This window comes from Esox lucius, chromosome 10 (assembly GCF_011004845.1).
Source record: "Esox lucius isolate fEsoLuc1 chromosome 10, fEsoLuc1.pri, whole genome shotgun sequence".
Taxonomy (NCBI): domain Eukaryota; kingdom Metazoa; phylum Chordata; class Actinopteri; order Esociformes; family Esocidae; genus Esox; species Esox lucius.
In genome coordinates this window covers 30,762,444-30,834,532 of record NC_047578.1, presented here as the reverse complement: position 1 = coordinate 30,834,532, position 72,089 = coordinate 30,762,444, and the positions used below count along the sequence as shown (strand labels likewise).

Here is a 72,089-nt window from a genome sequence, read left to right as displayed (position 1 = left end):
CCTGAGAGAGACGGGCTAGTGAGACATCAAAAGGGGGCTTCCCCACAAGAGAAAACAATTTGGCAACAGAGAGGAGCAACAGAGACGAGCGGGCTCTGGAGAGGGCCAGACGGTAGAGTAATACTTCTACCAGCCAGGCGGGGAGATAAATTTGCAGAAGCCCACGGGTTGGGCCATGTAGGGCCAGCACAGATGTTGAGGAATTTGTGCCATTGGTGGCACCTGTTTATGGTAGACATGGTACGTAACTACACTAGGACATGCACCATCTGCACACACCACAATCCAAAACCGACGATCAAACCTGAGATGGGGGCGTTCCCCATGACGACGAGACCTGGACAAGAGATAGTGATAGACTATACGGACATGGGGGAAACCGTATGGGGGTGCCGCTACATGTTAGTGTGTGTGGACATGTTCACAGGGTGGCCAGAAGCCTGGCCGGCAAGAAGGGAGGACAGTCAGACAGTGATCAAGTGTTTAGTGAACCAGTACATTCCCAGACACGGCTTCCCAGAGAAAATTAGGTCAGACAATGGGACTCACTTTAAGAACAGTGATTTACAGAAGGTAGAGAGCTTATTGGGCCTAAAACATGCTTTTGGCACTGTGTACCATCCACAGTCCCAGGGAAAGGTAGAAAGGATGAACCAAAACTTAAAAAACAAGTTGGCTAAGATATGTGCACAGACTAAATTGAACTGGGTGGATGTACTGCCACTGGCACTCATGAAGATTCGATGCTCGTTAAATCAGACCGCTGGGTTCACCCCATACGAGCTGCTGACGGGGAGACAGTTTCCAGGACCAGCCGCGGGGCCTGCGGTCCCAGAAGGGGAAAAGTGGCCCAAAGACCATAAAGTGTATTTTGATGAATTGCGAGCTCTCGTTTCAGAATTCACCAATAGAGTCGGAGAACGGAGGGACCTGCACCCGCTGGACCAGAACCTGCCCCAGGCGGAGTGGGTGTTGCTGAAGGTCATCAAGCGAAAGTGGTCGGAGCCAAGGTGGACGGGTCCTCATCAGGTGGTGGAAAGAACGAGCCATGCGGTCCGCCTGAGGGACAAAGGAGAGACGTGGTACCATTGGAGCCAGTGTACACCAGCGCAGGAGCCAGGGAGGTGGCTGACGGACCTCATCCAAACCGGGAAGGAGGAGCTTTGCCCCGCGTGGACGGAAGAAGGACCAACACCAGCCGGACCGGTGCCAGGAGCGGACCCCAGGACACGGCGGGACCACGAGCGAGTGAAGGAGACAAAGGACGGCGTCAGGGGAATAGACTCTTAGGGGAAAGAACTGAAAAATACTGTAACAAAAGGGGGTATAGGACACCGAGTGGCTCATACCACTCGTACCAAGATGACAGGGTTACAGAGAAAGGTCTGGGGAGATGATAGTAGAATGAAGTGGTATATGGGAATTGGTGGAATATTGATATGTGTGTTGTATGTTGCTACAGATTTTCCTGGCTGGCGTCGAGTCTCCATTTCCACAGCGAGAAGGCAGGGGACACAAAAAGAGGACGCCTGCCTGATGCAGGGAGGGGGTATTGAATTGGATTATATCAAAGGGTCACATACTGCTTTCACGTTTGACCTATGCTCGGTCATAGCTTGCGGGAGATATAATGGCTCGTGGAGGGATTACAACCTGTATGTGTGTCACACTCCAGATGTAGATAGGATGTGTGGCCTGATGGGACGTCTGCCGGGTGAGAGGTGGTGCCCGGGATGGGACGAGGTCCGAGCGTATACGGGACAGTGGCAGCCCGGACTCCCGTGGGGACCGAATGCCACTATGTGGAGCTCGTTTAAGTTCCAACGAAATTTCAGCTCCTCCCAGAATCCACTTACCTTGTCTGTCGGGGGTTGGGATACCTCTCCATACAGAGGCGCGGACAAGACATATTTGGTTCTCGGAGTGGAGCATGCAGGGACTGACACCAAAGCGTTTATTAAGATTAACATTAGGGTGCCGACCACTAGCTCTCCAGCTGTGGCAGTTACGGGGACTGTGGACACCTCAGCAGGTAAGGTGCAACCGGGGGAAGTGGTAGGGGTGGACTATACCAAATTGAAACCATTAGAGGTGATCGAGAAAGCCACGGGGTATCACGAGAGTAATATTTGGCTTGATTGGATGTTGCAAAATGCTAAAGAACAAGATTTAGGGGACTGTGTGGCATGTGCCGCCGCCCGACCTCAACTATACACTGAGCCGGCTCCTTTGTATTCAGAGGACCCCTGGGGATATCAGTGTATGTTAGCTCTTACACATAGCGCTTCCCCTGTGAATTGCATCACCCTGGCAAGGGTGTTTCCTCCGATAGCTAACGACACCAGGACGGGGCCGTTCACTCCCCATAAAGGGGGAGGGGGATATACCTGTTTCCGCTTCACCAGTCAGAAACCCGTGGTAAACGTTGGCGAGATCCCCTTGCAGTGGTGTAATGTTATGATTCAGAGCAGATCTATTATCGGACCCTGGGCCCGGTCTGGCCTGTATTACTATTGTGGGGGCACCCGACTCCTGGTAAGAATCCCAACAGGCACCCAGGGGGTATGTGCGATGGTATGGTTAGCAGCACCCTTAGTGCTGATAGGTGACTGAGTTAAAGCACTCCAGGCAAAAAGGAGCGATACCCTTACTCAGCGCCGGCATAGACATGTAATAGGCCGTCGTTCACGTGATACATTCGACCTCACTGTGGACTCCCCAACTTATATAGATGCGATAGGGGTCCCTAGAGGGGTCCCCAAAGAATTTAAACTCGCAGACCAAGTCGTGGCAGGATTTGAAAATATTCCTATCCTGTCCGCTTTGTTCCCCGTCACTCCAAACAAGAATGTAGACCGCATTAACTATGTACATTATAATGTCTTACGTCTCTCTAATTTGACACGTGACGCGGTGGAGGGCCTGTCAGAACAGTTGGGCCCCACCTCGTTGATGGCGGCGCAAAATCGCATAGCCCTCGATATGTTATTGGCAGAGAAGGGCGGGGTGTGTGCGATGTTTGGGGACATGTGTTGTACTTTCATTCCTAACAATACAGCTCCGGACGGATCGGTTGCTAAGGCCCTGCAGGGCCTTAGGACTCTCTCGCGAACTATGCACGAGCATTCTGGGATAGATAATCTGCTGGAGGAATGGCTGACCTCGATGTTCGGCCAGTGGAGAGGTTTGATAATGTCTGTTCTTTTATCGCTTTCTACATTTGGTGCTATAATGGTTACTTGTGGGTGTTGTTGTATCCCATGCATAAGAGGGCTTGCCATGAGAGTGATCTCTATAGCCATTGAGAAGGCTCCAGGATCGCCATCAGGGATGCTGATGCCTCTACTGGAGCAGCATGACCCGGGAGAATTGGAGCTTGGCGAATAGGGGTGATCTCTCTGGGGAGAGATCAAAAGGGGGAATTGTAGATGTATTGATTATATAAGTTAGTGAACTGTTGTAAGCTGTTGTAACCAATGTAGATGTATTGATTATATAAGTTAGTGAACTGTTGTAAGCTGTTGTAACCAATGTAGATGTATTGATTATATAAGTTAGTGAATTGTTATAAGCTGTCGTAACCAATGAAACAAAATATTAAATGTTTGTAATATGAGCTGAACCTGAAGGAGCAAGTAGGAGAATAGGAAATCCTGTTTAAGCAGTTGCCGGGGAGAGAAAGATTTAGTATGTCTGTCTTTTGAGAAACAGGACACAGGTTAGAGACACACACACATAGTCTGACAGGCCAGACAGAAACCAGGAGGAGACAAGAAGATGTTTGCGTTTATCCTTATAAGGAATAGAATTGGAACTGGACCAATAGCACACTTGTTCTGTGAATTTAACGACTCTATCTTTTGGGCGTATTAGAAGTATAAAATGATCTGTTGAATGTTGATCCTTAGACATTGTGCAGCGACACGTGTCTCCAGAAGCTTCTGTAATAAATGGACATATAATACGGTAATTGCCCTGACTCCCGGTGTTTTATTCTCCTTTCCAACAAACCAACTCGGGGAAGTGTTAGACTTCAACAATGTGTACAGTCCCTTAGTCATCCGCTGGCCACGCAGTCCCTCTGGGACAACGCTAGAGTGTATTTAAGCAGACGGGGCAGCTGGTGGGTATCGCAGGTGCTGCGCTTTCTTCTGGGTCTAAGACCCAGTGCTATGGTGCATATATTGTACTTGCCATTACATTCCAGAACCCCACCGAATTGATCAGCTGGGACCACCAAGGCTCCACGTGCTAGGTGAGTGTAGCGACCCTCGAGTACGGCCAAGTTAAATCGACCGTCTTCGTTTAACGATTATTTGGTAGTAGAAGGTGTGATATATCTAGTGGAGAGAACAAAGGAAACGGTTTAAAGAAAACAAATGTTAAGCGATAAACACCACTGCACTATCACGAACAGCAATAAAACGTACGTGTCCCGCGTATGTTGGAGACTGTGCTTCGGATGACGATTCTAAACTTAGGGGGAGACCGGAACGTTCCACTGAAGAAAGGGCCATGGTTACGAGTCTGTACCTGTACGCGAGTACAAGTGACACAAAAACATGCAGTTGTATACAGCTGTTCTACGGGCCATGGTTCGTGTTCCCGTGAGGGTCACCGTGTCACATCGTACAAGAGGGTTGATCAGGAAAAGCAGCCCAGCCGTCCGTCTCTCATGCTCACCACACGTAAAAAACCACACAGCACTTTAGGATGTGATACACAGGACAATTTATTTAGGTTCATAAAAACCACACAGCGGTTCAGGATGCGATACAAAGGACACTTTATTTAGGTCCTTAAACATCACACAGGTTTCACTTTAACAAATACATCTATAATGAGAGATACCCGGTTCGGTGATAAGTTTGCCCAGCAAGTTACGGTTCTCTGAGGACACCAGCCCATTCTGCGCGTACAGTCCCTTAGTTATCCGCTGACCGCACAGTCCCTCAGGGACAACTCTCCAGCGTTCTTATCCGGCCAGGGCAGTTTGTGGGTACCGCTTCCTGCGGTAGGTATTGGTTGATATACTGTGTTAACAATCTCTATTCATATCAGGTACCCTTTCCACGAACGTAGCCACAGATAACTGCGCATTAGCAGCTGTTGTGATACTTGTTTGTCCTCACACACTTGATAGCCTTGTGGAACCTCAAATCCCCGGGTACAGTGAACTCATTCTGTCTAAATCGGTTCAAGAAACTAGACAGGGATATATAGGATGTTATGGAATGGCCTAAGGGGAAAGTGTACACTGAAACCGATGGGAATCCTGCGAAGTAAAAGAAAACGGGTTCGAAAAGCATAGCTATTAGGGTCACAATAGGGTTGCAGCATACATCTTGACAGGCGGTTGTACGAAGTCATGTATTCGTAACTCTTGCAAGGTGTACATTGCAGGTCTTCACATGTCACTCGGTCACCCACCCAGATCCCAGATGGACACCGGCAACAAGATCCATTCCTCACACAGCCTTCGCCCAGGGTAACATACACCATAACCAGTATTCCGAATCCCGGAAAGTGACAGTGGATCTCTTAAACCCCAGGGAAATGACACCATCGGAAACTCTAGTAATTGTCCAATCTGTAAATTCTGTAAATCAAAGCTCATGAAAGTTGATGCTCATAAGCATTGCAGGCGGGATTCCGCTAAATCAAACCATCTTCAGTTCAGCAAGGGTCCAGCCCAAGTTCGAGACAAAACAGAGAGCCACCAACCACTGAGGAAGTGGCCAACCAAGCCCCAGGAAAGGTATTACACACATACACTCACCTGAAGGATTATTAGGAACACCTGTTCAATTTCTCATTAATGCAATTATCTAATCAACCAATCACATGGCAGTTGCTTCAATGCATTTAGGGGTGTGGTCCTAGTCAAGACAATCTCCTGAACTCCAAACTGAATGTCAGAATGGGAAAGAAAGGTGATTGTGTTGGTGCCAGACGGGCCGGTCTGAGTATTTCACAATCTGCTCAGTTACTGGGATTTTCACGCACAACCATTTCTAGGGTTTACAAAGAATGGTGTGAAAAGGGAAAAACATCCAGTATGCGGCAGTCCTGTGGGCGAAAATGCCTTGTTGATGCTAGAGGTCAGAAGAGAATGGGCCAACTGATTCAAGCTGATAGAAGAGCAACTTTGACTGAAATAACCACTCGTTACAACCGAGGTATGCAGCAAAGCATTTGTGAAGCCACAACACGCACAACCTTGAGGCGGATGGGCTACAACAGCAGAAGACCCCACCGGTTACCACTCATCTCTACTACAAATAGGAAAAAGAGGCTACAATTTGCACGAGCTCACCAAAATTGGACAGTTGAAGACTGGAAGAATGTTGCCTGGTCTGATTTCTCGATTTCTGTTGAGACATTCAGATGGTAGAGTCAGAATTTGGCGTAAACAGAATGAGAACATGGATCCATCATGCCTTGTTACCACTGTGCAGGCTGGTGGTGTAATGGTGTGGGGGATATTTTCTTGGCACACTGTAGGCCCCTTAGTGCCAATTGTGCATCGTTTAAATGCCACGGCCTACCTGAGCATTGTTTCTGACCATGTCCATCCCTTTATGACCACCATGTACACATCCTCTGATGGCTACTTCCAGCAGGATAATGCACCCTGTCACAAAGCTCGAATCATTTCAAATTGCTTTCTTGAACATGACAATGAGTTAACTGTACTGAAATGGCCCCCACAGTCACCAGATCTCAACCCAATAGAGCATATTTGGGATGTGGTGGAACGGGAGCTTCATGCCCTGGATGTGCATCCCACAAATCTCCATCAACTGCAAGATGCTATCCTATCAATTTGGGCCAACATTTCTAAAGAATGCTTTCAGCACCTTGTTGAATCAATGCCATGTAGAATTAAGGCAGTTCTGAAGGCGAAAGGGGTTCAAACACAGTATTAGTATGGTGTTCCTAATAATCCTTTAGGTGAGTGTATAGGGAATTCCCGGAAAACAATATTTATACATATGCATCATAGAATGATTTTGGTTGATCTCAAGCAGAGACCAGGGGACCCAGCCATGAAGCTCATCTTGGTACTGGTCTATGTTACCGCGTATAAAGTCGCAGCTGTGACCAAGTATTACAATGCCCAGTGTCCTAACGGTTCAACCGTAAGGGTCCAGGTCCCTGACATAGGCAGGATTTCCAGATTCAAAGAGTATAAGGACCTGCCTCACATGTGACATCGAAGTCTGCCTCGCATGTGACATCGCAAATTGTAAAGAAACTAGACTATTTGACGGATTCAAGAAGAAAAACGATGGTGACAGGATCATGAGTACCAGCAATGTGCAAGAACTGAGTCTGAAGGACTATGGGGCTGATGAAATCGAAGTGTCTTACAAGTGCCCCGGAGGAGATGTCCAGAAGGTACCTTGTTACTCAAGCAACACCATGAAAGAATGCCTCACGGCTCAATGTGATGAATGTAAGAGCCTAAAGAACTATGAGGTCTACGCGGGGACCAAAAAGGTTAGTTCTGGTAAAGTGGCAGTGTCCTGAGGCACCTATCAAGTGGATACAAATGCTTCAAAATGTGAAAAATGTAAACAGTCCATGGAAAAGATCAAGAACCTCATGACCTCTGACAAAGCCAAAGGGATCGCATCAGCGGTTGGAGCAGCAGTTGTCAGCAACAAGGACAAGATCCTCGCTCTAGCCAAGGTTATGGGAGTTTCAGAGGAAAACCTGAACAACACCGAGCAAATAATTAGACTGGGCAATTCCTTTTACACTAGAGATGCAGATGGAGGACTGAAAGCTTAGGTCGAATTGACCGGTCGACCACTGAGCAAAGAAGAGGAACAAGCGATCGAGAAAGATTGTGAGGACGATGAGATCAACTACGCGGAGCTACTGTCTTTCGTTGAGTCGGAACACCAAGATGTTATGAGAGGCGAGGATTTATACCAGGAGGATGAGGGACTGTGGGTCATCTTGTGGGAGACATATGGTTTGTACATAATTATTGGTATTGCAATTGTGTTTGTTACTATTTCCACGTGTTGTGTGATATGCTGTTGTCTCTGTGGGATACGGAAACGCAATAGGAAAGCAATGTGTGTCAACCACATGCTAGAGGGAACTTATGCCGCTTAGGAAAGACTCTGTGTAAAATGTATATCTTTCTAACACACTTGTACAGGGTCTAACTTTTCGGTATATCCGTGCTAGTGACTACACTAAATGTTTTATTAAAACTCTGATACCATGACCATATATGTCCATTGTTTTTTTTGCCATTGTTTCACATCGACCATGAGACCCGACGTGTCCCAAGCCATTATCACACTGACAACGCAATGTCTACATCCTCAAGCATTGAGCTTGCGGATGACTCCAAGGACGTAAGTTTCGATGTCTCGGAGCCAATTGAACTGGTGATATACTGGACAAAGGTGCACGGTCCGGGAAAAACCAAGGTGCAACTTGACTCTGAAAAAAAAAACGACTCTGTACATCTGTACATCTGCCCGCGTGGTTGAAATCAACAAGCATTTAATTGAAGTACACATCAAGCGAGCAGGTTCAGAAGACCTGTTTGTGTTTGTAGAGTCATTCCATAAATCTGTTTTGTATTACTCTGGAACCCAGGAGACCAAATGGACTGGTGGCAACCCGGACCGAGATGCGCTGGTTGGATAATCACGGGGCCTTGCGAGGCCGCCCAGGGCTCAGACACTACCACAGCGACACGGGCCCGTTCGGCCCACCACAGTGGCTGTAAAGTCTGACCAGGGCTCCTCCTGAGAACTAGGGCTCAGAATTTACCGTATAAACATGCACAGCGCCAGTCTAGAATGTCTTCTCCGAACCCGAAGAGTTACACTGAGGTGTTGACAGACTACAAACACGACCTAGAAGAGAGAATTTACATTTTTGTTGACACAAGACCCAGATGGTATCAAACTCCGCTCTATTCACAGCAATGACAATTCGGTCACAACAATGCGTAATATCGTGGAATACTGCCTCCAGAGTGTGGACCAGGCCGAGAGGTTACTTCAGGTTTTACACGAGAAGGACAATTTCTTATATAAAGACCTGTGAATTAAACATATGGGGAGGTCCAGTGAGTACAACCACATTGTACAGCGGCAGCAATCTAGGGCTAGCGCATGACACGGCTCACTCTTAAACTATATCACTTTGTGTTTTGTCAGTCAGGAAAGCCCCTCTCTCTGTGGAACTCACAAACACTGTGCGCGCAGCACTCCGCGGAAAGGTCAATGATCTATGGTCTGTGACTCAAAACCCTGCCTGCAACCGTGGGATCTTGATCATCTGGTCCGCTCTAGACGTACTTGTGGGAGAAGAGCAACTGCTTCCCGAGGACTGCGCTGAGTTCTGGATAAACAGGACGAACAGAAATGCTATGATTAAGCAACTGGAAGAAATTAACAAGGATACTACCATCACAGACCCAACCGCAGGTACATCTCCCTGGTGATCGCTAGCTATGACATGCATCTGTTTAGCGAGCCACCCGTGCCTAGGGACGATGTCTATAAACAGCAAGAACAGAAATGCTATGATTAAGCAACTGGATGAAATGAACAAGGATATTACCATCCCCGAATCCAACCGCAGGTACATCTCCCTGGTGATCGCTAGCTATGACATGCATCTGTTTAGCGAGCCACCCGTACCTAGGGACGATGTCTATAAACAGGAAGAACAGAAATGCTATGATTAAGCAACTGGAAGAAATGAACAAAGATACTACCATCCCCGAAACCCAACCGCAGCGACATCTCCCTGGTGATCGCTAGCATGCATCTGTTTAGCGATCCACCCGTGCCTAGGGACGATGTCTATGTGATTGTATAGTACAGAAAACCGTTCCCTGGACCGAGCACATCACGATGTATATCTGTGTAATACAAATGAATAAAATATATTTCAGTGAAAAGACTCTTCAGGTTTTACACGAGAATGACAATTTCTTATATAAAGACCTGTGAATTAAACATATGGGGAGGTCCAGTGAGTACAGCCAAAGTGTACAATGGCATCAATCTAGGACTAGCCCATGTCATCACTCGCTCCTAAACTATACCACTTTATGTGTTTTCAGTCAGGAAACCCTCTCCCGCTGTGGAACTCACAGAGACCGTATGCTCAGCATTCGGCGAAAAGGCCTACGATCTATGGTCCATGACTCAAAACCCTGCTTACAACCATGAGATCTTGGTCTTCTGGCCCGCTCTAGATTTACTTTCGGAACTTAGGTAACTGCTCCGCGAGGAAGAAGCAGAGTTCTGGCCACGCAAAGAGGATAGAGAGTAGGACAGATGCGGTATGATCAAGTACCTGGAAGACATAAGCAAGGACACTACCATCCCCAAATGCAACCGCAGGTTCATCTCCCTGGTGATCGCTAGCTGTAACATGCATCTGTTTAGCGATCCCCCAGTGCCTACAGAAAATATCTATGTGATTGTACAAAACCGTTCCCTGGGCTGAACACATGTCACGATGTATATCTGTGTATTACAAATGAAATAAAGATGAAGACACAACATATTTCATATTATCATTACTGGTGTGTAATGTCACTTTGGTGAATCAAAGCATTTGTGCTTTGCGCACAAAGGACTTGAGTAGAGACCCTGTAGAGACCCTGTAAAGCTGTGTAATCGTTAGACAAACACAAAGTGACTTTCGTACACGGGTTGACCATTTGTGAGTACTCCACAACCCCCTTTGGAATGGTATCTTGGTCAAATGTAAACCAATCGAGCTTCAACGCTACACAGAAACAATGTAAGACACAGGCCAAATATGTAAAGAATACTTTATTGAATCGGACAGACAATGAATACAGCGCACATCTCTGCGGAATCTGTACACCGGTAATCGTGCCTTGTGAATCTCTACAAACATGGACATAAGCCACCCGTAGATTCCAAGGTGTCACATTTTATCATCCTTGCCCGTTGCGTCCACATGTTCAAAGTGGACTAGACCGTTACTCACAGAGAACCCGTACTCAGGGCTTCTCGTATTTCATGGTCCTGATCATTGATCCACATTTCGCCTCTGTCCTTTTCTTAGAGACTGTTTTCGCTGGGATCTTTGTGAACTTGGCTAGTCATTTCCATCTTGTGATAGTCGCAGTCCTGAGAAGGAGCACCGCCTACGCCCTAGAGTAGACTCTTGAGCTCTTGGCACCACGGGGTATAGGCATTGTAGTTAGTTACCACTGCTTTCATGAATGGCTTACCCCCGACTCCCTTTAGAACTACGTTATAATCGCTCCCACATAGCAGCATGAAAAACAGCTTTTCCGTACGCACTTTCTCATCCAGGAGCACATTGTCCTTTATGCGCATGAAAAAGTGCCTCTCTGATTGGTTCATCCTCAAGAAACGGCAGTGACTGCCTCTCGGTACCGTACCGTGCATGATCATGGTCATGTACTTCTCTGGGTCTTTTGACGGCTAATTCCGTGGGTTCGGGGAGTTTTTCAATGGTGACATTGAAATCGTAACCTGGGTGCTCCTGCAGGCCCGGTTGCTTCCTCTTCCTACCAGACCACGGGAGGTAATACTGTTTCGAGCTCGGTACTGGAGTTTCAGTTTCGGCAAATAACCTCCTGAACATGGAAGAGGCTTTAGTTTTATGGAAGAGGCTCTGGCTCTTACACCGCAGACACGCGTCCCGCAAAATGGACACTTGTATGGTCTCCGGGTCTGCGAAAGTCGCCACGAAGACACCATTGATTCCCTCGGGCCTGTCTATCGAAATTTCTGTGTAACTGGGATCTACCTCAGGCACCTCACGATTAGGAGATTTCCGATCCTTAAGTATTGCCACAGACACACTGTCAACCTGGCACACGGGGTGCTGATGTTGGTGCGAAACCAATTTATTGTCCCCTGTAGGAACTCATCCTCAGAGAGGTCTCCCTTTCTGGTAACCAGAAACAACTTGTTTTTCATACCCATGTCGGCCAGCATCTTCATCATGGTGTATTCTATAGCACACAGATTACGTTTACAGAAATCAATGTGAGGTTCAAGAGTTCGGTTTGCTCTGAGCTTCCTGACTGCTGGCTTCTGAACCCCCGGTCCGTCCTTTACGAGCACTACACAACGGCTTGCTGCATCCTCCGAGATGTAGCCACGTGCCAACGTTCTGGCCATGTTCACTATGGAACCATGTGAATCACCCTTGATGTAATCACCTTTCTGTACTTTATAGATGACTATGAGATGGTCTATCAAAGTCCAATCCTGTTGCTCGCTCACTTTATCGATCAATTCGAACAGGGCCAGATGAGGATTAGGGAGTAGTGTGTGGATGGTGTTTCTTTTCAAACCCATTTTTGCGTTAAACGCTTGAATAATATCGAACGGGGAATGTCTATGGTCTGTGTATAAGAATGGTTTAACCCCGGGGTAGATATACCTGTTTCACTTTTGTACGGTTGGCTATTCTAGGCACGGTAAGTGAATGCTCTGCGGTTTGTTGGCTTATAGCTCTTTTGTAGAACAATATAGGACCCAAGTCAGGGGGAGAAGCGTTCCTTGTTGTTTATTCACAAAATATAGTACATGTCTTTCTTAGATGTTCTGCCTTCTTCCGATCTCTCTCTTCATGGTCTTCCCAGATGTCTCTGTGCTTCTCCAAATGTCATGGTCTTAAACAGCATATATATATACTAAACCAAAGACCAGTACATCCTACTTTCTGGACGTCTGCCAATCATATAGGTGTGTTTTACATATGCATCCTAACCTTGTTTGGTATAGTGTCCCTTCTTGAGTCCTGGTGCTCCTCTAATAATAGACAACAGCTGATAACTATGTGCACCTCATATAGCACGTACTCAAACATTCTTCCTCTGTGTTGTGTGTTGTTTAACTACAGTATAGGATTATCATATATTTAAGACATTAGGAAAAGACATGCTTTCTCACAGGTTGGAGATATGAGCTCGGTGTTGAGAACACAACATGTACGTTTCATTCCGCTTCCTCGTGATCGTTGTCATCCTGGTAAAATACAACACATGAGACATAATCCGCAGCTCCAGCCCCTGAATCTACAGTCTTCCTGTTCTTCAGTTTCTCACTGTTGAAAAGTATGTTTAGCATGGTCTTCATTCTCATGTTCACACACATAGGAGTCAGGCAGTTAAGTACCTGGGAGCAGAAACAGTCCAGCCACGGGAACTTTCTACGTAGGCGCTTAGATATCGTGGGTCTTAAACAACTCTGTATGGTAACCTGGTTGGTCCCTGGCCTGATTATCACCAGATAAGCAGCAGACCGCGCTGCCATGCTCGGGTACGTGAGCGAGAACATCACCCACGTGAGCCACAGCTGGTCCGGTCCAGAATGTCATTATTCCTTGTCTTGAGCTCCAGCAGCGCTATATTGTCCTTTACCGTGTCGTGGGCCACTAGGTCCACCTCGGTGTAGAAGCCCCACGTTGCGCGGATGGACCTGCAGCCTCGCTTACAGTCATTGTGGTATGTGTAGGATCCAGGTTTACAGCAAATATCTGGACTGGGCACACTGGCAACCTTAAGGCCTGCGCAAATGGGGGTCAGACGCAGAGCCTGGAGCTGCATGAGAATGATACCGGCCCCACGTCACACTTCATCTTCTTTCCGTTGTACACGTCCTTGCACTGCGTGTCCACCGCAATGCCTATACCAGTGGACATACGATTCCTGTCCCACAGGCACCTGCAGGCCTCCGGAGTCAGAGCTTTACACCTAAACAGTTGCAACAGCGCATCCTTGAACTCGGATACCTTGGACCTGGGAGCGTTCAAGTGTATTATGTACCCATACAGCCACTCGAGCGAGCTTTCCAGGTTCGCGTTTAGGTCCTTGATAACCCTCGCGAACAGATCCATTCTTATCATATTGTTACAGGCTGAGCATTTCCTATTGCACGCAATTGAATCTAGGGGCCTGGTGATACCTTGGACTCTGTACTGTGATGGCAATTCCATCGATCAACACTCTTAAAGGAGTAAGAAACAGAGACAAAATTCTCTTGGCACAATTAACAGTTTATTAATTATTTGCAAATAAGAGAGACGCGTCAAACACTTACAAACATAATCATCCGAGGAGTCTCTGCCGTAAGACATGAACAATCCGTATTTATTTCAAATTTTAGAAGGGGTGTGGTAAGTGGTTGCCCATCTGTCTTGTGTAACATTTACCCAAGGGCGGGCTGTCCCCCCACCTTATCCTTCTCAACTCCTGAGGAGACACAATGTCTGGATAATCAACAGAGACACTAAAGGGTTATACAGATTTACGAATAACCCTCTAATCCACCGGTGCCGGTGCCGGTCAAGGATGTCTCCTATTTAACCCTAACACCAGATCCCTCTCGGCATCTTTAACTAGTAACTAATTCATACATGTATAGGACGACCAAGAATACATCAGTTCAAGAATTTCTACAACAGTACCAACGGTGGTCACCTGTAAACCTAGGTCATAGCACCCGGCACGAGGGTCTGAACTCTATCCTGAACGCGGACCGTTTCAAGGGCAAGCTGGGGGCTGCCATAGCTGTCATCACGTCTCTCATTGTCGGGTTTCTTACAATCCCTTCATCGACAACAGGCATGGCACGAGGACCGCGGGCTGGCAGGACGCAAACCTGACACCAGATGCTTCTTCCCAGGGCAGACCCGAATACGAGTACGCTTACATTCACTCGGGCATAGCCCTAATCATGCTCGGATGTCTGGCAATGGTCATGAACGTAGTGCTCAGCTACTTCGTAGCTAAGAGCAAACGCAAAATGTACAGGTCCGAGGGCTCCCTGCGAGGACCGGAGTCCACCAAGAGTACCAGGACCGTACTGGTGTGCCTCATCATGATGAACATTGAGCTGTTCAGTTGCTGTACTGACCTCTGATCGGCAACGCTCAGAGGTTGCACAACATGGAGTGTGCCATCGCCTTGTTCAACATCATAATCTACATCATGTACGTGGTGACCATGGTGCTGACCGTACTAAAGGAGAAATACGAAATTATCCCGGTTTATGTTCAGAGAGACATCTCGGAGGTGCTGACCATACCCTGCTCAGCTCGGGACTACATGAGCAGAAACAGCAACCCATACAATTCACAATCCAGCTTCATGTGATGATCCTCGGCCTGGCTCACATGTCATTAGGTTGAACCGCATTGGAACCGCAGCTGGAACATGCTTTACCGCATGCCCTAAACGTGGACAGCTCGGGCGCTCCTGGTCACATTGTTTATTTAGTGATACCTTTGTTATTATAACATTCAAGGGACCTGAGTGTTTCATTGTTACGGCCTCTGTGTCATGAGCTGCTTTATCGGCAACAGACACAAGTGACCCGAATCTCCAGAATCTCCAGAAGCAATGAACATAGTTTCGACAGCATGCCCTTCTGGATTGACCCTATGTCACTGGGCATGTGTTGCCCACATGGCTCACATTTACCTTTATGCCTTTTGCATTAGTTCTCCGAACTGAATTATACACTGGCCACAACAAGTGAGCAATGGTACAAATCGCACACATTTATGCTGTGTTATTGTTCGATTCCCCTCTCTAACTAGTCACAAATATGTCCGTGGGTGTATCACCGATCCACGTGTGCTATGTATATGTATGAATAAATGACAAAGAACCAATTTCTCTGAATCTGATCTCTTGTTTATTGACACACACACAACAGGAAATAATGTGTGAATAGTAAACATAGAAAACATTCACAGGTTTATGGTCATAGGAGTCCGGACCTACGCGCCTAGGTCATATGGCCGATGCACACAGGATGTCTTTGCGAACGCTACTCGACGCTGAATGAACACCATGATCAAGCTCTCAACAGAGATTTGCGAAGAGGCCAGTGCGGCTCTACGCCACGCACTGCGCGGCATCCTGACCAATCGCTCGAGTCACGTAAATGATGGGAAACAGACCATGACCGGGAGGAGAGAAAACAAGAAAAACCACTACCGCAGGGTACACAACAGTAACCCAACAGCCCAGGTACAGTTTGTATCCATGTCTGGGCACTCAAGCGGGGAAGGTTTGTCATATTGGGCAATGGTCGCTCTCGACTCCATAAGGTTCCAAAAGAGTATATGCAATGTAGTCACCGGGACCGCATGGGAAACTATATAAAGCTTAGTCTCCAGAGCGTGTCACGGGACACTCCTCTCCAATCACTTTCCTGTATTTATGAACAGCTTCATCCTGAAAACTGTCCCAAGTCGTAGCACAACAAGTCATAATAAGGGCAAGAGAAGCAATTCGAGCTTGGAAAATGGCCACCCGAAACAGCAAACTGGGCCCAGTCAGTCACCCTGACAGCAACCCTTCTCAGCGCTCTCGCAGGACCTCCTAGCCTCCCCGCCCTCGTAATCCCACCGTGTATCTACCCCAGGACCCGCACTGAATCGAGTAACGCGATGTCCAAATGGTACGACTATCTCCTCGTGAAGAACAGGACCCTGACAGATCATGAGAAGGAAACCTTGGCCCACGTCAACGTGAGATGTTATGAAAGGGCCCACGGACAGTTCCTTCACGAGACCCATGCACATAGGGGCTGCGCACTACCACCATCTCTGCGCCCTGGTAGCCATAATCGTGTGCTACGTGACGCCCAAGGTGAAAAGCTTGTACAATTATCCCATGAGACACATACAGGTCGCAGAGGCATTGCAGCGATTTGTACACGCTTCGTGATCAACTGTGAGTTGCAGGGAGGTGAGGATGAGAGCGAGGAAAGGAAAGGCAAGCCATGACAAGAGAAGCATAGAAGTACAATTGGGTGCAGTCATCCTTGGAACAAACAAGCCCCTGGAAATTGGTATCATCGGGAACTAACAACAGCCCAGACCTAGTGGGAATATGTGCTTATGCTACAGTTTTTGTGGTGTGTTGTAGGGTTGTTATCTCCGGAAATAACATTAAAGAAATGAATCCCTTCCACAATTATGTGTCTTGTGTCCTATCCCACCTGCCCGTGCATAAGGCTGCGCTGAAATCTAGCTGAGAGAATAGGTGTCATGGATAAAAAACATAGTTCATTGAAGCTTCAGTTTCTTGTATCGTTGAGACATGTTTCGTAAATTCTTCCAACTGGTTTATAGTCACATGCACTCTGTCTGTTTTTATGCTGTGGTAGCATAATGTGGGGCTTCACTGTTCCATATGTCCGATCGGGCTGCGCTCCACTACGACCCCAGGATAATTGCACAGTAGGTCAACGAGAGTCCAGAGTGGCCAACGTGTTGGTTTTCGTGCACCTCTTACCACCCGTGGCCAGCAGATGCCCTTTTAGGCCCTTTATTAAAGAGCTATTTCCTGTGCCAGGTCAGCCAATGCTGAACAAAATAAACTTTCCTCCAGATGTGTACCAAACTCACAAAAAATTGCGGAAATTAAGCCTCTTCTAAAAATATCTGATCTGGATCCCGACCTATTAAACAATTATAGGCCAAAATCGAACCTCCCATTCTTCTCAAAAATCTTAGAAACATTTGTTTCCCAACAACTGAATGCCTTCCTGAAGACAAATAACACTTATGAAATGCTCCTGTCCAGTTTCAGATCCCATCATAGTACTGAGACTGCACTCGTGAAGGTAACAAATGACCTTCTTATGGCCTCAGACAAAGGTTCCGCATCTGTCCTGCTGCTTCTTGATCTTAGTGCTGCTTTTGACACTATTGATCACTCCCTCCTCTTAGAGAGACTGGAAACCCATATTGGGCTACATGGACATGTTCTAGCCTGGCTTTAGTCTTACTTATCTGAAAGAAATCAGTTTGTTTGTGTAGATGGCATATCCTCTGACAAGTCAACGGCATGAGTTAGTTATGCAAACCTGTCAGAGTTTCCTTCGTTTGCTACACACTTATAGTGGATTGCACTTTTGTGGCTTCTATGTATGACATTTGGGGTAAAACTCCCAGTAGACTGTTGAGTTCCTATTCGCTTTCTTCTTTTAACATGCAACAATCCATTTGAATGCACTCTCTTTTGATCAGGGCAAAAACCCAGTTTCACCATCAACTGTTTATGCATAACTGTTTCAATACTGGTTTGTACACACATTTACTGATCTAGCTATGTAGTGTTCACATGTGAGAGTTTTTCCATCACTCGTCATATGTAAGTGTATTACTACTGGTTTATGCACACATTTAGTGGTCAAGTCATTGGGGGCCACATATGACATATTGGCATCAAAACCAATACTAGAATCCTGACACACATTTGTTCACACTTTAGAAGCAACAATATCATCAATTTGAATGTCTGTGAACATTTTCAATTAATTTTAGTTTGTACTTGAATTGCTTGACTGGATGAATACATTGATCGCCGTTCTGGCCCTATTCACAATAATTGACCTAAGTGCATGTATGTGGTTGGAGAGCATTCTACCAATTTGGACCTTACAAACAGCAGAAATGTACTGCTGGGAAGGTCACATACAGGCATACAAAACAGCAAGATCATTACACCTTCAACGCTAATGGTGATTCTTCATGTGGACCTCTTCTTCTTTGCATGAAGTAATACATCCAAATACAGGTTCCCTATTCGAGAGCTACGCAGCATACAAATCCAGGTAATTGTGAACTGTACTACATCTCCAAGTAGCATGAGTTAGTTATGCAAACCTGTCAGAGTTTGATTTGTTTGCTACACACTTATAGTGGATTGCACTTTTGTGGCTTCTATGGATGACATTTGGGGTAAAACTCCCAGTAGACTGTTGAGTTCCTATTCGCTTTCTTCTTTTAACATGCAACAATCCCTTTGAATGCACTCTCTTTTGACCAGGGCAAAACCCAGTTTCACCATCAACTGTTTATGCATGACTGTTTCAATACAGGTTTGTACACACATTTACTGATCAAGCTATGTAGTATTCACATGTGAGAGTTTTTCCATCACTCGTCATATGTAAGTGTATTACTACTGGTTTATGCACACATTTAGTGGTCATGTCAAAGTGGGGGCCACATATGACATATTGGCATCAAATCCAATACTACAATCCTGAAATCCATTTGTTCACACTTTAGATGCAACAATATCATCAATTTGAATGTCTTTGAACATTTTCAATTAATTTTAGTTTGTTCTTGAATTGCTTGTCTGTTTGGATGAGTACATTGACCGCCATTGAGGGCCTATTCACAATAATTGACCTAAGGGCATGTATGTGGTTGGAGAGCATTCTATCTGGACGTTACTGCAATGTACTGCTGAGAAGTAGTCAATATATTGACACTTTGGGCCCAATTTTGACGTTTTCTCTTAGTGGTTTACTCACTTTTGTTGCCAGCGGTCTAGACATTAATGGCTGTGTGTTGAGTTATTTTGAGGGGACAGCAAATTTACATTGTTATACAAGCTGTTCATTCACTACTTAACATTGTAGCAAAGTGTCATTTCTTCAGTGTTGTCACATGAAAAGATATAATCAGAAATTTACTAAAATGTGAGGGGTGTCCTCACTTTTGTGAGTTACTGTATATATTGTAAGATGAATTTAGGATGCAACAAAATACCCACAGACAATGCTTTACACAAGTAATGCCCATACAGCGCATTTAATTTGATTTACTTTTATTTATTCAGAGATATTAAATGAGAAAGAAAACGAAAGAAAAATTATCACAATTTACAATAAAAATACATTTTGTAAGAAATATCAAATGCATTATAGGCACTAAACTTTTAACTTAAGATCTCGGATTGGCATTAGACAAAATTGAATACACTACAAACATGTTAACAAGAGGCAGGATTTCCGGTTCATACATTTTAACTGTAGGTGGGGCATCCGGTTTGACATTAAAAGTGCCACTGGGATATCTTTAACATGTGTAATGTGTTGGCTAAGTTAGTTGTGTTTGGGAATTCAGGAAATGGGGTTTGCCAAGGAAGGGTGGATGAAGTGGGTTTCATTTTCATCAGCTCTCACTATTCGGATCAGTAATAGGTACAGAGTACAGAACAATTTGTTGTGGCAGAAGAACTATTCTTCAGGGTTTTTACTATCAGAATTTGGAAGGACGTCCTTTACACTTGGCAGTCTTCCAGTGGTTTTGAGTCCAGGTAGTTAGCAACATCATCATAGTCACTCTCTGAGGAATACTGGTTTGGTTCATGACTCACAGGAGAGTACAGATCATCATCCTCATAAACATTAGAGTTCCGCTCACCCACACCTAGAGACAAAACATGAAGGGCAGAATGTTCGTCAGGAAATAGTGATGCCCAACATTTCTACTTGCCAATAAACAGAAGTGACAGTAAACAGAGAATAAGCAAAAATATAACATCTTGTTTACCCTGGTCATGTGACTGGATCGGATCAGACATCAGGAAGTCATCTGCATTGTGGGTTAAGGGAGGTTGCCATTGATCTATTCCTTCAGAGAATGAAATACAAATGCCTTGCATGAATATAAATTTAAATTGTAATTTAAAAAAAAAAAAGAATGAAAATGAAATTGAAAAATCTAAACTTAAACTGGATTTCAGGTACTAGAAATGTATATTATGTTAATATAAATTATTTTATTAATTTACTAGCGTTACTTATGTCAGAAAGCAAAACAATTTATTTTCGGTGCAACTGACAACTATCTATAGAATAAGCATTGTTTTGGTCCCCTCCAGGGAACAGCTGTATTATTTCAACCTTGAGAATAATGCTAAAGTCTTTTCCATAATGCTAAAGTATTTTCATCACAGGCTGTGATGAAAAGATGCCAGTATGTCCAATAATTGAGCACATATAGGATTTGATCCTAAACAAGTACATAGATCTAAGATAATAATTGAGATCCACAGTACATAATTTCCTAACTCTAAAAAATTTAACAGCTAATCCTTTGTGGAAATGTTTACAATTGGCAAATTATGGGAAAGGCACATACAGCAAGTCTCCCCTTTTCAAAATGTGTTGATTAAGGTGTTTACAACAACTTTTTGCAAATATCACGGTATGACATTAAGGAACAGGAGCAAGTAGAGATTATTAGCTCAGTTCCATTTCGGTTAATAGGCCACAATATTGTGCCCTATTACTTTCCCCTATGCAGTCCTTTCAGGAATATAGAAACTGAAATAGTTTGGATATTTAACCTTTATTTAAACAGGGAAATGAAGCTGAGACTAAGGTCTCTTGAGCCCATGATACAGAAAGAGCATACCTTTTTTTATATGCACACACAGGAAAATATGTAGAAACATTAAGAAAAGCAATCAGTGAAACTGTTTTGTATCAAACATTTGAACTGTTTTATAGAAACTGGGGCATTGACTTTAGACGTCATGTAATCCACAATGAGCTCCTTGGTTTTCTTTGCCATTAGGGCCAGGTTGTTAGTAAAGACCTCAGCCAGCTGCTCAGCGTGTGGGACACCATCAGGACCTGCAGCCCTGCCTGCATTCAGCCTTCTCAGTGCAGACAACACATCTGTGGTGGATAGTCTGAGGGGGAGGTCGTCTGGGGGGAGCTCAGCTTTAATGGCTGGATTTTTGTTGTTCTTGTCAAAGCAAGCATAGAACCTGTTTAACTCTTTGATGATGGAGACGTCGCTGGCTAGGGTTCTTTGGCCGGAAGTCTATGATGGAAGTCTTGATGCACTGTCACATGCATCAAGGCTCGGAGTTGTGGTTGAAGTGCTCCTCAAGCCACAGTTTGTGGTCATGTTTAGCCATCTTGATCCTTGGATGAGCTGTAGGCCTCCGCATTGTTGGATCTGAAAGCAGCGTTGCTTGCCTTCATCAGTTGTCGGACCCCTCTGTTCATCCAAGGCTTCTGGTTGGGGAAGGTCTTTATTAGTTTATGGGTGGTGACATTGTTAGTGCAGATGTTGATTGTTATGCATAATGAAAGTAGCATATGTTTCTATGTCCATATGGGAGTCAAAGGTGGCCTGAGTGGCAAACAATCTCCATTCTGGGTGTTGAAATGGGTGCTATAGTAGTGAGTCTGACCTTTCTGGCCACACTTTGACTGTCCTCACTGATGGTTTCACACATTTCATGAGGGGTAAATATTTGGTGAATAGGAACAGTGAAAGGTGATCAGTCTGTCCCAGGTGGGGGAGGGAAATTGCTTTGTAAGCCTCTGTAATTTTTGTATACATGTGGCCTAGTTTATTGATTCCTCTGGTGGGGCAGGAGACACTTTGGTGTAATTTGGAAAAAACTTTTCCAGATTTGAGTGGTTGAAATCCTCTGCAACAATGAAAGCAACACCTGGGTAACAACAATAGATATAATCTCCTGAGTCAAGTAAAAAGGTCTGCACCTAATCATCAGGTACTTCAGATTAGTTGAGCAGTGACTCCTGGTTATGTAGTGTCTGTATACCATGTTTTGTTTCCATAAATGTACACCTCCTCAGGTCTTACCAGAGCCCTCGGCTGTATGAGCAGCCCTGAAGACGTCGTGCCGCCCTACACCAATTGCATTATCGGGTATGCAGTTGTTAAGCCATGTTTCTGTGAAAATCATGATGCTGCAATCCTTAATCCTTTTTTGTGAGATGATTCTTAGTGGTATTTTGTCCATTTTGTTTGACATTGAACATACGTTAGCAAGGAAAAGGCTAGGTAGTGAAAACTGATGGGGGATTAGCTTTTGCCTAACCCAGAGGCCACCCCGCTTCCTTGAATTTGTTTACGATCTTGATACCGCCCCCAGGCACTTCTTCTCAGAGATATTATTTGCATCTCCCAGGGCGTCTTCGTCTTCTCCAGTGGAAGTTGTTAAAAACTGTTTGTGTATGTGTTCCAATATCCAGGAGTTCCTGGTGTATGTCAGGCTTTTCTGAGTGGATAAACTAATAATTATTAAGCAAATTACTGCTAATTAGCAAAATCTGGGTAGATACCAGGCTTCGCGTTGTACATGCACCGCCATCTTGATTTTGAAACATCTACCAATGACTGGTCCTTCTAGAAATCAGGGAGTCCCAGCCAATTGTAGACAATAATGTGTACTAATTTTTGCACCAGTTGCAGTGCAGACAGACTGAATTCAGAGGATTCAATAATTAAGTGGAAGCATGCATAAATGTGTAAATATATATTGCCTTTTCATATATCAAAAAGTTCCTATTATTGTCATATTTTTATGTCTTTCATAATATATTTGTGTACTAGATCATACGAATCATGAGTAACTACCTTACCGTAATTCACCGTTTACAACCTTCACCGTGTATAAACTGCAACATACATTTTATAGATTTTGGTGTATACAAACCCGAGTTTTAACCGCACCCATTCATTTACAGTTCTCTTGGGTTGTAAAAATTCTTCACTCAACATTTATACATACTTTTTCATTAGACAACAATGTTATCTAACACTGATGTTATAATTATTTGTGCTAACGTGACTATTAATACGACTAAATTGCTACTACTATGTTAGCTAGATATCTAGCTACCTCTCATATTAGTTTGTTATGTCGGGGCACTTGTAGGCTTAACTTTAACAGGTGACTTTCTGCTGAAATTGATAGGATGATAAGAGTTCAATAATTGCTACATAAACAGAAGTTACCTGGTAGTTGCAAAAGCATGACTGGTCCACAGGGCTGTGCTGGTCGCAATTGAAGTTCATGGGTTTTCTCATTCTTTGATTGAGATCTGTATGCTTGTTTCAATTATTGTCTCCTTCCTTGTCTATCTGAATAATGTGAACATATCCTTCCACAATCCCTGCATTTTGCTATCCTCCCTGTGGAGGGTATCGTGGAGGTATTACTCCTAAAAGTATGTAATGGAGCATTACCATAATTAATTTGTTTTAGAATTAAAAAAAAAACGCCAATTGTATCATATTTGCTACATGAGTTTCTGAGACCTCTACGTCCTCAAGCAACCATCAGTGAAGAAGTTACTGGTAAATTACTGGTTAAAAATTTAAACTTGTGTATTAGCTGCACCCATGTATCTGTGGTTGAATTTTTTTTCTAAATATGTGTATAAAATGAGATTGGCAGGTCCTGGCTGATGTGACTCAAGGCATCTCTATGTGCCTGGAGGCCACATTCAGGGCCTCCGGGCATCGCCTCTGATTGGGGATCCTATCTAAGTTGCCCTGTGTGTTCCTTAGTTTTCTGTCATTGTTTGTAACTGTATGTGTTGCTGCTCCTCATTTTGGTTTACTCTTCTTTTGTTGTTTTCTTTGTGGACAAGAAAAAACATGAAAGGATGCATTCCCTATACTATGCGCCTGCCTGTGTCCTGCCTCCTGAACTGTGACAGACCAAACCAGGATGGTGCAGCAAACCACGGTGGAGGAGATCCACTGGGTGTTTGAGAAGGTTTGGGGCCAGAGGATCCAGAGCCCCAAAGCAGGCGGGCGATGCCGGCAGACATTGCGTCGGCATTCCCCTTTGGGGGGTGGGACGTGGAGCTCCTGCCGCCTCACTTGTGGGGGCTCTTGAGAGATCCCCTGCAGCCCTGGGAGCAGGAGTACCCAAGGACATCAGAGAAGGAAGACAAGGTCCTACCACCACACACCACACTTGTGGGGGCTGTGGAGACTTCCCTTGGAGGGTTGGGAGGATGAGCCCTATGGATGAGCCCATACCGCCACTGCATCCAGAGTGGTGGGCTGATGAGCCCTCCAGTTGCCACCATCTCCCTCTGCTCCGGTGCCCCATACAGATTCGGGGGCAGAGCATCCTCCTGCTCCAGCGTCCCGTCCTGCTTTGGGGTGGAGCCTCCCTCTGTTCCGGCACCTTGTCTTGCCTCGGGGACGGAGCCTCTCTCCCTTCCGGTGCCCTGACCTGACTTGGGGGAAGAGTGTCCTCCGGCTCCCCTGGCGCCTCCTGCTCCACTTGCACTTCCTGCTCCCTCCTCCAGCTCCGGCGCCCCGTATGGATTGGGGGCAGATCATCCTACTGCTCTGGTGCCCTGTACGGATTCGGAGGCAGTGTTCTCCTGCTCCGGCGTCCCATCCTGAGTCATCCTGCTCCAGGGGTGGAGCCTTCACCTGTCCTGGCGCTCTGTCCTGTTCTGGGAGTGGAGCCGCCGCCTGTCCCGGCACCCTGTCCTGATCCGGGGTGAAACTCCCCCCGGACTGGACATCGGCATCCCCCCACCCCTTGTGGCTCCTGTTTGTGCATTTTGGGAGACTGTTCTTTGGGGGGGGGGGGGGGGGTGTTTAGTAGTCTGTCACTGTTTGTAGCTGTGTGTGTGGATCCTCCTCAGTTTTATGGTTTACTGTCCTTTTGTTGTTTTCTTTGTGGACAAGAAGAAACATTGAAGGAGGCCTTCCCTCTACTCTGCGCCTTTGTCCTGCCTCTTGAACCCGTGACAGTGATTTATAAACGCAAAATTACAGTAGCAAAACCATGAAAAACTTAAATGATGCTGTCAGCCTAGATGTTATAGCTAGTGAAAATTACATTAAACCTTTAATTAAATGTAGACTTAGTAACTGCATACATTTTCATGTAGACTTGTTTATAGTACTGTGTGGTCCTATTCCTAGGGACTATAGTGCTTCAGTGAGTAAAGTCTCAGTGCTCTGTCTATGGGGCTATACCTGATGTTAGTAATATTTCCACATCTCTTCCAGTGTTTTCATAGCACTCATCAGAAGAAGTGCTGGAAGAATCAAAGGAGTTCTCTGTAACAGAAGCCAACACATCTTTACATTAGCTATTTAATCATCATTATTATCATCATCCCATGTAGCACCCATAGTTGTTATTGGTGTCTTATTTTCTCAGAATTTTCTTATTTTTTCTCAGAGTTCAAATGACAGATGACCCTTACCACTTGGGGGTCCGGCAGTTTTACCCAGTGCTTGGTCAGACATACCTTTATTGTGAAATAAGCACAATCAAATGGTTGTACACATTTTGCTTAATAAAAAATAAACTGCTCAAAAAAATTAATGGAACACCTAATAATCACAATACAAAACAAAGTCAGTTAAAATTCAGCGATATCAATCTATCCAGTTAGGAAGCATAAGCAATTGTGAATGACACCTGTTTTGGTGCAAATGAAAGTGACAACAGGTGCACTGGAGAGGCAACAGTAAGACAACCCCGAAAAAGGGAATGGTTTTGCAGGTGGGGGTCACAAAAATACACTTTCCTTATCCTTCCTGACTGATTCTTCTCTAGTTTTGTGTATTGCTAGAGTCCTTGTCACTACTGGTAGTATGAGGCGGTACCCATTCAGGTGGCACAGGCATTCCAACTCCTCCAGGATGGCACATCCATATGTGCCGTTGCAAGGTTTGTAGTTTTTCCCAGTACAGTCTCAAGAGCATGGAGGGGTTACCAGGAGACAGGTCGTTATAACGAGGAGAGCTGGACAGGGACATAGAAGGGCATCAACCCAGCAACAGGACCAGTATCTGCTCCTTTGTGTCAGGAGGAACAGGAGGAGCCCTACAAAATGACCTCCAGCAGGCTACTGGTGTGCATGTTTCTGAATATACAGAATATCCAAGAGCTCACTGATGCCCTAATCCAGGTCTGGGAGGAGATTCCCCAGGACTTTATCCGCCATATCATCAGGAGCATAATCAGATTGTTGGGAGTGCATACAGGCATGTGCGAGCAATACACACTACTGAGTCACATTATGAGTTGCTATGATGAAATTAATGCAAGTTGGACCAGCCTGTGATTTAAATTGTTTACTTTGATTCACAGAGCGAGTTTGAATCCAGCCCTCAATCGTTGGTGATTTTCCATTGACCATTACGTTATTCTATTATTATTCTAAACGAATTAAACAATGTCCAGTAAAGATTTTGATCTTTAATATATTTCCTTCATCGAGACCCGATGTGTAATTTGTGTTCCCTTAATTATTTTGAGCAGTGTACATGAAACATAAAAATGTAATGTTTGTTGCTTTTGTGACAGACATCACATTTTTGGGAGGACAACTGGCTGAAATGATTTATTTATAAATAGTATTTAATAGCTATCAGGTTTTTGTCTGTCACAGAGCAAACACATTAAGATTGTTCTAGGACATTTACAGAGTGCACTTAGCTCACCTTCCTCGGATAGACTGTCTAGAGCCGCAATTCTCAAAAATGGGTTTCTGTTCTCTTGTCTGTGCCGTAGTGAATCTGAATTAAAGGAAGGTTATTTCAGCTGCATAAATACAAACAGTGTATTAAAGTAATTATATCTTTTTTGTCCCGTTTATTATTAGACTGTTAGTCTCATAAACAGGAACGCTTAAATAAAGTTTGTATGATCTGAATGTGACTTGGGAGAATAGAAGAAACTGCTTACTCCGAAAGGTGGTCATTGGGACAGTCAACTCATTGTTTAAATCGTATTGTTCATAGTCTGTATCAACCGAGGTGCTCTCCAGACTGCTCTGTTGCCACTGATACCTGGGATTTGACAGAACTTAAAAAAAAAAAAGGTTCTCAGAGACATGTTAACCTCAGCCCTTACAGTAGGAGGTCTGGATCCAGCTGGTTTTCTGCTCTACCTCATAATTAATTGCACTCACCTGCTCTCCCAGGATTGGAACTGGTTTTGAGCTCAAGAGTTGAGTTAGAGGGTTCTAAATCACATTCACTAACCTTCACTTTCAGTGGGACTGCTGGCGGTAACTTTGACAAGATTCACAGAGTCTTTGTAGTCGTTGTCATGACATTCAGTCGTCATCTGCAGATTTGCATGCTTCTGCTTAGCTACAAGAGATTGGGACAGTAAACAATGCAATTTTATATTTATTATAAATATTTCACAGAGGTAATTAACCCTCTCCTCCGGGACCCACAGTCGACCCACAGCTACAATTTAAAGTAGTGAGTGTACAGTTTGTATAACAGTGTAAATTTGCTGTCCCCTCAAAATAACTGAACACACAGCCATTAATGTCTAAACAAAGTGAGTACACCCCTTAGTGAAAATGTCCAGATTGGGCCCAATCAGCGTCATATCCAGATGTTGTCTTTGGGTAATAAACGTATGAGTGCTGTCAGCATTGCTGCAGAGGTTGAAGGGGTGGGGGGTCAGCCTATTAGTAATCAGACTATACGCCGCACACTGCATCAAATTGGTCTGCATGGCTTTCACCCAGAAGTAAGCCTCTTCTAAAGATGATGCACAAGAAAGCCCGCAAACAGTTTGCTGAAGACAAGCAGACTAAGGACATGGATTACTGGAACCATTGTTCTCCATTCCATTGTACTCTATCACAATGTGTGACAAAAGATGTGGCTATAAAATGGCTATAAAAAAATAACTTGAAGGTGGTAATTGCCAATTTCTCCTATCAGGACAATAATTAAGAATGTCAGCCTGGAAGAGGAAGAGTGCCTATATTGACCCCATGCATTGTGAGGAGGATGGTTAGAGTGGCCAAATAATCTCCAAGGATCACAGCTGGAGAATTTCAGATGTTAGGTGGGTATTGGGGTCAGAAAATCTCAAAAACTACAATCAGACGCCACCTACATAATCAACTGATCAAATGTATTTCATTAAGCCCTATATAATCCCATTTCCAAAAAAGTTGACGATGCATAAAATGTGCATAAAAAACAAAATGCAATGATGTGCAAATCATTTAAACCCTGTATTATATAGGCAATAGTAGAAAAACAATATCAGACATTTTATAGTTTTTTTGAAAAACATATGCTCACTTGATGCCAGCAACCCATTTAAAAAAAGACTACCCAGGCAAACAGTGCAAAAATTCAAGAATAATATTTCTCAACTTAAAATTGCAAAGAGTTTGGGGATCTCATCTGTGGTACATAATATCATTAAAAGATTCAGAGAATCCGGAGAAATCTCTGTACACAAGGGACAAGGCCAAAAAACAATATTGGATGGCTGTGATCTTCGAGCCCTCAGGTGGCACTGCATTGAAAACAGACACGATTCTGTTGTGGAATCCACAATTCTGTTGTGCATCCACAAATTCAAGTTAAAACCATGCAAAGAAGAGACCATTTATAAAAAAGACGAGAACCGCCGGCCCAAGCTCATTTAAGATGGACTGAGGTGAAGTGGAAAACTGTCCTGTTGTCTGACAAATCAAAATGTGAAATTATTTTTGGAAATCATGGACACCACGTCATTCAAACTAAAGAGGAGAGGGACCATCCAGCTTGCTATCAGCCCACAGTTCAAAGGCTAGCATCCATGATGGTATGAGTGTGCATTAGTGCACATGGCATGGGTGACTTGCACATCTGTGAAGGTACCATTAAATGCTAAACAATACATACAGGTTTTGGAGCAACATATGTTCTGTGGATACATTGAGTGTATAAGCTGTCAAACTGTTGTGAGCATTGAAGCAAAATGTTGAATGTCTATAGCATAAGCTGAAACTGAACGTTGCAAGTAGAAAACAGGAAATCTTATTTAGGCTGTTGCTGGGGAGAGAGAGCAGATTGAGCTTGTGTGTCAGATTAAGAATAGACAAGACAGAAACCACAAAGGGCAAGATGACGTTTGTGCTGCATTTACACATATAAAGTATAGAACATAAACTTGACCAATGGCACACATGCTTGGCATATTCAACCCCCACTTTTAGGCGTGTTTGAAGTATGAATAATGCTGATGTGACTGATTGATCTTTAGACATTGTGCGGCGACACTCTGTCTCCAAAAGCTTTTGTAATAAACGGAATATACGGTACGGTAATTGACCTGACTCCTGGTGTGTTATTCTCCTTTCCAACAAAACAACTCGGGGAAGTGTTATACTTCAACAGTTCCCATCCAGAAAACATATTTTTCAGGGAAGACCTTGCTTATTTCAGCAAGAAAATGCCAAACCACATTCTATACATATTACAACATGGTTCTGTCATAAAAGAGTCAAATGGCCTGCCTGCCGTCCAGACCTGTCCCCTATTGAAAATGTTGGCACCTTATGAAACAGAAAATAAGACAGAGCACACCCAAGCAAGAATGGGAATACATTTCACTTTCAAAACTACAGCAATTGGTCTCCTCAGTTCCCTAACACTTACAGAGTAACGTTAAAAGAGGTGATGCAGCACAGTGGTGAACATGTCCCTGTCCTAAATTTTTGGAAAAGTGTTACTGGCATCAAATTCAATGTATTTCATTCATGTATTTTTCCAAAAACAACACAATTTCTCTGTTTCATCATTTGATATGTTGTTTTGGTACTATTTTCAATTAAATATAAGGATAAATTATTTGCACATCATTGCATTGTTTTTATTTGCATTTTACACAACTTCTTTACATCAGCAGGTGTCACACAGGGTACCCAGCCCCAAAGGAGTTAATACACAGAGGCTAGGTAAAACTCCAGACTCTAAAGGGTGGTCAGTCCTCTTCTGGGTGTGCCGGGTGAAGATTTTAAGATGTCCAAAAGGGACCACGTCAATGTTTTTGCACGATCAGAAGACAGGCAGGTAAATAAATGCAAGTGGGCTTTGACCAGAGTTAGATCAGGTGGACATGGGTAGGGACAATTGGGTGAGGTGTGGGCAGTGGCGCAGTAATCATCAGGGAGCAACTTGATCAGCAACACATCCAGGAGGACTTTGGACAGGGACAGCTAACCACACATTGTTTGGGAGGGTTGCCATAAAAAAGCCTTGGTTGTCATCAAACAACCATCTCAAGCACCTACAGTTTGGCAAAAGATTTTGAAACTTTCAATGGGACCAGGTTCTATGGTCAGATGAGAACAAAAGCTTTTTGGAAACGAATACCAGAGGTGGGTTTGGCGTAAGCAGAATGACAGTCATCCAGTAAAGTGCCTCACCAAAACTCGAAGGGGGCCACCTGCCCAAAATTTTACACTGGCTCTGTGTATCGGCATGGTAAAACATAATTTAGCGCTCATACGGTAAATAGCCTATCAGCAAAATACTGTAACAAAGGTGACCGTAGTAATGGGACGCATGAAACTGAGGCTCCGAGGCTTGCTTTGAAATCTAAATCCAATTTGCTCAAAGTGAAAGGACTGAGGCTTGCTTTGGAGCAAAAATACTGCGTGATGGCGGACATCACAAAAAAGACAAGGCCCCCAACTAGTAGGCTAAAGGGCGTTCCAAGCCTTTTCAGCGAGCATGATCGTTGTAGGTGAATGGAGCCAAACCTGAAAAGGAACAAAGAACATTTGCCTCATGTTAAACAATTTCTGGGAGATTGTGGTCATTGAGATAAATAGTATGATTAACCTTCAAATCACAAGGATTGTAATTGATCAAAAACAAGGCGTGACCTATTTACACAATTGAAAGTTGAGTAGGCCTAGGCTATGTTATATAGGCTATTGAAAGAATTGGAATAATTAGAGAAATCACACAGAATCATGAAAAAAAATCTAATCAATTTTGCAAACTAATGACCAAGCTTCTTAGACATATTGCCAAATAACCTATTCATTTTACCATTAAATCATTCCACTGCATTACACAGATGCACATTTTATGCATTTGATATTGCATTATTTAATGGGAGAACAAATGCAATTACCAATCAACAATGTTCAAAACAGTATTTTTTATGGTCTTTAGTTTCTCGCATGTCAGGAAGACAAAGTTGTTAGTGAATGGCTTGAATAGAGTCCACGTCTTTTCAATGAGACATCTCTTTTGACTGTGTTCACTTAAAAGATGGCTAATATATTAAACTTTAATATAATATACTGTAGCATGTCAGATTCTGAAAATGCGCGTGTAAATACATGAAACAGATGTGCATGTAGAAATAAAATATCCATGTGATGTAGAATACGAACCCACTTACACAGAGCATCTAATATGTGCTCAACCCACTCAGCCACCAAATCTTAACAGTTGTGATGGGACATGCTAATACGATGCTCAGAGGCTGGCTCAGAAATGTCGATCCACGTAACCATCTAATGGGGTTTTTAAAGAAACATATTAAACTAAATTAGAACAAATGAAATTCACAAGCTGGTGAATGTTAAAATGTTTCTGCTACACATTATCCATTATCAATAACAAATGTGTAGCTCCAATACCGTAGACTTGTTAGAATTGTCTGGTAATTTTGGTAGAAACATCAAAGTGTAGAACTGTGGATGGCTATGCCATTGTTTTACAAAGCCCGATTTGAGTCCCAATGATTACTTTCTCATATATGGTTTTGATGATAACACGGGCAATACTGCATTTGTAATTCCTATGTCAGGAATATTTGCTTGTCAGTTTTTTATATGTAAAATCAAGCATTAGGTCAACCATATTTTCTGAATGTTTTAACTTCAGCGTTTCTCTCATAGAGATGTATCATTCAGATGTATGATCACCAGGTGATTAATGACATCCAAAGCTTTGTTCTCAACTGACAGGCACCGATGATTTCCTCCATGCCCAGTTATTTACAAGTTCTTTCCATATATTGGATAGCTAAATCCTATGTAAATGTAGAGAATTAATGTCTGTATGCAACCTTGCATTCTCTAGGCTACATCATGGCAGCAACAATTCTTTGTATGTACATTTCTGCAAGTGCTGTCACCTGTACTGTTGGAAGAGAATATAAGCTTGAACCCAAAATGCCATAATCGGAACAATCTATCATGACATTACTCTGCTTGTCTCTGTACTCATTCTCTGTCAATGTTTGTGACGATTGTTCCCATGGATCCACAAAATGTATTTTGAAATAATCAACTGTTATACGAATAACTGAGAAGTTTTTATTTTAATAAATCGCGAACATTTTCCATCTTCCACATTTTGGCACCCCATATGGGACTTCACGACAGCTGGAGAGAGTTGAAAAGCAGACACCATTAACTGAACTGCGCGCATCATAAATAGGTAAGCGAAACCTACTTGACAAAATTCGCAATAGTTCATATCAGTCTGTTTTGAGAGTTGAATTGTTTGCACCAGAGCCGGGTGTCCAATTTATTACATATAAAATGACAGTTGATTATTGGTGGCACATGTTTTATTGTTGTTTCATTGTCATAATGTTGTATTGTACTAAAAGAAAAAATATAGAAAATCCTTCGATAAGAAATTAAAGAACAAAAAAAGAGTTGATTGGACTGTAACTGAATATTTGATAATAAAGAAAGATCAACTCCTAAACATATAATAGTATAGCCAATTCGAGGTTCTCAAGATTCTGTTGTATATGAGGGAATAACTAATTTGAGACTCCCAAGAACTTATACGTGAGGGAGCTGACTGGTTAACAACTAATGCATGTGATAAGATAGGTGTGTGACACAAACCCTTTTGAGTCACATTACTCTCCTTGGTTGGTTGCAATAGCAGTGGTTGACAAACCCCTATGTGCCAAGCCAAGGCTGGTCTGAAATTAGAGAAAATTTAAATCTGTTATATCCAAGATGCTTTAGGTGAGGATTCCCAAGAGCTTTAGGTGAGGGGGCTAAAATCTCTACAATGTTAACAGAAGTATGAATGGTTGACCTTGAATGAGTGTTTGTGTGTGAGCGAGTGAGCCAAAGTTTTGTTTGTGCGGGGTTGGGGACAGGATGTGTGTGTGAATGAGAATGCATGTGCAATAAAAGGGGTTATTGGGTTGCGTTCCTTATTATCGCACCTCTACACTTGTGTTTTCTATTTTTGTATGTTATGATCTGTGTTCTGATGAAAATTATAGAAAAAGGTATATGTTACAAATTATTATAAATATAAACCATTTGGGCCTGTAATGGTATAGCCGGACATTTAAATTACGTCGCGGCTCTCTATTCTTCTTTGGCACAACCTGGTGGCTATTTGAAGGAGGTTCAGCATAAACAACTGACTATAATAGTGTGCTGTATGGGGTATGCTTTATATTTTGTGAGTTCACTGTGATCTCCAAATAAACACCGGGTTGGCAACTGCCAAACTTACGCCACATGTGCTAGCGATTTTCACTCAGACACAGATCACTTTTCTTTTCTCTATTTAAACATATTTGTAGTTTTATGAGAAACGAAGGATAACGTTTATTTTTGAGGTATTATAGGAAAACGTTATTTTTGCTACTTAATGCAACTTAGGCTGTACAGTCTTTGTCACTAGCTCTCTGATCTAGGTCTTATCTAGTGACTTAAACACGGCACTAGAGCATCTAATCTACACTGCAAAATTATCAGTAACTCTGGTTTTACTATTCATAGATACACTCACCTAAAGGATTATTGGGAACACCATACTAATACTGTGTTTGACCCCCTTTCGCCTTCAGAACTGCCTTAATTCTACGTGGCATTGATTCAACAATGTGCTGAAAGCATTCATTAGAAGTGTTGGCCCATATTGATAGGATAGCTTCTTGCAGTTGATGGAGATTCGTGGGATGCACATCCAGGGCACGAAGCTCCCGTTCCACCACATCCCAAAGATGCTCTATTGGGTTGAGATCTGGTGAGTCAAATTCTGACTCTACCATCTGAATGTCTCAACAGAAATCGAGACTCATCAGACCAGGCAACATTCTTCCAGTCTTCAACTGTCCAATTTTGGTGAGCTTGTGCAAATTGTAGCCTCTTTTTCCTATTTGTAGTGGAAATGAGTGGTACCCGGTGGGGTCTTCTGCTGTTATAGCCCATCCGCCTCAAGGTTGTGCGTGTTGTGGCTTCACAAATGCTTTGCTGCATACCTCGGTTGTAACGAGTGGTTATTTCAGTCAAAGTTGCTCTTCTATCAGCTTGAATCAGTCGGCCCATTCTCCTCTGACCTCTAGCATCAACAAGGCATTTTCGCTCACAGGACTGGATGTTTTTCCCTTTTCACACCATTCTTTGTAAACCCTAGAAATGGTTGTGCGTGAAAATCCCAGTAACTGAGCAGATTGTGAAATACTCAGACCGGCCCGTCTGGCACCAACAACCATGCCACGCTCAAAATTGCTTAAATCACCTAGTAGGGACGTGCCGGTCCAAGTAGGGACGTGCCGGTTGTTTTCTGAGTAGGAAAATCTTAAAACTTTTAAAGCCAGGGACATTCCTGATCAACACAGAAGCCACTTCTTCCTGTGTTGGTTGGGAAACATCCAAATTCCCGTTTTCATCCAAAACACAAACAGCAAGAGGCATGCCAGCTACCATTAACAGTCGCACAACCTCTGAATGTTAAATTGGCAGGCCAATCTATTGAACAGGAATTCCTATACTGCCCAAAGTTACCAGTCAATTTGATGGGTAGGGATCTGTTATGGTAATTTTGAACTAAGGTACATTTGAGAAATGTCTGTCTTTCCATTTGGCTGATATGTAGATCTTTACTTTGATTGTGACACACGTCTGTATAATATCAGAGGATTAACAGGTATTTGGGCCATGTCCTCCTGCCTAGACAAAGAAGGGTGTCAGTCTTTTGTTCCTCAGGAATGTGGGGGAGCTGGTATTTGCATAGGGGGCATCTATTGTCTGTCCAGATGCTGTAAGAACTCTTAGAATTGAAGAAATTACTTATGGTGGGAAGGAGAGCTGTCCTTTGTGTGAAGCTTAGGTAAACACAGTAGTAAACATTATGGCAGGAAGGATAAGGTGGGGGAAGATAGCATTTGACTTGTGTGATAGAACAAAGGTGTTTTATTGACATAGGACAGGATCTTACCACACCCCTTTTTCTATGTAATAAATAATGTTGAAATTATGTTTTGAGTCAGAGACTCCTCAGACGATTATTTGTTTAAGCAGTTGACGCGTCTTTCATATTTGCATAATAGTTAATAAAACTGTTAGAATGTGCCAAGAGAACTTTGTCTCTGAGTTCGTTACTCCGAGTGTCGATACATGGAATTTCCATCACAGTTTGGCATGCTCGTCTGGGATCCTACTCCTGCTCGGTTCGAGTCCTTTTCCAAACAGGTTAAACGTGCACGCCCAGAGACCAATCTCTGGGACTCTAGTATCCCCCAGAAGAGGCTTATCCTTTGACGGACTGAGAAAGTGTGACTGACTGGAGCTGTGACTCGTGCCTGATCAGTACAGGTATACCCGGCCTTAAATTTCGTCTTCAGGAAGTACATGCACATTTCAGTCAGCGCTTAAGGAAAAACTGTTAACAGTACAGTGGTTGGACCACTGTGTTAAACACTAGTGTAAAGTATATCTCAAAGACTGACAAGCTTATCAATGCATGCTAGGCACGTGGATCGAGGTACCAGGGTGACTGGTGTCAAATACATGGAATTTCCATGACAGATCTTTTACGCAAACTAAATGCTACAATTCACTGCTCTCCAATTTCCAGGGATCTCAACTGAATGATTGATAATGTGTGTGCAAACATTGGTCTCTGACACAGTCAACTGGCTACTTGCAGACCGCAATGCCCTGCGACAAACTGTGGAGTCACTGATGGACTGACGACCACCACTGAAGGGTGTCTTCCCAATTCCACTTTGACCTCAACACATGACCATTTTGTACGACCATTAATCTTTACAGAACCTGTATGCAGAAACAGTGAAAAGATGGGTAGCAAGGAGTTCCATCATCACCATATCCCACTTATACACTGGAAAACAAGGTATGGGAGCAACAATCTCTCAGCCCTGAGCAACAGGCAAGGTATTTCACTGATCCACTAAGACATCCACACATTACCCTGGCAGTCATCAAAGGGCCCTACAAGGCAGCTGATGTGGAGAAAATGTTGAAAACACTTGACAATTTGACAACATGGTCACCAATACCAAACAAACAATGGAAAACTACAGTTCATGAAGGAATTTCAGTTTACTGATGTGTTGTTAACTCTGTTGAAGAAGCGCTGAAGGGGGATGTCTGGTCGACAGGACCAAACAACGTGGGTCTCCTCCGCTCTGCTCCAAGTGTCTGCATCATTCTGAAACCTGACATGGACGGCCCTCTAGTACGACAGTACCAGATATCACCTGAAGGTGAGGCAGGAATTGAACCAACCTTTGAAGACTTGCGGCGACAAGATGTGCTCATCCCAATCATCAGCCCATACAACACTCCCCTCCTGCCGCTGAGGAAAGTGGGCACAGGGAAGTATCGAATGGTTCAGGATCTACGGCCTCAAAATGATGTAGTTCAGGCTGAGTTCCCAGTGGTAACCCTGTCACCATTCTGTCCTCCATTCCAACAGACACAAAGTGGTACACTGTCATTGACCTGTGTTCAGCATTCTTCTCTATTCATCTGCACCCAGATTCACAGCCATACTTTGCCTTCACCAGGGCCAACAGTACACCTACACCAGACTGCCCCAAGGCTACTGTGAGTCTTCATCCATTTTCAACAGGGTGCTGGCAGCAGACCTGGACAAAGTCTGTTTGAAAGGGGGAAGCACCCTTAAACCATATGTCAAAGACCTCCTACTGGCTTCACCTTCCGAAGAAACCTGTATCCAAGACACCATAACCCCTTCTGCAAGTGTTGGAGAGAAAGGGTCACAAGGTCTCAAGGACAAAAGCATAGCTGGTCTGCCAGCGAGTAATGTACCTCGGTCATGTATTGGAAGGGAGTGAGAAACGTCTCTCTACAAACCATGTATCTGCTATCTCTGTCTGCCCACAGCCAAGGACACAAAAGGAGCTGTCAACATTCAGAGTATGACAGGGTACTGCAGGATGTGGATTCCAGAGTATGCCAGGTTGTCTCACACACTACGCAACCTGGATGTCGATGACAGCAAAGGCCTTGTCTGGCATGGCGAGTGTTGCCCATAGGAGCTTCACTCCTATTGGTTTACCCCTCTGCCAATAGGCAGTCACAGAAAATTTAAATATGTAAATCACACCTCTCATGGCCATCTGTCACATGGCTTAAAGGTTGTCACACTCTGCTTCCGAAATCTCCTTCTTCACAAGAAAAGCAGTCAGAGACCGGTCAGGGCATGAACAATATGGGCGACGCTCCACTCATAGAACTGGAGTTACGGAAGTAACTATCGCTCTACTTTGTGTAGCTTTGCCCATAGGGGCTTCGCTTATATTGGTATAGGGCAAAGCGAGTGAGCCCAATATGTACTCCCTGCCAGTCACCAACCTCACCAACAAGACAAGTGCCCAACAGGATAGCTCAAGCATGGAACACCAACCACGCCACTGAGCCGCTTCCATCCCGCTCAACCATAGGTACATAAACTCAGCAAAAAAAGAAACATCCTCTGACTTTCAACTGTTTTTACTTTCAGTAAACTTAATGTGTGTAAATATTTGTATGAACACTAAAAGAGTCAACACCATAAGACATAAACTAAAAATGTGTCTAACAGAAATGTGTCCCTGAATGAAGGGAGGCTCAAAATCAAAAGTACCAGTCAGTATCTGGTGTGGCCACCAGCTGCTTGAAGTACTGCAGTCTGGACCAGATTTGTCAGTTCTTGCTGTGAGATGTTACCCCACTCTTCCACCAAGGCACTTGCAAGTTCCTGGACATTTCTGGGGGGAATGGCCCTAGCCCTCACCCTGCGATCCAACAGGTCCCAGACATGCTCAATGGGATTGAGATGCGGGCTCTTCGCTGGCCATGGCAGTACACTGACATTGCTGTCATGCAGAAACTCAAGCACAGAACGAGCATTATGGCTGGTGGCATTGTCCTGCTGGAGGATCATGTCCGGATGAGCATGCATAAAGGGTACCACATGAGGGAGGAGGATGTCTTCCCTGTACCGCAAGGCATTGAGATTGCCTGCAATGACAACAAGCTCAGTCCGATGGTGATGTGATATACCACCCCAGACCATGACGGACCCCCCACCTCCAAATCGATCCCCCTCCAGGGTACAGGCCTCGGTGTAACGCTCATTCCTTCGACGTTAAACACAAATCCGTCCATCACCTCTGGTGAGACAAAACCGTGACTCATCAGTGAAGATGAGTACTTTTTGCCACTCCTGTCTGGTCCAGCGAAGGTGGGTTTGTGCCCATAGGCGGCGTTGTTGCTTGTGATGTCTGGTAAGGACCTGCCTTACAACAGGCCTACACGCCCTCAGTCCAGCCTCTCTCAGCCTATTGCGGACAGTCTGAGCACTGATGGAGGGATTGTGTGTTCCTGGTGTGACTCGGGCAGTTGTTGTGGCCATCCTGTACCTGTCACGCAGGTGTGATATTCGGATGTATCGATCCTGTGCAGGTGTTGTTACACGTGGTCTTCAAATGCGAGGATGATCAGCTGTCCTTCCTGTCTCCCTGTAGCGCTGTCTTAGGCGTCTCACAGTGCGAACATGGCAATTTATTGCCCTGGCCACATCAGCAGTCCTCATGCCTCCCTGCATCATGCCTAATGCACATTCACGCAGATGAGCAGGGACCCTGGGCATCTTTCTTTGGGTGTTTTTCACAGTCGGTAGACAAGTCTCTTTAGTGTCCTGCGTTTTTAGAACTGTGACCTCAAATGCCTACTCTCTGTAAGCTGTTGAGGTCTTAACAACCATTCCACAGGTGCATGTTAATTAATTGATTATGTTTAATTGAACATGCATGGAAAACATTGTTTAAACCCTTTACAATGAAGATCTGTAAAGTTATTTGGATTTTTACAACATTATTGTTGAAATACACAGTCCTGAAAAAGGGACGTTTCTTTTTATGCTGAGTTTATGTTTGCTCACTGACAAACAGCCCCACAAAAAGGCACACATAGCACCAACCCATCCGGCACCTACTCAATCAGTAAAAACTGAATTGGTGTGTCCGAGGCCAGCTCAAAAAACGATCGATGGAATTACCATCACACTAGGCCACTCCAGGACCTTGAGATGCTTGTTACGGAGCCACTCCTTAGTTGCCTTGGCTGTGTGTTTCGGGTCGTTGTCATGCTGGAAGACCCAGCCACGACCCATCTTCAATGCTCTTACTGAGAGAAGGAGGTTGTTGGCCAAGATCTTGCAATACAGGGCCCCATCCAATACGGTGCAGTCGTCCTGTCCCCTTATCAGAAAATAATCCCCAAAGAATGATGTTTCCACCTCCATGCTTCACAGTTGGGATGGTGTTCTTGGGGTTGTACTCATCCTTCTTCTTCCTCCAAACACGGTGAGTGGAGTAAAGCTCTATTTTTGTCTCATCAGACCACATGACCTTCTCCCATTCCTCTTCTGGATCATCCAGATGGTCATTGGCAAACTTCAGACGGGCCTGGACATGCGCTGGCTTGAGCAGGGGGACCTTGCATGCGCTGCAGGATTTTAATCCATGACGGCGTAGTGTGTTACTAATGGTTTCCTTTGAGACTGTGGTCTCAGCTCTCTTCAGGTCATTGACCAGGTCCTGCCATGTAGTTCTGGGCTGATTCCTCACCTTCCTCATGATCATTGATGCCCCAAGAGATGAGATCTTGCATGGAGCCCCAGACCGAGGGAGATTGACCGTCATCTTGAACCCCGAATCATTTTCTAATAATTCTCTAATAATTTTCTAATAATGCGGAAAACTCCCCCTCGCCCAACAGAACCCTGCCTGGGCTCCCACACACACCAGCCACCTGCTGGCAGCGGTAGGGGGAGCCATATGCTCATGGAGTCAGAGACCACCACAGGGACTGAGGGGAGGAAGACTGCTCATCAAACCTATGCAGGCATGCAACAGCCGTCTGCAAAGAAGGCTCACTCACTGATAAATAAGTTGCACACATTGCTTTATTTATCAACACAGAGGAGCTCCCCACCAAACGCACACAGGGTGGGGAAGCGTCCCAGGGACACTCCCCCCCCAAAGAGTCCGGTACGGCGCCTCTTGAACAGGGGGACCTTCCGGCCTCCCTCGTTCTGCCGGTGGGAAGGAAGAGGAGGTGCGGATGACGCTCCCTCCCCTCACGCTGCACCGGTCGAGCCACATCCGGTTCCGATGTTGAGGAGGGCGACGCAGCTGACCCCCAGGTCTCCAAGAACCCGAAGCCTCAGGGGTGGCGGCGGACACCGAAGAGGAAGCGGCGGCTGGGGCGCTGGGCTAGCAGGGCCCACTCCAGCGGTCTAAGATGGTGAAGCCATCCTTGGCTTAGTAGAAATCTGCACACTTAAACTGCATACTTAAACCTTTCTCGTGAAGAAAAAAGGGAGACTGAGCAGAATGTGACAACCTCTTTTATAGCCATGGGGCAGATGGCCATGAGAGGTGTGATTTGCATATTTACATTTTCAGTGATTGCCTATTGGCAGAGGGGTAAACCAATAGGAGCGAAGGCCCTAAGGGCAAAGGTACACGAAGTAGAAACTGGCTCTACAGCAAGCTACAGCCCTGGGGTTGCCAGACTGCTCCAAACCGTTCGACCTCAACGCAGCAGAAAAGAGGGGGTTTGCAAATGCAGTCCTGATCCAGAAACAATGGGGCCAACCGTCCGATCGCCTGGTATAGCCACAGACTCTACCCAGTGGAGAGGGGAATGCCCATCTGCGACCAGGGCCTAGCAGCAGCAGCATTCGCACTGAAGACTTCAGCAGGTTTGACCTAGGGGGGTCTGATCACCCTGCATGTTACCCACAATGTTGCGGCCTCACTCGAATCAAGAACATAGCACATGACAGCCCAGGCTATCCGGGTATGAAATTCTTTAACAGGGAAGTAGGACTTTCATTTCTAATATTTTTTTGTTTTTGTTTGTATTTTTTATTGGGATCTTAGCAATTCACAGGCAAAACCCTACTACATTTGTTTACTGGCTATTTGTTCATTATTATTATTATTTTGGTAAGTTTTGGTATTTTGTATTTCAGTCAGTAAATTATTCTGTGGAATAGTGCTTTGTAAAAAACTACCAAAAATCTGCCATTAGAGAAACAAAAATAGCTATGTATTAATTTGACCATGGTTATACTAATTCATCCACTTCACAAAGAATTGTGAATCACAACTCAGGTATTTCTTTCTGACATTCAGTCCCACCATTTCATTATTAGTTGAGTGTTATTTTTAGTATTGCAGTAGCCTTTAAATTAGGGACTTAATCTCCTTGTTAAGTCTGGAACACATCTCCCATCAATGGTGAGAATAGCACAACTTGAAATTTAACATTGAGCCTTGTGCCCAACAGCAACAGACTTGGGGCACAGAGTGACTCACTACAGAAGATGATGAGACTATGTTTCTGTCAAAGTTTCTACAGCATCACGATCAAGGCATGCTGTAGAAACGACCTTTGGGTCAATATGGACGAGGACAACAACAGGACCATATGCCAGGTAAAGGGAGGAGGACTGGGGAGTAACTTCAATTTAGACTTTGACATGCATTGGTATAGAGGTTGTTATACCAGGTAAAAATGGAGCGGGAGGTCAAACCTTGTAATTAAAACATTAGCTAAATTAATATTCAAGCTAGAATTGGGATGGGAGGTGTAAAGATACACTGAGTGCCTGAAAGAAAAGTCTACTGGAGGAAATGGAAGGATTCCGTTGGGAGGCCCTAACTAAGTCCGGCTGACCAGAAAAACAGTGGAAAAGATAACTAATCCAGGTTCCTGCAAAGGAAGCAACCATTGACTGACTACAGGCCGGTGCAGTTGGCCTGAATGGACGACATGACAGCTCTACATCTCAAGGAAAGGACACCTGGATCCAGGCCAGCCAATGCCCCCCAGATCAACACCACCAACCTATGAGGTCAGACTTTAAGGATCTCAACAAGATGCCAGCTCAAGGAAGGACGGGAATCAGCGGACCCACCAAAACAAACAACTTAGAGTGCCTAATTGGCGATGAAAGGGAGAACCGGACATTATCAAGTAACTGCACTCACAACACCTGCTAGAAGCTAAAAACACACACACACACTCACCCACACACAGCACACCAGGTTCATTGAGGAAGAAAACCTGAATGGGAAAAGTATATCATTTTAACTGACATTAGTCAACAACAACTAAAGATTTGTGAAAAAGTAATTTTTGATAACATCCCAAGCATTTTTATGCCAACTGCAGGTTAACAGTGTATGTATAGATCACAACTTAGACTTCCCTCATTGGTTTTTGCTCAGTGTATATGTTCATTACAATCCCTGCAAAAGGAAGAGAAAACAACTGTGATAAATTATTCTCTTTTGTAAATATGTAATTTTGTGAATGACAGAAGGGAGAATGGGTAATTCTATGTCTGTTTTGTTTCTTCTGTGCTTGTGTTGCAGAATTGATGCAATCCTGATCCGTTTAATATTTTTATGTGAAAACAATCTAACATTTGATCTGTATCCTTCAGGAAAACCTCACCCTGCCTGGTTCCTCACTGATTCTCACTTACACTGTCATACAACACAAGTCCACACCTAGTTTAAAGCCTGGAGTTGCCATGATGGTGAACATCCCAGTGTGATGAGTCAACAACCGATGCTTACACATGAATGCTATTCAATTATCCAGAAGATCAGGAAGGAATACCAGCGGCCAAAAACTGTAGGGGTATAAATTATTAGGGGTCCTCAGGTAGGAGAAACCCTATTGTTATTGTTAGTATTATTATTATTATTCTTGGCACCTAAAATGCTTAACTTAAAGTCTACGGTAAAAAATATAATCTTGCAGACTGTTAAAGAAGTCGTGCAACAACCATAGAGACACCCGCCCCGATTCCTACACCAGGGGCACTATATTACACAATTCAATTTGCTAACTTCAGAATGATGCCATTTGTCGTTCAGTGCTGATTTTTTTTGTACCTGCCTCATTTCTCAAGAACCCATAAAGTACGCCATGATGGATTTTATGGAGTTCGATGTCTCAATATATTTGTGAAAAAATATTTTGGAAATAATATTATCTGTAAATATGTAAATATGTAAACACAAATATAAATGAGTGAATATGTAAAAACATATTTCACAAATAAAACATCTGTAAAACATTTACAGCTGTTGCTTAACATTTACAAGTGTTGACTTACATTTACAAATCTTAAGTTTATTTACGTTCTGAATTGTATATTTACAATTTTTTTGGACACATTTTCCTTCGGTCAACAAGTTCTCATGCGCGTGGTTTCAGTCAGAGGGCTCGCTTGGTGGGACTTATGGAGTATCCGGACTGGAGCCTGGTAGATTGGAGTCTATACGGTAGCTAGGACACGTTTTTCCTGAAATGTGAGTATAACGTTTATTTGTATAACAATATTTTACCGCATTACCAATGGGTAATACAATGCAGAGCGTGTTTTCGACTTCAGGCAACTAACTAAAGCACAGTTAGTTATGTCAGCCTCTACATCTGGTTGGCTAGCTAGCCAGCTTGTAGGCTACTGTAGCTTAACTAAAGTAATGAAGATATCTAACCCAACAACACAACTGACTAGATAACGGTATGTTGTTGACTTGCACAGATGCATTTGGTTCATTCAATATTACACATCTAGGTAGTGTTAGTGGTTATACAATTGTGTTCATGGGTTTGCATACCCTGGCAAATTTAAAGACACCTCTTTTCTCTTGCTTTTAGTTCAGTCTGACGTAGTCCCTTGGTTTGTGTCAAGTCCACTCTTTACTTATTTTTAACGTCCTCTTACTGTGTTTTAATCTGTTGTTGGTTTTATTTGATTTCTCTTAACTTCTTATTGTATTACCTGGTGGTACAGGAGCATTGCCTCCCAGCAATAATTCTTTGCCCCCAAAAAATTGTTTGGATAAAATGCCTCCCAAAAAATTGTTTGGATAAAATGCCTCCCAATACCGTACTTCACTAATTACTGTTGTGAATGTAGGCTAGGTCTCTTGCCTTCATCTGCAAATGTGATCAAATATATTTTAATTATGTGATCACTAAGTTACGAAGAATGTGTAACTACTGCAGTTACTAAAGATTTCAAATTCGATTGACAGCTGTGTATTTTGCTAGTATATAGCCTCAGCAAGCCATGCATGCAAAGATGATTTGCTTTCCATCCGTCATGCTTTAGCTACTATTCTGTGTTGATAAGTAGGAAACATGTGCCCGTCCATGGCAATCAAAAGCCCATCCAAAACATTTGTTCTATCGCCTGCATGTATACCTGTTTTGAGGCTGTAAAGCACTTTGGGTCAACTCCTGTTGTTTTTTAATGTGCTATATAAATAAAAGTGACTTGACTTTTCACCAAGTGGGATATTGGTTACATTTCTCTCTCACAAACACACACAGCTTGTGTGTTCGGAGAGTCTCTGTAACCAGGACAACGATGACGTTCAGTGACAGACAACTCACCTGCCATTCTGATTAAATACTTCTCCGCTATGTTTCATGAAACTCTTTCGGTTTTATTATTTTACGTGTCAATCCAAGCTTAAACAAATCACCCATATTGATTCTGTAAGGGACAGTGCATATTATTTTTCAATATGGGACGATACCGTATTATATGGTACAGATGGCAACCCTATAGTTTAAATACCTTTACTATGTTAAATACCATTACTTTAGTTAAGCTACTGTGGCCAACCAGATGTAGTCTGACATAACCAACTGTGCTTAAGTTAGTTGCCTGATGTCGAAAACACGCTCAGCGTTGTTTTACCCATTGGTGATGCAGTCAAATATTGTTATACAAATAAACGTTATACACAGATTTCATGAAAAATGTGTCCTAGCTACCAACTGACTCCAATCTACCAGGCTCCAGTCCGGATATTCCATAAGTCCCATCAAGCGAGCCCACTGACTGAAACCACGCTCATGAGAACTTGTTGACCGAAGGAAAATGTGTCTCAAAAAATGGTATATATACAATTCAGATCTGTGAATAATCTAAAGATTTGTAAACATAAGTCAAAATGTAAGTTTTATTTGTGAGTTTTGATTAATATACGCACAGATGTTATATATATATATATATATATATATATATATATATATATATTTACAAATACTGAGACACATCTAAATCCATAGAGTTTTCTGTACAATTAAAAATGAATCCAAAACTACAAAAATCTTCTCATGAAGTGTAAATCGAATTGACTTGTCCTTTGACATACGTGTGTCTCATACATGCTTCCCTAAAATATTTTCAGGAATAAGAAATAACTTGCAAAATGGCAGACAGAATGGCTGACTACTGTACAATATATATATATATATGCACAATGTGCGTGTGTGCAATTCTTTGTTGGAACAATAACCTATGCACTTCATATTCATTGTGCATCCAGATACCACTCCCATAGAAGACCACGTGCATTTGTTGGTTGATATCTGAAAAGACGGCAAAATGACAGCTGACACAAGCTTATGCTATTGCTAAAAGTAACAAAGTAATAGCCTTTAAAACTATTTTTCTCCCGAACCGTATATTGGATTTACTCGCCAATATATTTCCAGACTGTAGGCCATACTTCTGAACGGGACTGTGTTATGGAAATTCTTGAACTAATGTGCATTTGAGAAATGTCTGCTTTTCTCTAACCTGGTATGTAACTCTGGTCTTTGTTTGTGACACACGTCTGTATAATATCAGAGGATTATTAGGTACTCTGACCATCTGTTTATCTGCTTAAACCAATAAGGGTATCTGTCCTTTGTTCCTTAGGAATGTGGCCCTTGGGGGAAGTAGGGCCTCCTTAGGTAAACACAACAGTAAACACATAGGGCAGGAAGGATCAGGTGGGGGCAGCCTGCCCTTTGGGTAAAACCTGTGTGATATTAGACAGCTGGGCAGCATCTTACCACACCCCTTTTAACTGTAATAAATACTGACTGTTCATGTATTTACGGCAGAGATTCCTCAGAGGATTATTCTGTAAGCTTTTGACGCATCTTTCTATTTGCAAATAAACAGCTAACTATGCAAAGAGAATTTTGTCTCTGTACCATAGACTGTATATAAAATGGACAACGCCCTTTCGCTCTTTTCCATTGGTGAAAAATGAAGCCACCAGTGTCCCGATACGGCGCGGACATCTTGGACTTGCGTCTGCGCAGATAGCGATCTTGGGACCAGTTCTGCGCAGTAGTTATGCGCAGTAGCGAGCAGGAAGTAAAGCCGTAAAGCCGTAAAGCCGCGAAATCAACGGCCCCTCCCCTGTGCCCCGCCCTCACTCTCCCTCGCAGAATGCGCATACCGTAATCAATCGCAAGTCCAAGTACAGTACAACCTTTGCTTGTTAAACCTAGACGATATGTTATAGCCTAACTTACATCATGTTTAACCTTAATTTAGAATAGGCCTAATACAAAAATAATTGGTAACTTCTAGCTAACAATCCCCTGCTAGCTATTAACATGGCTATTAACGAGGCTTGTTGTCTTTTAGCTAACGTTAGCTAGCCCATTACATTTATTCACTAATTAAATAGCTTATACATTTAACTTACCAAAAAAAATTCAAAGATCGATTGGAAATGCCAGATCGGTTAGCACAATGTACTGCAGAACAACCCATTATGTCCGTGTGAAATTATATCAATTATAGAAATTTAGAGATTAAATGTAAAGCTCCAATCTCCTCAGTCCTCCGAAGGAGGATGGCGCTTCAGTGGCTCCTTGGCTCAGATAGCTGTCAATCAAAGCTGTGAATCACAATGTCACACCACCGTTTTTAGAGCATTAAATAACTAACTAAAAACCAACTTATTTTAAAAACAAACTCTTGAATTTACATTAGCGTGATACAAACTACAGTAAATGACAGAAACCAGCTTCGGAAAAAGGATAATTGAAGGGTAATTGAATTGTTTAGTTGGTCTCGCGTCCCATTGAATAACATGGGGAGGGCGGGGTTTATGACCTATACTGGGACCACTCACCAGGGGGCGATCGAGACGTTTTGGCTTCACTTTTCAGGGCTTGTGCGGCACGCTTGCTCTGTACCTAGTCCTTTAAGAGTTCCTATTGATGGAATTACCATTACAACTGACAATGAAATGAGTTGCTATGTCAAAAAACAATTGAACTATAATTCAGCCCTTTATGCTAACTCTAATGACCACTTGTGTTAATTAATCATTAGGCTGTATCTTTTGAACTGTTTGAGCTACAGAGACATAACCAACTTTTTTTCACCAGTTTAGGATGTCCCTACTTCAAATTAGGAAAGTTGTCTAATTTCAGCATCCTAATTCCTGTTAGGCCTATATTAGGTCTTTCATTCTATCTTTCTGTCTCTTGTTCACCTGGACAGTGTAATGTACTGTCCACTCCTATGCTTCATGGCACACCAACTGATGGCAGTCCACCTGTCTTCCACTCCCAGTTATAATGTCTCTGTCTCACCTTTCTCTCTGTCTACCCTTCTCTCTCAAAGGTTGCCTTAATTTGTTTGAAAAGGTTTCTGCTTTTAACAGAAATTTAGTTCACAGGCATTCTTTTTATTTAGTAGTGAGTTTACAATCTATGGTTACATTTGCAACTCTGCTTACATTTTCTAGAAGATAGTGTTACCATCTGAATCTATAATTTATCTGATTTATCATGTATCCTCTCTCTCTCTATGCCATTTTTCTTGAGGGCATTCAGAGGGCCATGCAGCCTTTAAGTAAGTATACAATACATGCAACTATCTCTCTACATTGTTCTAGATTAAAGATACAGGTACTGTCATTATATAACTTAATCAAATATCATTCTCACCTTTCTCTCCCCCTTTTACTATTTTAAAGGTTGCCTTGTTTGAAAAGATCTTTGCTGTCCTTTGGTATGGAGTTCCCAGGCATCATTTTGACTTGTATACTTTATACATACTAAAATGTTATTAACAAAATTAAATTAGACTTTGACTTCTAGCAGTGCCTTTTCTTTGACAATTCAACAGTTCTTCTATTAAGAAACATTTATCGATTTTTCTGTACGCTAATTAGTGCAATGAGCATTTGAGCTACAGACACGAAACCAACTTTGTTTTACATATTTAGGCTATCCCCAGTTCATATGATGAAATGTTTCTCGATTTGATGTATGCTAATTAGCGTAAATAGTGTTAACTAACTATTAGGACGTATATTTTTAACCGTTCAAGCTACAGACACGAGACCTGTCGGTAACACTGATGAACTTTAACTACCATGCATGGGAATTAATTAATTAATTTAATTATCCTCACCAACAGTATATATTGAACATAAAAAAATGCAGACTCCAAACCTTTCGATAGGTAAACACTATTTTAAACCATAAACACTTTTTTAAACAGCTATTAGATTAGATTCAACGGTATTGTCATTGAACAGTATAAGTACATTACAACAAAATACAGTTTGTGTCTAACCAGAAGTGTAAATAGAGGAGGGCAAAAAAAGTATTAAGTATGTATGTACAAGTGGAATACATGGATGTACAATTAATGCAAATTCAATTCTAAATGTGCAGTGGAAAATTTTCAAATTTACAGGAAATGTATAATGTATGTACAAGTGGGACAAATAGTTGTATGGGTACAAGAGGCAATTCTCGATGGCATTCTGAATTTGCAATCGAGGCAAATTGAAGGAGTAGGGTAGCTAGCAAGCACACCGCATTTCTTCAGGAAATGTACTGCTAGTTTCATATTTCCTTTTTATATAGTTTGTTTGCCAACATCTTACTTTTGCTTAATTATTTACAGTGGGGCAAAAAAGTATTTAGTCAGCCCCCAATTGTGCAAGTTCTCCCACTAAAAAGATGAGAGAGGTCTGTAATTTTCATCATAGGTACACTTCAAATATGAGAGACAAAATGAGATTTATTTCCCACAGAAAATCACATTGTAGGATTTTTAATGAATTTATTGGTAAATTCCTCTGTAAAATAAGTATTTGGTCACCTACAAACAAGCAAGATTTCTGGCTCTCACAGACCTGTAACTTCTTCTTTAAGAGGCTCCTCTGTCCTCCACTCGTTACCTGTATTAATGGCACCTGTTTAAACTTATCAGTCACACTTCAAACTCCACTATGGCCAAGACCAAAGAGCTGTCAAAGGACACCAGAAACAAAATTGTAGACCTACACCAGGCTGGGAAGACTGAATCTGCAATAGGTAAGCAGCTTGGTGTGAAGAAATCAACTGTGGGAGCAATTATAAGAAAATGGAAGACATACAAGACCACTGATAATCTTCCTCGATCCGGGGCTCCACGCAAGATCTCACCCCGTGGGGTCAAAATGATCACAAGAACGGTGAGCAAAAATCCCAGAACCACACGGGGGGACCTAGTGAATGACCTGCAGAGAGCTGGGACCAAAGTAACAAAGGTTACTATCAGTAACACACTACACCGCCAGGGACTCAAATCCTGCAGTGCCAGACGTGTCCCAAGCCAGTACATTTCCAGGCCCGTCTGAGGTTTGCTTGAGAGCATTTGAATGGTCCAGAAGAGGATTGGGAAAATGTCATATGGTCAGATGAAACCAAAATAGAACCTTTTGGTAAAAACTCAACTTGTCGTGTTTGGAGGAGAAAGAATGCTGAGTTGCATCGAAAGAACACCATACCTACTGTGAAGCATGGGGGTGGAAACATCATACTTTGGGGCTGTTTTTCTACAAAGGGACCAGGATGACTGATCCGTGTAAAGGAAAGAATGAATGGGGCCATGTATCGTGAGATTTTGAGTGAAAACCTTCCATCAACAAGGGCATTGAAGATGAAACGTGGCTGGGTCTTTCAGCATGACAATGATCCCAAACACACCGCCCGGGCAACAAAGGAGTGGCTTCGTAAGAAGCATTTCAAGGTCCTGGAGTGGCCTAGCCAGTCATCAGATCTCAACCCCATAGAAAATCTTTGGAGGGAGTTGAAAGTCTGTGTTACCGAGCGACAGCCCCAAAACATCACTGCTCTAAAGGAGATCTGCATGGAGGAATGGGCCAAAATACCAGCAACAGTGTGTGAAAACCTGTGTGAAGACATACAGAAATAGTTTGACCTTAATCATTGCCAACAAAGGGTATATAAAAAAGTATTGAGACTTTTGTTATTGACCAAATACTTATTTTCCACCATAATTTAACAATAAATTCATAAGAAATCCTACAATTTGATTGTCTGGAAAAATAAAATCAAATTTTGTCTCTCATAGTTGAAGTGTACCTATGATGAAAATGACAGGCCTCTCTCATCTTTTTAAGTGGGAGAACTTGCACAATTGATGGCTGACTAAATATTTTTAGTATTTTTAACTTCAGTAATACCAAGGTAATAACAAACGTTTTTAAATTATTGTTCATCAGGAGACTGAACCAAATTTTTTGATTGAGGGTTTGAAATTTCAACCCATTTTAATCCATGTGAAAGGGCCGTGGCTTGCATTGGTGTAATACCATGTGATTAATGATGTCCAAAGCCACGTTTGATCACATGCTTTTTCCAAAGCCTCTTTGGAAAATGCAGAATTCTGCGGTTGCATGTTGTGGTATGGTGCCTGAGACTTTTGAACAGCAACCTCTACTGGTCACCGTATTTAGTAATTTATTTTATCAAGTTGTTAGCTTTACAAGTCCAGCAATGACACAGTTGGTAGTGTCGCTGACTCCCACTTTCTTACTTAGGGTGTGAGATCGAATCCAGATCATGTTTAATGTTTTTTGTGTTTTTTGAGTGTTGTTTAAATAATTTGTTTTATTTTGTTTTTCTTATGACACTCTTGCCTTACAAAACATTAGAACAGATGCAGAGTTGAAAAATGCTAGCTGGAAAGGCAAGAAGAACACGGGATACGAACCGGGCATTACAATTTCCCTTTGGAAAGCGCATGCCTAACCACTGTGCTACAAAGTCGTGTTGGATATTGAGGAAAAGACATCTATATGATCATTTGATATTTGATTTGATATTTATTCCTGACCAACAGGTGACACCACTGTGCAGTGCGTTTCACAGCCTCGAGAAATTGAACCGATTTTTGAACCATTTTGATGAAAGCCTCAAACGCTTCAGAATGCCTCAGTTGGCCATCACTCTGTGACCATAAGGAGGAAACTTTTTTTTCATATAGGGAGTGTTGCCAGATGGTGTCATGGTGCAGGAGGCAAGACACAGGCGCAGAGTAGTAGCACGACATTACTTTAATGTAGGGTTACAAAAACAAAACAAAGGCACATAGCACAAACAATAATCCACAGAGAATGTGGCAAAAGGCTGAACTTAATAGGATGCCTAGGGCCTCTAATTGGGGAAAACAAGAAACAACTGTGCAGAGATGCCTAGAGGCCTCTCATCTGCCATGTTCTGACTATGGCCCCAAGACCACCGTAGAGATGGCTAGGGGCATAGCCTGGACCTGAAAGATGGGTAGGTATCCCCCAAAATTGGGCTATTTTTAATGGGCTTGCACGAGTCGATTTACAGATAGGGTTGTATAGAAAAAATTGCATTTGCGCTGTGTTTTTTAGGAGTATGCGGATTCATGGTTTACTGTCTATGATCTGGTAATCTTGCATAAAGGACCTAACAGGTCCTGACATCGCGGAAATTAGTAAAAATCACAGGGATTCCTAGTTTTCTTTTACACCGAAGAATGTCAAAATATTTCAATAAAATTTAATAACGTCTATACTACATCCAGTCTGCATAACATTTGTTAATGTTTCAGATGACTTTAGTAGAATCACAGATTTTCTTCTCAAATAGAGTTCTTCAATAGAGACAGAAGAAGATGACTGGTGATAAGACGATTAGATTAGGGTAAGCTGTCCCCAACGATATGTATGCAATTTATAGTGTCAAAATATATGATTAACATATAAGTCACTAAAAATATATCTGAAAGAACGTGATGGTGCTGGGTCAACACAGACAGAGCCAAGTACAGCTGACGGAAGTCAAGAGAGAAGGAAAAATGATGTGGCGTCAAGGCAAGAATGGAGAAAAAAGCTGTAATATATACAGCTCTGATGTGTATAATAATATTGACTGTAATTAATTATTAAGCTTGATGAGTGATTTCACATTTTTATGTGATTCCTATTTCTTCTAATAAACATAGTTTTCATGCTAAATGGCTAAATGTTTTCAAGTGGCTGAGACATGATGTGCTCTGTGGGCTAGAAGCATTGTGGAACCAATATGTTTTCGGGGATTAGAAAAAGAGCCAAACAGAAACTATAGGCTGGATGCACTTAAATCCTATAAAATATCTACTAGTCCTAGACAGGCAGAGGAGAACAAAAAAGAATAATAGTTTAGTTTCTTTTTTCAAGTGTGTAGCCAGATATGACAGAGGGGCATCCGGTGGAGCACAGAGTAGTGTGGGTTGGGGTACCACCTTTGCCTAATTTTGAGCCAGAATAAACCCTGGTAAAGTACTGTGGTGGATATTTAATGTTCTGGGGAAGTTTTTCTTCCAAAGGCTCGGGACAACTTGTTAGGATATCATAGAATATGATATCATCAAGTACCAGCACTGACCACAGGATAAAGGTTTTGCCATGGACTTTCCAGTTCTCTTACCTAAATCCCAAATAAAACCTGTGGGATGAGCTGAGGAGAAGAGTCCACAAGCATGGACCTCCAAATCTGAAGAATCTGGAGAGATTCTGTATGGAAGAATGGTCTCAGATCCATTGGCATGTGTTATCTAACCTCATTATGCATTATAAAAGAAACACTAAAAAGCTGTTATCTTGGTGTAACAGGTCAAAGAATTACAGATTTTTGGAACCGTTGATTTTCTATTTTTTATTTTATTTTGTGAGTTTAGTTCACCAAAATATTGTATTGTTCAACATTTCGTGTAGTTTACAGATATTGGGAGAGTTAGTTGTGTAAGTGCGCCCTCTAGAGTGTTGGTTTGGTTATATGCGGAGTTGTCTCATGCTTTTCTCAGTCTGCATTCTACTCGACTGAGAGAGGTATGTGTTCACTTCGGCTTGATATAAACTTGATATACCTGTTAAAACTAAAACGTTTCAGTGCACATAGTAACTTGTATGTATATTATATGATGAGTGTACATACATTTAATCAAGCTGTGTCGTGAATTTAGCTATTTTTGAGAGTTTGAGAAATTGCTAACTTAGCTAACCTCATGTTTTGTTTATCTGTAAGTTAGCGATCGTCATTCTATCCTCTCGTGTTGAAGCCCACGTTTCAGTTTTTTTTTTTTTATGTTAGGCGGATTCTGGTCGAGGGTAGAGTTTTGAACATTTTCTCTCCTTGATGTTGAACAGGTATGTATTCCCTATATCAGGTTAAAAATATATGTTCATTTAAAATGTTTTCATGTATTGATTAGTGTTTAATGGCACTGAAAAGCTCAAATGTGAAGGATTACATGTTGCTTCGTGCATATTACTGTATGTATTACCTATTTGAAAGATGGTTTATGTCATGTTGCACAGTATTAATGTAAAGGCTAAAAGCTCATAGTTTTTGGCAGAGATAACATGCAATATGACACACATAAGATAAGCACCAGATGCAATGTTTATTTTCCAATTATGTTGTATTTTATTCCTTTGATTTTTGAATGTGATTATAGTCAGTCTGCATTCTACTCGACTGAGAGAGGCGGATTCTGGTCGAGGGTAGAGTTTTGAACATTTTCTCTCCTTGATGTTGAACAGATTGAGAGAGTTGTACACAATAAAGTGCCTTCAAGTACGCCAGTGTCTTGTCTTCAGTGCACCGGAACACAACGCAGTAGTCGGCAACGAGCAGACCGCGCCGGCTACATTGGCAAAGGGAGGTGGCCAATAACTGTATTAAATGAAGGTGTGCCAATAACTGAGGCTCATATTTTTGAAACATTTGTTCTATGATGAGAATAGATTTTTACTTTAATTAAAGGTTAGATTTTTGTTCATATTTTGACTAACAGATCAAGAAGATAAAAAATAACAGACAGATTTGCCCATATTTAGTGGAGGGCACTGTGCAGTGAGGAGAACAAGTATTTGATACACTGCCGATTTTGCAGGTTTTCCTACTTACAAATTGTAGACCTGCACAAGGCTGGGATGGGCTACAGGACAATAGGCAAGCAGCTTGGTGAGAAGGCAACAACTGTTGGTGCAATTATTAGAAAATGGAAGAAGTTCAAGATGACGGTCAATCTCCCTCGGTCTGGGGCTCCATGCATCAATGATCATGAGGAAGTTGAGGGATCAGCCCAGAACTACACGGCAGGACCTGGTCAATGACCTGAAGAGAGCTGGGACCACAGTGGAAACATCATTCTTTGGGGATGCTTTTCTGCAAAGGGGACAGGACGACTGCACCGTATTGAGGGGAGGATGGATGGGGCCATGTATTGCGAGATCTTGGCCAACATCCTCCTTCCCTCAGTAAGAGCATTGAAAATGGGCTGGGTCTTTCAGCATGACAACGACCCGAAACACACAACCAGGGCAACTAAGGAGTGGCTCCGTAAAAAGCATCTCAAGGTCCTGGAGTGGCCTAGCCAGTCTCCAGACCTGAACCCAATAGAAAATCTTTGGAGGGAGCTGAAAGTCTGTATTGCCCAGCAACAGCCCCGAAATCTGAAGGATCTGGAGAAGGTCTGAATGGAGGAGTGGGCCAAAATCCCTGCTGCAGTGTGTGCAAACCTGGTCAAGAACTACAGGAAACATATAATCTCTGTAATTGCAAACAAAGGTTTCTGTACCAAATATTAAGTTCTGCTTTTCTGATGTATCAAATACTTATGTCATGCAATAAAATGCAAATTAATTACTTAAAAATCATACAATGTGATTTTCTGGATTTCTGTTTTAGATTCCATCACTCACAGTTGAAGAGTACCTATGATAAAAATTACAGACGTCTACATGCTTTGTAAGTGGTAAAACCTGCAAAATCAGCAGTATATCAAATACTTGTTTTCCCCATTGTATGTACAATTTGTAATACGGTAATTAATCAGAGTGTATGTGTGACTGACCATATCTCTTCCTGTAGCAGCAGCAAAGCCAAGTGAGTGTGACCAGAGCTATGAACAGAAGGACAGCCAGGACAATACACCCCAGAACCTCTAGTGACATAGGCCATTGGAAATCATTATTTACTACACTGGTTGTAGTCATTGGGTCTAGAAGAGAAACAATTAAGGAACAACAAAAACATGTATAAACTTTTGATCTTGATATACAACAATTTCAAAAGTCTAAATATTTGCACCTTCCTTTACCTGAGGTGCTGTTAAGCACTGTTGAGCTTCCTTCTGTAGTAAGTGGAAGATATTGTCCTCTAGATTCTGCCAGAACATGTAAAATACACATTTTCATTATATAATGTGCATTGTGTGTATGTGTATATTTACAATACCAAATAAAAATTTTACTATAATACAAAGTTACAACAATGGAATTTCATACACACAGGCTAACACCATCATAATTAAATTATACAGTTGCATATAATTAAAAATCTAGCTTCAAAGACTTCAAAACTATGAAACAACACATGTAACCTTTTGGTTACTCATGTAGTAACCAAAAGGTGTTAAAAGAGATAAAATACATTTCACATTATAGATTCCTTAAAGTAGACACCCATTGCCTAGCACACACTTAGCATTCTCTCAACTAGCTTCATGAGGTAGTCACCTGGAATGCATTTCAATTAACAGATGTGCTTTGTTAAAAGTGAATATGTGGAAAGTCTTTCTTATGCATTAAGGTGGGTATACAGAGGGTGACAAGGTAGGGTGGGTATACAGAAGACCATCATTATGTCTGTACGGTAGTAGTTCATATTTTGGCAGGAACAGCTCAAATAAGCTAAATTAAATGACTGTACATCATTACTTTAAGAAATTAAGGTCAGCCAATCCTGAAAATGTCTGGTCCTTTCCTTTGGTCCAATTTGGGATTTTTGTTCCAACTGCCATGTCTTTGTGAGACGCAGAGTGGATAAACAGATGATATCTGCATGTGTGGTTCCCACTGTGAAGCATGGATCGGTGTGGATGGTGCTTTGCAGGTGACATTGTCTGTGATTTATTTAGAATTCTAGGCCATCCCATCTGTTTTTTTGCTTAGTAGGACTAAATGACTCAAAACACACCTCTAGGCAGTGTAGGGGCTATTTGACCAAGAGGGAGAGTGAAGGTGCTACATCAGATTCCCTGAACTCCACAATCATCCACCCTCAATCCCATTCAGATGATTTGGGATAAATTGGACCACAGAGTGCAAGAAAGCAGCATTTCTGAGAACCCATTTGTGGAATTTGTGGGAACACCTTCAAGACTGTTGGGAATGCATGCCAGGTGACTATGTCATTAAACTGGGTGAAAGAATGCCAATGTGTGCAAATCTGTAATCAAGGCAAAAGGTAGCTACTTTTAGAAGGATCCAAAATATTTATTTTAGTTACTAAATTATTCCATATCCATTATTTTATAGTTTTGATATCTTCAGGATTCTACAATGTGGAAAATAGTAAAAATAAAGAAATTCCCTTGAATGAGTGTGTCCACACTTTTGACTGGTAATGTATGTCACAGGAATATCTCACTTACCACTACAAATAAGTCCAGCTGCTTTTGAATCAGCACACAGTATTGTCTTGTTGGTCATTTCCTTACACTGCCAAAGGTTTGTGTGATGTTTAAAGCATTGGTAGAAATACAGAGTCCCATTGTTGTGGGTGAAAGGGGGTTTGAACGCTAAAAAATTAACTGGTTTCCCACAGCCCAACATGGAACACACCATGGAGGCTTCTTCTTTCCCCCAGCAGTTATCACACACTGTCCCCCATGATCCATTGCGGTGAATCTCCACTTTACCAGAACAACGGTCCACACCTCCAGTAAGTCTCACTTCCTTCAGCTCTGTAAAGGAGGAAGTGAAAATGGGTTCAATACACAATAAATTAAGAGAAGTACAGTATCTCACAAAAGTGAGTACACACCTCACATATTTTTGCAAAGATTTGATTATATCTTTTCATGTGACAACACTGAAGATTACACTTTGCTACAATGTATAGAAGTGAGTGTAGAGCTTGTATAACAGTGTAAATTTGCTGTCCCCTTAAAATAACTCAACACACAGCCATTAATGTCTAAAATACTGGCAACAAAAGGTAGTTGCCAAGGTAGTTACACAGAAAGACCTATAGCTCAATATTTTGTGTGGCCACCATTATTTTCCAGCACTGTCTTAACCCTCTTGGGCATGGAGTTCACCAGAGCTTCACAGGTTGCCACTGGAGTCCTCTTCCATGATAGCATCACAGAGCTGGTGGATGTTAGAGACCTTGCGCTCCTCCACCTTCCGTTTGAGAATGCCCCACAGATGGTCAATAGGGTTTAGGCCTGGAGACATGCTTGGTCAGTCTATCACCTATACCCTCAGCTTCTTTTAGTAAGGCAGTGGTCGTCTTGGAGGTGTGTTTGGGGTCGTTATCATGTTGGAATACTGCCCTGCGACACAGTATCCGAAGGGAGGGGATCATTCTCTGCTTCAGTATGTCACAGTATATGTTGGCATTCATGGTTCCCTCAATGAACTGTAGCTCCCCAGTGCTGGCAACACTCATGCAGCCATGCTGAACTTCCAGTGACCAGTATGAGGGAGTGTGAGAGCAAGAACACTAAATTTAACACACCTGCTCCCCATTCACATCTGCGACCTTGTAACACTAACGATTCATATGACACCAAGGAGGGAAAATGGCAAATTGGGCCTAATTTGGATATTTTCACTTACGGGTGTACTCACTTTTGTTGCCAGCGGTTTGGACATTGATGGCTGTGGGTTGTGTTATTTTGAGGGGACAGTAAATTTATACTGTTATACAAGCTGTACACTCAGTACTTTACATTGTAGCAAAGGGTCATTTCTTTAGTGTTGTCACATGAAAAGATATAATCAAATATTTGCAAAAATGTGAGGGGTGTACTCACTTTTGTGAGATACTGTAGGTGCTGGCTGAACCAACAATGTGAAACTACTATGTGACCAGTTAGTACTATATGTACAATAAGTGTGTGGAAAGAAAATTGCATACAAAATCTACACATTAAATCTACACATTAAAATGTATACAAACCTAATGGACAACAAGACTACCGTAACAAACTGTTGACAATCAAGTCTTATTGACAGTCTGGACAACAAAACTATCATAACTTGAAAAGGCTATAACAATGTGCACATTCAGGAATTACTTACAAAGTAATATAAATATTTACAATTGATTGTATGCAAAGGGAAAGAACAAAATTTGACCAAAATGACCTAATCTATATTTCATTTACTTCTAACTTCCATGTCCAACTACAATTGACCTGTTGTCCAGAATTTCAGTACACTGTTAATAATTAAAAAGACTAAAGTAGTTGCCAAAATGCACTGTTTTTAATGTATGTTTATAGGAAACCACAGAGTGACAGTCACCTGAGCATATTACACCAGCATCTTCCTTGTGTCCACAGTCAAGGTTTTCCTCTGCAGTTGGACACTGCCACAGGTTACCCTCCTTACCAGTACAGTTCAGCTCATCCAGGTAGATGTCACCTTTTCCTTTAGGGAAGGCTCCACCCTGCCCTGTCACACTGAGGGCATAGCCACAGCCAAGCTGAGCACATACAATGTTGCCATCCCTCAAGTCCCATTCATCGTCACACACCGTGCCCCATTTTTTCTCTTTCCACAGCTCCACACGTCCAGCACAGTGGTGTGCGCCTCCAGCCAGCCTCACAATCTGGTGCCCTTCAACAATACATATATATAATTTTGGTCATTCGGCATGAAAAGAGCAAGTAGATTTAACTGTCTTGGGTATGCATCGACATGCGTCATTTGGCGATAAGCCTCCTTCAAATTAAAACATATGTCATTAGGCTGTATGTCATATTCACACACCCTTGTTCCCCTACAGGACGGGGAATAGCAGTAACCGCAACTTACCACCAGTTGGAACATGGAGGAGAGTCTGAACCTTGCCATGTCAGCACTTCCTTGTCTTTTTGATATTACTGCTGACAGTTACTGTTACCAAGTTGCAAGAAGTTATGCTTGGTTGCAAGTTGCAGCAGAGGTAAAAATGGAAGGTATGTTTTAGTGTTACTGAATACTGTAACGTTTGGCGGACAGTTTTTCAAAACCATGACATTCGGCTCCTCAGCCAGGCACACTACCCACAGTTACAAATAGATATCCCATTTGGAGGGGCAAGTAGTAGCCTTACCAAGGTTGCTACACTACCCCCCACCAAACAAAAGAGGGCATACTCATGATTCACTGCAATAAGTCCCTCACGGAGACATGTCTCTCCAATCGCAATCTGGGCCAATCACACTTCTGACACCAATTTTACATTTACAGGTTTCCCCATCATCTAGTTTAACTAACTCCAATAAAGTGTGAGGGGAGAGAAGCAAAAATGTGTTATTAGGGGGCTGTACAAAAGAATAAACATAGCCTGAAACACCTAACTAGTCTTAGTTTTAAAGCACTGAGAGTCTCTTTGTCTGAGGCAATTCAGAGAGAGCAAGAGATCTCAATTCACTGATAGCAAGGTCTCAATTCACCTGTTATATAACCCAGTCCCACAAAACCCTGAGCAGCCCTGCTTCCTATTACCATAACAATCCATAATCATAGACCTCAAGTGGCAAAGTCTGTTCAGTTCAGGACATTGCAATTATCATGAATTAAACTGGTTTGTAATTAGCGTATAATATGTAATGTAGTACAGAAAGACTTCCCAAAAGGTGAAGAAAAGATGTTCTGCTGTTTCAATCTTGGAGTTACACAAAACACATTGATTAAAGCCAATTTAAAAAATATATATAGACGTGGAGATTTCATACATTGTTTTGAGGTGATATAGAAAAAGAAAGGAACCCGATTCTTATCCTAACCACAGAAATGTTGCAAAACCCTTTTTTGGGGTGATGTAAAATGCTTTATTCTAAGACTAGTTCAGGAATTTGTTATTCAATTTCTATCCAAAAAATACATCAATCTAAAGTTCATTCAGACATTGTACTGGAACATGGTACTGTATCAGAATGAGACAATATTCCTCTGACAAATAAAATTGCCTTCACCACACTCATATTGTCAATAGGAGAGGATAAGGTTGTATTGAATAAACTTGTTATACAATAACCTTGTTCAAATAACATCCATTAAATGTTAAATTGACCATTCACTGTAGATATTTTTTTTTTTAAATCTCTTAATTACAATATATCTATTGGAGTAGTATACACAGGATTCCATGAGATTCAGATGAAATGCTAATAACACTATACGTTATTTAAAAATATCAAAATCCCATCTTAATAAACAACATATTCAACACAACTACTAAAAACTACTCAAATGGAAAATTATAGGAATGGGTTATTACTGAACCTGTCCCTTAAAGCCATATTTAAAACCAACATGCTTAGAGTTTTGGTAAAAGGTAATGCAAAGTTTGACATTTTTCAAAGTATGCTGAATCTGTTTTGCAAACAGAAACATCACCGCTTTCACTTCCATTATGAATGGTCTCCGTTGAAATGAATGACATGTGGCGCAATGCAACAGAGTGCAAAGGTTTAAAGCAGGGTCGGGCATAAAAAGGCCTGTGGGGGCAATTCCATCTGGCCCGTGGAACGTAATAGTTTTGAGGGGAAGAAAATAGAACTCACTAGCCCATTCAAGTGCATCTCAAAAAAATTTAATATTGTGGAAAAGTATTTTTTTTTCCTGTAATTCAATTCAAAAAGTGACACCGTCATAGATTCTAGATTCATTACACATACAGTGGACATTAAGTGTTTTTGTTTCAATCTTGATGATCATGGAAATCAAAAATCCAGTACCTCATAATATTAGGATAACAAATTTATAATACAGAAATGTCAACCTGAGAAAGGTTCTAATCAGCTATTTAACGCAAAACACCTGCAAAGGTTTCCTGGGCCTTCAATCTCTGTCCGGTTCAGTACACATAACCACAATCATTGGGAATACTGCTGACTTGACAGTTGTCCAGAAGTGACCAGAAGACACTCATTGACATCCTCCACAACGAGGGAAGCCACAGAAGGTCATTGCTGAAAAAGCTGGCTGTTTGCAGAGTGCTGTATCAAAGCATATTAATTGGAAAGTAAACTGGAAGGAAATAGTGTATTAGGAAAAGTTGCACAAGCAACAGGGATGACCGCATCCTTGAGAGGATTGTCATGCAAAGCCAACTCAAGAACTTAGGGGAGCTTCACAGGGAGTGGGGTGAGTCTGAAGTTGCACAGACATGTCCAGGAAATGGGCGACAAGTGTCGCATGCCTAGTATCAAGCGACCCCTAAACCAGAGACAACGTCAGAAGTGTCTTACCTGAGCAAAGAAGAAAAAGAACTGGACCGTTGCTTGGTGGTCCGAAGTCCACTTTTCAGATGAAAGTACATTTTACATTTCATTTGGAAATCAAGGTCCCAGAGTCTGGAGGAAGAGTGGAGAGGCACAGAATCCAAGTTGTTTGAAGTCCAGTGTGAAGTATCCACAGTCAGTGATGATTTGGAGTGCCATGTCATCTGCTGGTGTTGGTCCACTGTGTTTTAAGTCCAGAGTCGATGCAGCCGTCTACCAGGATATTTTAGAGCACTTCATGCCTCCATCTGCTGACAAGCTTTCTTGAGATGCTGATTTCCTTTCCCAGCTGGATATGGCACCTGCCCACAGTGTCAAAACGACTGGAAACTGGTTTGCTGGCTATGGTATTACTGTGCTTGATTGACCAGCCAACTCGCCTGACCAAAACCCCATAGAGAATATATGGGTTATTGTCAAGACGAAAATGAGATACACCAGACCCAACAATACAGACGGGCTGAAGGCTGACATCAAAGCAACCTGGGCTTCCATAACACCTCAGTAGTGCCACAGGCTGATTGCCTCCATGCTACACCACATTGATGCAGCAATTCATACGAAAGGAGCCCCGACCAAGTATTGAGTGCAAAAACATACTTTCAGAAGGTCGACATTTCTGTATTATACATTTTTTATTCTAATATATTGTGATACTGGATTTCTTATTTCCATGAGCTGTAAGCCATGAATCTAGAATAGGGATGGGCAACTTGGTGTGGATCCCCTCAACCAGATGGCAAGACTGTGCTCTGTAAAAGGAGGTACTCGTCGCTGGCCTGTTGCGGTGTTCTACAACCTTTTAGACATGGCTGCTATCAATGCACGTGTTGTACAAGCAATGTCTCAACAAGACAATCACCAAGACGAGATTTTAAAATGGATCTGGCATCGTGAAAACGACGCCAACACAGCCAAAAATCAAGCCTTCAAGGAGGCAGCTCATCCCATTCATCCTCTTCCCTAGCCTCAGCAGTTCACAACCGGCAACAAGACAGTGTCAAGTCTGCAAGTGCACACAGAACAAAACAAATGATACTGTGTGCAGTGCAACCGTTTTGTTTGCCGGTCCTTGATCACACAAACCCACAAAACTGTGTGCTGACTGTGTGGCAGTTCAAGTTTAAAGTTCAAATGACATGCATAAATGCATGGGCCCGCATACAAAATAATCAAGAAATGAATTTTCTGTATTTTATCAAATAGTCAATTTCATTATTCATGTAGGCTACTGTAATTTTATCAACTTCATAAATTTTATTTCTATGAATAGGCTGTAGCCCTAACCCTATTCCTTCTTTGAAATGTATCGTTTTTATCAAGCAACCTGATTCAGGCCTGTGTAGGCTATTCATGCATATATCCTTTGATTGTCACAAACTAGTCCGTAATGTCTCTTATTTTACCTTGTACATCATCAAAATGATATCAAAATGAAAATTTAATTCTGATAGATTCATCTTTGAATAATTAAAGTGTTGTGTAATATTCATTTTGTACATTTGTAGGGCCTAATAAATTAATGAAAATACCATAGCCTGTGATCTTAGAAATAATCGTTCTATGTATTCTTTTTTTGACATTTTTTTTGTATGATAAGACATTCAATATAAACACATTCTTGTATTTTTTTTATTAATTAACCATATAAAAAAAGAAATTCTTTAATTCATAATTTAGACTACTCTATATAGTTTGATGATGACCAAGTAGATGAACTGATATGTACTAAAATCCTTATTGAAATCTGAGATTCAAATATTTATGAATAATGGTAGAATACTATGAAATACAGGGATAAACATATTTTTAACATGTTAATGTTTTTTTAAAGACACGCATCCTTTTTTTCACAACAAAAAGCAGTAGAAATACAGTACTTGTAGTATTAATGCAGTGCTGTCTGAGAGTCCGAAAGTCACGGCCATCCAAAAACCTTTTTTTGGCCTTGTCCTTTGCATACAGAGATTTCTCGGGATTCTCTGAATCTCTTATATTTTGTACTGTAGATGAGATCCCCAAATTATTTGCAATTTTACTATGAGAAACTTTATTCCTAAATTGTTTCACCATTTGCCCACGCAGTCAGAGTGGTGAACCCATACCCATCCTCACTTCTGACAGACCCATTCTCTCTATTGCCAATTGACACACTGTAGGCCCAGTTTCCCAAATCACTAAGATGACCGTAAGATGCACGTAAGGGCCTCGTTATTTTATCAGTGCGTTTCCCAAAAGCATGGTTACTTAAGTGGCATGTAACATCGCTTGTTGATTAATGAGTGCTTCGTACCATTCCTTAGTCCATCGTAACAGGTACTTCACTGTTTTTGTGAAACTGCACCTCCCTAAACATGCGAGGAGTAATTGCAAACAATTAATATTATAAACGGTCTGAATACTTATGTAAATAAGATATCAGTTTTCTATTTTCAATAAATTGGCACAAATTTCTAAAACCTTTTTGTTCGCATGAGTGTGCCTTTCTAAATCATGTCTATTAAATTGCCACAGGTTGACTCCAAATAAATTACAAATAAAATCTATAACAACAACATTTTGAGAAAGTAATGGGTCCTTAATATATTTTATGAAGCCACTAGACCATGTGAGAAAATGTGCATCTTTTAAAGCATGACTTACCGCAAACAACATCAGACACAATTGTGCAATTGCTTTCTGTAGCATAAGCGCAGTTCTGAAGGCGACCATCATGATAGATGCAACCATTAAGACAGGTGCTGTTGGGTGGGGCAATGGTCTCACTAACCCTGTAAACACCCCCACACCCATGCCCCATGCAGATCTGACGGGCTACTTTGTCTCTGGACTGTGCAGTCAATGTGACTGAAGTCCAGCTCTCATTTTTTAGGATCCTGGGACTCCACGAACATGCATTAAAGTGTAGAGTTATGTAGGGTATAGCTGTGAATGAGAATGAGACAATGTTAAATCAAGTCAATCATGACATTTAAGACATTCCAATCCATTAAATGATTCTGTGATTTGACAAAATCAAATTACAATGATATATGAGATGGAAGGATTTAATTATTTAGGTTCTATTAGAAAATTATGGATGGTCAAACATTACTGGAATAAAATGTTATGGGTACTGATGTAGAGTGCAGGATGTTTTAAGTTACATTAAGTCTGCAAAATGTAAAGTAATAGGCACAGTTTTAGGCTGGGTGTAATGCCTATCAAAGTGTTGGTTGGCGTGCACCTGCAAATGTAACTGATATGCAAACAGCAAAGCTCCTAACTGCCTCAACATCCTGTTTGGCATTCTTTAAACACAAAGAAAATGATCAAATATGGAGAGCACAAAATGGAGCAAGTGGTTGCACCAAATTTGTGATTAATGCTCTGAGAACAGGATTGTGTGAAATGTTAATGATACTTGAAAGAACTAGTGTGAAACTCACAAACAGCAGTAATAATAGGAGATGAATTAAAATAAGTGTCTTTGTGTTTGGCTTTTAAGAAAACAAAATGAAATATAGCTACTCACTTTGATTTTTGTAATGCTCGAGGTGTGATGCATTTTTTCCATTTTCAGAGGAGGAATTTTGATTTCCTAAAAGAAAGTAAAAATAGCACACCCCTTTAGATTGCACTAATAGAAATTGTTTTGTGACTTCCTTTGAATGCTAAGATCACATAATGCTCTTTCAAACTAACCAATAGACCAACTATACTTTGTTGGAATCCAGCATGTTAGATTAGATAAAAGGGCTTCAGCAACAAGTCATGTGTCATAACCACCTGCTACAGTTAATTGTAGTTGTTTATTATAAATATTATTGTTATTACTATATTTAAAGAAAACAATAACATTAGGGGAAGGATACCATTACCATTACTGATATTTAAATCATCAATCAATACATTAGTATTCATATTTTTTTACTGGGGCTTGTGAAGGAAGAGTCCCAAGTTTAAATTTCTTAATTATTTCTTCTTAATATTATTGTTCCAATATTATTATTTTGTACCCTACTCTTTCGACAGCATTTAAGCTAGAGACACTGACCAAATGTTAACTGTGTTCATGACCAGGTTGCTTGAAGACAGCTTTCTATGTTCTATATTTAAGATATTAAACTTTTATTACACTTTCCACTGACTTGAATGGCTCACTACGTAGCCATGCAAAATTCAAACAAAATCAGACCTTCTCCAGATCCTTCAGGTTTCGGGGCTGTCGCTGGGCAATACAGACTTTCAGCTCCCTCCAAAGATTTTCTATTGGGTTCAGGTCTGGAGACTGGCTAGGCCACTCCAGGACCTTGAGATGCTTCTTACGGAGCCACTCCTTAGTTGCCCTAGCTGTGTGTTTCGAGTCGTTGTCATGCTGGAAGAACCAGCCACGACCCATCTTCAATGCTCTTACTGATGGAAGGAGGTTGTTGGCCAAGATCTCGCGATACATGGCCCCATCCATCCTCCCCTCAATACGGTGCAGTCGTCCGGTCCCCTTTGCAGAAAAGCATCCCCAAAGAATGTTTCCAACTCCATGCTTCACGGTTGGGATGGTGTTCTTGGGGTTGCACTCATCCTTCTTCTTCCTCCAAACACGGCGAGTGGAGTTTAGACATAAAAGCTCAAATTTTGTCACATCAGACCACATGAACTTCTCCCATTCCTCCTCTGGATCATCCAGATGGTCATTGGCAAACTTCAGACGGGCCTGGACATGCGCTGGCTTGAGCAGGGGGACCTTGCGTGCGCTGCAGGATTTTAATCCATGACGGCATAGTGTGTTACTAATGGTTTTCTTTGAGACTGTGGTCCCAGCTCTCTTCAGGTCACTGACCAGGTCCTGCCGTGTAGTTTTGGGCTGATCCCTCACCTTCCTCTTGATCATTGATGCCCCATGAGGTGAGATCTTGCATGGAGCCCCAGACCGAGGGAGATTAACCGTCATCTTGAACTTCTTCCATTTTCTAATAATTGCGCCAACAGTTGTTGCCTTCTCACCAAGCTGCTTGCCTATTGTCCTGTAGCCCATCCCAGCCTTGTGCAGGTCTACAATTTTATCCCTGATGTCCTTACACAGCTCTCTGGTCTTGGCCATTGTGGAGAGGTTGGAGTCTGTTTGATTGAGTGTATGGACAGGTGTCTTTTATACAGGTAATGAGTTCAAACAGGTGCAGTTAATACAGGTAATGAGTGGAGAACAGGAGGGCTTTTTAAGAAAAACTAACAGGTCTGTGAGAGCGGGAATTCTTACTGGTTGGTAGGTGATCAAATACTTATGTCATGCAATAAAATGCTAATTAATTATTTAAAAATCATACAATGTGATTTTCTGGATTTTTGATTCCGTCTCTCACAGTTGAGGTATACCTATGATAAAAATTACAGACCTCTACATGCTTTGTAAGTAGGAAAACCTGCAAAATCGGCAGTGTATCAAATACTTGTTTTCCCCACTGTATGACAATAAACATGTCAATCTGATTTCTTCATGGACTTTAGTGGGCTACTAACGGTACATCTTTCAGTTGAACCATTCAATCTATAGAGACGAAAACAACTTTGTTTCACATATATGACATCATCCCAACTCAAAATGTTTAAAGGTGTTTTGACTATGACATTACATTAATCCTAAAACAATAGCTCTTCAACCATTCAACCTACAAAGACCAAACTGACTTTGTTTAACATGTTTAGGATATGCCAACTTAAAATGCTTGAATGTGCATCAACTATGATGACATATTTGCATACATTTTCAAAATGTGCCTTTTTTACCCTATTATTAACATTTCTTGAACCTTTCAAGCTTAGAGAGGCCAAATCAACTTTGTTTCACATATTTAGGCTATCCAAATTGAATACGCATTAACATGTTTAAGTATGACAACATACATTTGCATAAACTCCTTCACCACACACAACTTATTTTGACAGAGTTAAAGTAAACCCCATTAACTTTACTTGTAATGTATTTTTTTGTTTTCTGGCATTCAGAGAGTGAATCTGGTGAAACACAGTTGTTTTTCATGTGTAGTTCTTGATCCCACCCATATGCCTTAATCTATTATTATTATAACAAATATTTGCCAATGACTGGTTATCATTGCATTAATACTCTTGAAATGAATAAACACATGCTAAGAGTAATCACATAAGATAAAGTATGTGAATCATTTAGCCTTTTCAGTATTTCAGCATATGGTGGCTCTAAAAGTATTCACTCTTCTTGGACTTTTTCAAAATTCATTGTGTTACAAAATGAAATCAAAATGGATTTATTCCGAATTTGTTGTCACTGATGAACACAAAAAGTCCATAATGTCAAAGTGAAAAATAAAATCCACAGATTTTTCTTAATAAATTACAAATAAGAAACAGAAAAAAAATCGATTGCATAAGTATTCAACTCTTACACTGTGACACACCTGAATGAGTTGTAGTGAAACCAGTATTGTTGATTAGTGGCAAAAGGGCATAATTAAATCCATCTTGATTTCATGTTATAACACAATAAAATGTGGAAAAGTCCAGGGAGTGAATACTTTTGTGAGGTAATAAAATAAATACATTTTAAGTACCCAAAAGTACAAGGTCACATACAGTATTCTTTGTATGAATTGACAAAATCAAGCTTGTAATAAAAAATTTGTGTTTTCAGTCGTTTCCCCAAAAATTTTGAGATTATTTTATTGTAAGTAGGAATATATATTATTTTGCATGCTACCACAATTATGAATAGTCATAAAATAATTGTGAAAAAGATTGTGCTAAGTGCGAACAGTGTTATTGGTGATAGCCTCGGTATAACTTTATCACTTATCATCCATGATTCATTCATATATATTTTTGAATCATGGCATTTTAGTATTAACTGAAAAGTATTCAGAAACATCTAGCCTAAAAAATATAATTCACCTTAGTTACTATTGGGTTAAACATCACAAAACACAATCAAATAAATACCTCAAATGCCTCCAATGCGTTTGTATAGTCAGGTTGATATTGTCGTTGCATGCAAATAGTATGGGCATTTTATTCCGTTGATTAATCTAAAGGTTAACACTGAGGTTTTCCCTCAAATAAATAACATATTTAACCAACTCGCTCAATAATGGCCTTATAACCCTTACGACGTATGACAGAATCAAATGCAACAGCAAGTACATTAACGAAATTTTGCCCAGAAAATGTAAAATGTGTAGCAATATTTTACCTTGACACTGAAGCAACTCCTGGAGGATTAGAATTAGTTTTAAGAATTTCATCGTGTATTGATAACAGAACGAAACCGAAAGAGAACGACGATGCCAAAGGAGAACGTTTCTGAGGTCGGATCAATGCATCAACCTGTATAAACCCTGCACAATTTTTTTCTGCGCCTGCATTATTCGAGGCGTAACCCACTCTCTTTTCCCGTGCTATAAGCGCACCTCAAGTTTACTGTAATGTCACACCTACCACTTGGTCATATACTCAAACGATATCGTAAAATAGATTTTTTTCTTCGATTTTATCAAAGTTTTCATATTTGTATAATTGTAAAATACAGAACTATGTTATCTGTACAATTGTTGATGATTTTTCATGATCAAAGTTATGTACAAACTCTGTGTCGTGCCAATCCGCTAAAGATTCAGCAACGGAGACGCATCATCCTAAAAAAGGAACTTGAAGACCGTAATAAATAAAAATTAACAATGTCATCTTTCTGTTAATCTCGTTCCCAGGCATTTCCGCATGAGTCATGCACATCTATGTAGTGTTAGTGGTTATACAATTGTGCTCATAGGTTTGCATTTCCTGGCATCAAATTGAAACACACCTTTTTTCTCTTGCGTTTAGTTCAGTCTGACGTTGTCCCTTTGTTTTTGTCAAGGCCACTTATTTTTAACGTCCTCTGTGTTTTAATCTGTTGTTCGTTTTATTCGACTTCTCTTAACTTCTTATTGTATTGCTTTGATTGTACAGAATTTTAGTCCATTTTAGTCTTGCCCTCTATGTATTGTATGTACTATTGTATTATATTATGTATTGTTCCCTTTTATGTATTATTCCTTTAAGCAAGTATACAGACCCGGTGGCACAGGGCCATTGGCTCCCAGCAAGAATAGTTTGGGTAAGATACTTCCCAATACTGTACTTCACAAATTACTGTTGGGAATGCAGGCTAGCTCTCTTGCCTTCATCTGCTGTTGGGAATGTAGGCTACCTCTCTTGCCTTCATCTGCAAATGCTATCGAATATGTGCTTTAAGTGATGTGACCACGAAGCTACAAATAATGTGTAACTACTGCAGTTACTAAAGTTTTCCAATTTGATTGACAGCTGGGTATTTTGCTAGCAAGACATGCATACAAGGATTATTTGCTTTCCGTCCGTCGTGCTTTAGCTACATTATCCACATTCAATGTTGATAAGTAGGACAAATGTGGCCGTCCATGGCAATCAAAAGCCTGTTTGTTCTAGCGCCTGCATGTATACCTGTTTTGAGGCAGATGTTAATCTGTAAAGCACTTATGGTCAACTCCTTTTGTTTTTAACTGTGCTATATAAGAGTGACTTGACTTTCCACCAAGTGGGATATTGGTTACATTTCTCACGCACAAACACACAGCTCGTGCGTGCAGAGGGTCTTATCCTCTGCTTACAGAACTGTCAACTTGTGTATCTGGGAGAACCGCACTGCTGATGCGTCTGAGTCTCTGTAACCAGGACAACGATGACGTTCAGTGACAGACAACTTACCTGCCATTCTGATTAAATACTTCTATGTTTCATGAAACTCTTTCGGTTTTACTTTTCGTATCAATCCAAGCTTAAAGTAGGGTATGCACAAAACAAATCGCGTCCCATATTGATTCTTTAAGGGACAGTGCATTTAATATGATACCGTATTATACGGGACGGTACCTTCATTACTTTAGTTAAGCTACAGTAGCCTACCAGCTGGCTAGCTAGCCGACTAGATGTAGGCTTACGTTGGAGTCCTCAATGACCTGATTAGGTTTTTCCATGTGCCATGGCAGGATACAGTGCTGAGGGCTGGGTTACTGAACTTTCTGCAAATGATTGACATACACATTTGAAGAAAACCTCTTTATTTTGTCAAGAATTTGTATGTACAAATTGTAACAAAGTACAGCAAAAAGAGCAGACTACTTAAAACTTATTTTTTTAAATGCAAAAAAAGTGCACTCAAGTATTTTGTTAAAAATGTGCACACTCAGCATTTTAAATCAAAGAATATTAATAAAATTAAACAATATTGAATCAAATAACTCAAACAGTGTCTTCAGCACTTTCCCCATCTAAAATAAAAGCGGATGGATTTTGAACTTGGCTAAACCTTTTTTATGTTGTAGCAGTTTGCGGATCAGGTCACCTATGGTGTGACAAAATCTTGCAATATTGTCATCTAACTCTGAAGTGAGCATGGCATGTCTCTCTTCCCAGCACGGATACAGAAGTCAAAATCAGAACTCTTGTCTCTTCCTTGCCTATTAAAGTAATGCATACACTTATAAAAAACAAAGCAGTAAATACATAATTTCATTCAACTGAAACTGACACATTTACTTTGCAATTAATGTTGAATGAACAACTAGCTAGCATGGCAAAACAGTACTATTAGTGTTAGCTAGCCGAACTTGCTTTACATAACATGTCTGTTTCTACAGATACAATTGTGGCAGCCATATTGATAGCTACATCTAAATATAACTACATTTAACAGAGTAGTTGGCTAATGCAGCCATGCAAACAAACAACTGCTACATGTAAAATGAACGCAACATAATCTCTGGTGTAAACACTTTCAGTACTTGCAGTTTAGTTTCTCCGACAACATGACTAAAATATTCGTTTATTCCCAGTCCATAGGGTTAGGGTTAGTGTATTGAGGAAAAAGGTCAACTAAGTTCAGTTTTTGTTTCCTGTGTGATAATACGAAT

General features: G+C 41.8%; 1 protein-coding gene across 4 annotated transcripts; it reads right to left on the bottom strand.

The window, feature by feature from the left end:
• Positions 1–19,662: 19,662 nt before the first annotated feature.
• On the bottom strand, positions 19,663–69,865 carry LOC105008731 (scavenger receptor cysteine-rich type 1 protein M130). Of its 4 annotated transcripts, XM_020044357.2 has the most exons (15): positions 69,353–69,862; positions 65,666–65,731; positions 64,795–65,076; positions 59,183–59,497; positions 57,491–57,612; positions 57,301–57,367; positions 55,966–56,031; positions 55,720–55,866; positions 27,625–27,735; positions 27,326–27,445; positions 27,082–27,156; positions 25,836–25,880; positions 25,603–25,686; positions 20,374–20,454; positions 19,666–20,250 (listed from the first exon to the last, which is right to left on the bottom strand). In XM_020044357.2, the coding sequence occupies exons 1-15, from the start codon at positions 69,402–69,404 to the stop codon at positions 20,102–20,104; spliced, it is 1,782 nt and encodes a 593-aa protein (XP_019899916.1). In that variant the 5' UTR covers positions 69,405–69,862; the 3' UTR covers positions 19,666–20,101. The 4 variants fall into 4 exon arrangements, with proteins under 4 accessions (XP_019899917.1, XP_019899916.1, XP_010866388.1 ...); XM_010868086.4 differs by having other exon boundaries at positions 57,301–57,612; XM_010868087.4 differs by lacking the exons at positions 19,666–20,250; positions 20,374–20,454 and adding an exon at positions 20,461–21,851 and having other exon boundaries at positions 57,301–57,612; positions 69,353–69,865.
• Between the last annotated feature and the right edge of the window lie 2,224 nt (positions 69,866–72,089).

Bases quoted from the DNA above. Each gene is read 5' to 3' on its own strand.
- LOC105008731 (XM_010868086.4), bottom strand. From the start codon at position 69,404: ATGAAATTCTTAAAACTAATTCTAATCCTCCAGGAGTTGCTTCAGTGT. The intron at 56,032-57,300 runs GTAAGTGAGATA...ATGTTCTGGCAG, and splicing joins AGCTGGACTTATTTGTAGTG to AATCTAGAGGACAATATCTT. The intron at 27,736-55,719 runs GTCAGTCACACA...AATCTCTTGTAG, and splicing joins CTGCTACAGGAAGAGATATG to CTAAGCAGAAGCATGCAAAT.